The 71,340-nt window shown below is 41.5% G+C and overlaps 6 protein-coding genes across 6 annotated transcripts; 3 read left to right on the top strand and 3 right to left on the bottom strand.

Annotated features, from left to right (window-relative positions):
• Positions 1-5,542: 5,542 nt before the first annotated feature.
• Positions 5,543-8,347, top strand: LOC115684974 (probable aspartic proteinase GIP2). Its single transcript, XM_056313613.1, has 3 exons — positions 5,543-5,744; positions 6,342-6,805; positions 7,502-8,347. Exons 1-3 carry the CDS (start codon positions 5,543-5,545, stop codon positions 8,339-8,341), a joined length of 1,506 nt encoding a protein of 501 aa, XP_056169588.1. The 3' UTR covers positions 8,342-8,347.
• Positions 8,348-14,888: 6,541 nt separating this feature from the next.
• Positions 14,889-16,595, top strand: LOC115684973 (probable aspartic proteinase GIP2). Its single transcript, XM_030609939.2, has 2 exons — positions 14,889-15,442; positions 15,614-16,595. The coding sequence occupies exons 1-2, from the start codon at positions 14,897-14,899 to the stop codon at positions 16,463-16,465; spliced, it is 1,398 nt and encodes a 465-aa protein (XP_030465799.2). The 5' UTR covers positions 14,889-14,896; the 3' UTR covers positions 16,466-16,595.
• Positions 16,596-19,753: 3,158 nt separating this feature from the next.
• Positions 19,754-21,445, top strand: LOC115685018 (probable aquaporin NIP7-1). Its single transcript, XM_030609995.2, has 5 exons — positions 19,754-20,077; positions 20,281-20,505; positions 20,590-20,784; positions 20,892-20,953; positions 21,056-21,445. Exons 1-5 carry the CDS (start codon positions 19,895-19,897, stop codon positions 21,273-21,275), a joined length of 885 nt encoding a protein of 294 aa, XP_030465855.1. The 5' UTR covers positions 19,754-19,894; the 3' UTR covers positions 21,276-21,445.
• A 19,162-nt stretch (positions 21,446-40,607) lies between these two features.
• LOC115685019 (probable aspartic proteinase GIP2) lies at positions 40,608-45,111 on the bottom strand. The gene is made up of 3 exons (XM_056313549.1): positions 44,671-45,111; positions 43,862-44,380; positions 40,608-40,631 (listed from the first exon to the last, which is right to left on the bottom strand). The coding sequence occupies exons 1-3, from the start codon at positions 45,109-45,111 to the stop codon at positions 40,608-40,610; spliced, it is 984 nt and encodes a 327-aa protein (XP_056169524.1).
• A 4,972-nt stretch (positions 45,112-50,083) lies between these two features.
• LOC115685071 (uncharacterized) lies at positions 50,084-56,295 on the bottom strand. The gene is made up of 5 exons (XM_056311317.1): positions 55,936-56,295; positions 54,141-54,430; positions 53,895-54,021; positions 50,648-51,161; positions 50,084-50,488 (listed from the first exon to the last, which is right to left on the bottom strand). Exons 2-4 carry the CDS (start codon positions 54,410-54,412, stop codon positions 50,664-50,666), a joined length of 897 nt encoding a protein of 298 aa, XP_056167292.1. The 5' UTR covers positions 54,413-54,430; positions 55,936-56,295; the 3' UTR covers positions 50,084-50,488; positions 50,648-50,663.
• Positions 56,296-68,457: 12,162 nt separating this feature from the next.
• LOC130140598 (probable aspartic proteinase GIP2) lies at positions 68,458-70,268 on the bottom strand. Its single transcript, XM_056320308.1, has 2 exons — positions 69,771-70,268; positions 68,458-69,477 (listed from the first exon to the last, which is right to left on the bottom strand). The coding sequence occupies exons 1-2, from the start codon at positions 70,209-70,211 to the stop codon at positions 68,641-68,643; spliced, it is 1,278 nt and encodes a 425-aa protein (XP_056176283.1). The 5' UTR covers positions 70,212-70,268; the 3' UTR covers positions 68,458-68,640.
• Between the last annotated feature and the right edge of the window lie 1,072 nt (positions 70,269-71,340).

Raw genomic sequence — 71,340 nt, 5'->3', positions numbered from 1 at the left:
CTTACCCTTTACAAATCCTTAAGGGTAAAACGGTCATTTTCCTCATTTCTCGCCAAAATCGAATTTTTCTGAAGGAATCGGGATAATCCAAAATTACACGTTCCAACCGCAACGTCGTCCTAACGTCCCGTTGTGACTTCCTAATTTTCCGATGTCCAATTTGGGCTCAATTAAATAATTAAATTTTATTAAACGCAACTCGAGCGTTTCTCAAACTAACGGGCGGCTTGTTGGGGAAATTAACATATTCGACCCGTGACTGATAATAAATCGAGTCACGTGCAAGTTCGTTCGGCTCGTGACGATTTCGGTTGTCATTTAAATCGCAAGGAGCAATCACTAGATCCGAGGGGCACGATCGTTTGGTATAAGTTTAGGATCGCTCGTCAATTCATTTCGTAGTCCAGTGGAATCACCCGCGATCTACTACTATGACAGTGGCGAACTGACCCCTACTTATCCTCAGATCGGCCAACAGTGGCATCAAAATGTCACCTCGGCGATTTTATGGTCGAAAATCGATTCACGATCGAATTTTCTCTTAGTCGCACGAATTTAAATCCCCCGTTAGCCTTTTCCTAATGGTTAGTATCCCAGGAATGATCAGTTCCGGGCGAGAGCTAACTACGAGTACATTCATAAAATCCAGTATTTCATAAATCCCAAATAGACCAATTTTCATGATGTCACACATCTGCTACGACATTATGCACACATTACTTGTGCTGTAATCTGAAAGGAAATTTTTGCAAAAATTGATACCATCACGCATGCATATCTTTGCTAATCCTTTTCTGACTATTTAGATACTTCAAAGCTTCATGATCAAAATAAAGGACAAATTCTTTCCCAATCAAATAATGCTCCCAGGTCTTCAAAGCCCTTACGAATAGAATTCTTTATCATAAGTGCTCCACTTCTGCCTCGCCTCGCTAAGCTTCTCACTGAAATAGCAAATTAGTCTGCACTCTTGAGACAAAACAGCTCCTATACCCACTCCACTGGCATCACAGTCCACTTCAAACAGTTTATCAAAATTAGGTAAGGCAAGAACATGTGCAGTACATAACTTTTCCTTCAGAATAACAAAACTATTCTCTGCTTCCTCTCCCCATAGAAATTTTCCTTTCTTCATACATTTAGTAATCGGGGCTGCGATAGTACTGAAATTTTTAATAAATCGCCGATAGAAAGTAGCCAACTCATAAAAACTCCTAACGTCAGAAACTGTTTTAGGAGTCGGCCACTCTCTGATTGCTCTTACCTTCGCCTCATCTACCTCTATTTCTTCAGCAGTAATAATAAACCCCAAGAATAACAGCTTATTAGTTAAAAAACTGCACTTCTTAAGATTAATATACAGCTTATTAATCTGCAAAACTGTCAACACCTCCCTTAAGTGCATCAAATGATCCTCCTTAGTCTTACTATAAATCAGGATATCATCAAAATAAATTATAACGAATTTGCCAATAAAAGATTTCAAAACCTGATTCATAAGTCTCATGAAAGTACTTGGAGCATTGGAAAGTCCGAAAGGCATTACCAACCATTCGTACAACTCCTCCTTTGTTTTGAAAGCTATCTTCCACTCATCTCCAGGCCGAATCCGAATATGATGGTACCCATTCTTCAAATCCAGCTTCGAGAACCACTTAGCACCGTGCAACATATCCAGCATGTCATCCAATCTCGGAATTGTAAACTTGTAACCCATGGTTATTTTATTAATGGCCCTACTATCTACACACATCCGCCAACTCCCATCTTTCTTAGGAGTCAACAAGGCCGGAACATCACATGGGCTCATGCTATTTTGAATGTGCCCCTTTCGCAACAACTCCTCCACCTTCTCTTTTAGAATCTCGCTCTCTTTAGGACTTATCTTGTAGTGTGGTAAATTAAGCAGACTAGCACAAGGAATTAAGTCTATGTGGTGCTGAATATCGCGCATAGGCGGCAACCCATCTGGGATCTCCACAGGCATCAGCTCACTAAACTCCTTCAATAAAGGCTTAACTGATTCGGGCTGCTCCTCCACTTGTAATTCAGCCTCTGGCTCGAATGCCTATTTCACTATTAACGCGTGAATCTGTCGGGTTTCCTTAATCTTAGCATCAATTTCCTTGTAAGGGTAAGGAAATTATTTTCAGCAGCTTGTTTTCCTTTATTCTTCAGTGGCAGCAACGTGTACTTAACTACATCCTTCACGAGGTTATACTGATTGCTCCTTCCCGAATGCTGCACATCTACATCAAATTGTCACGGCCTCCCAAACAACACGTGACATACATCCATGTCTACCACATCACAATACAGCTCATCATGATATTTTCCAATGGAGAATGGAATTTTACATCGCTCAGTCACCTGAATGCTTTCCGTTCCAAATTTAATCCACCTTAACGTATAGGGATTATGATGCTTCTCCACGGGTATTCCTAGTTTCTTCACTGCCTCTTTCCCAATGATATTCTCCATGCTTCCACTATCAATAACCACAGTAAATATTTTCCCCGGAATAGTGCACCTAGTTCGGAATAACTAATGGCGTTGCGAATCATCTTCCTGTTTTGGGGCCAACATCATCCTGCGTACCACACAATTTACTTCCCCTTCTTCATCTTCAAAATCGTCTTCTTCACCATCTGGCTCACAGCAATACCCATCTTCTTCCTCATCTCTCGCTGCCACGTTTACGATTTTTCTCTGAGGGCATTCATTAGATCAGTGTCCAGGTTGATTATACCTATAACACTTTATTGCGGCTGGTTTAGCATAAGGGTTAGGGTTCGCAGTTTTCTGTGCTTTCGTTCCCTTATCCCTCGGCTCGTTCATAGGCCGCCTTCCTAATGCCTTATCTTCTTGATTTCGCCCTAGGTTGTTGCAGTTGTTGAAACCGCTCTTCTCTATCGAAGTGCTCGAACTGCTACCTCGATAATTTTCGTATGTTCTTCTTCCCTTGTCTTGCTGCATCAATTCTGCCTTCATCACCATATTCTTCGCTTCAGTTAAATTTCGCAGAAACTGCACCCCAATTTTATCTCGAATGAATGGTTTTAAACCATCGAGATATCTAGCCACCTGCTGTCCCTCCGTCTCCGCTAGATTATTCTGCTCCGCCAATCTCATAAATTCGGCCGTATACTCATGTACAGTCCGATTGCCCTGCTGGCAACGTTGGTACTGCCGGAACATAATCTGTTCATAGTCGAGCGGAAGGAACTCCTGTTTCAGCAGACTCCTCATCCTAGTCCAAGTTCGAACCCTATCTTTCCCTTCTCGCTCCCTCTTATTCTGCAATCTCTCCCACCATGCAGACGCACCCCCCTCTAATCTATAGGCTACTAATCGCACCATTTTCTCATCAAGGGTCTCCATATAATCAAAAAATCTATCTATATCAGCAGTCCAATCTAGAAATTCTTCTATGCCCATACTTCCATTAAAATAAGGAATATCGACTTTCAATTTAAAGTCGTTACCTTCACGATCGCCGTAACGTCGTCTTCCATCTCTCCTATCATATCCTCTTTGAAATCCTCCATGACGATGTCTGCCGCCATAATCAGCACGTTCCTCATCAAAATAATCGTTTTCTTCTTCTTCCGAACTCTCTGAAAACAGAGGGTTATTCCACCTGCGGACAATTCCACCTGCGGACAGGAACATGCCTATCAACAGGATCACCGCGAGCAAGATCTGCACCCGGTCTTCTGCCGTTTCGCTAATTCCGGCTCACATCAACGCCGAGACCTTCGAATCGATCTGTTAACTCGTCAAATCGTTCTTCGAAACGACGAAGACTTTGATCAATTCGTTGATCCAAGCATTCCATTAAACGCTGCTCCAAATGTTGTAGCGCGTCGTCCCCAAAGGCCATGAGTTTTGTTCAGACCGCCGTTTCGCTTCAAACGACCGAATTTGAGCCCGATCCGATGTCATCAACCGGATTCGCCGGTTCTAGTCGCATCACCGTTTCGCCTTCTGCTTGGACTTCTGCCTGTCCAACCGGTCCAGAAACGCACCACTAATGGATTTTGCATCAAAAGTTTAGGGCTACATTAAATATTTTCATATAGTCCAAAGACTAGTTTGAATATGTACTAAAAGTTCAGGGACCACATCGAACAAATTAAAATTTCAGAGATCACATTACACATTAGGTTAAAGTTTAAAAACTATTTATATCATTTTTCCTATTTTAAAGTTTCGATTTGTTTCGTTTCTAACATCAAACGAACATCGCTCTGTTGTTGACTTGGAATCGAAATGCCAAAGATAGAGAATCCGCGTGCGGCCCAACTCCCGTGCAGGCAATTATGTCTGGAAAAGTTCCATTGATTTAAACGCCGAACAACATGTTTTAGTCGTTAATTGGAGATAGAGAGAGTCTTCGTAGAGATTAATTAATTAAGTTCTGTGGAGAATGACAGCATTTCAGGAGTCTGTGCTCCAAAGCTCCCCGTTTCTTTATGGCCCTTTCGAAACCCAAGAGTTTATCCTGTTCTTATCTATCAATCCACGTTGCCATAGCAGGGAGATACCTTAGTAAGGCCTTAATTGAATCCAATTTTAAAATAGATTGCTTGCGAGAATAATGGAACTGAACATTTTAATACTACTGATTACAACTCAGCTCGCTGTCTTATTTGCTGGATTGTAGTGCTGCAGATATTCTGAACGTACATGTTTCATGTGAACGTACTGAACCTAGTCTTTTGACTCGGATGAGATCCCTACCGTCGGAGAAAATATACAAGTACGGTGGTAAAAACCCTAGCTAGAGAGCGCGATTATTACTTGAGCAACCTGTCGGAGTTATGTGGATAATTTTAACAGGCTAAGTTAATCAAGTTTCAAAATAAAAGCAAGATTTATATCGGACATCCTATAAGAGAAATACACGTGGATGTCACGTATTATGATATATGGACCTTGCTTATCACATCGGCATAGTTTGTGTACCCAGATAATTTACCTTTTCTATTCTAGCCGTCAATAAGGCATTCATATAGTTTAGTATTGTACAACGGTCGAGGCGGTGGAGTTTCAACATTAGAATAAACCTAATTTAACGAAATTAATTGACTACTTTAAAAAGCGGCAAAAGGACACTATAAGTGCCATAAATTGTGTACGGAGATCACTTTAGTGCCATAACTTTTTTTCGGATCACTTTGGTACCAACTTTTTTGAAAAACAATCACTTTAGTGCCAATGCTGACATGGCCGCCGGAAATCTGAAGTGGTTCTTTTTTTATTAATTTCCGATGCTGATATGGCTCACCGGAAATCTGACGTGGCTCGCCGAACTTCTGACGTGGTTCTTTTTTTGGCCGAAATTTTGGCCGGAGTCACTAAAGTGATCTCTTTTCCTCCGACTTGGCACCAAAGTGATCCGAAAAAAAGTTATGGCACCAAAGTGATCTCCGTACACAACTTATGGCACTTATAGTGTCCTTTTGCCTTTAAAAAGCAGAAGCGGGTTTCTATAAACCCAACATCCCTCCCACTCCTCTTCTCGGCCACATCTCCAACAATGCCGCCACCTCCTTTCATTCCCGTCTTCCTCTTCTGCTTCATCTTAGCCTCCTCTCTCTCCTCGGCCACGGCCACAGCCAAACCCACTCCGCTCCTTTTCCCCATCAAGAAAGATGCCTCCACCAACCAGTGCTACACCACCCTCCAACTCGGGACTCCCCCCACCGCCATGAATGATGTTGAGATTGACTGTCGAGAGCGTTGCAAACCCTAGCTCAATGGTCTGACTTGGTGGAACATATGGACAAAGATCGGTACAGATGGGATCTATCCCTCTGTCCCATTCTACAGACTTGCAGTCTTGGTGTGATTTTGAGATCTGGATTTCGTTTTCGTTTCTCAACATCAAACGAACACCGACCCATCTACTGGGTGAGCATTATGATAATTTCTTACGTGACTCGATCGAACTGCCAATGCTTTGGAAGATAGTGAAGTAACGTGCGACCAAAACCTGATGCAGACTAATTGTGTCTGAACAATGCATTGTCTAATAACGAGTCGCATTAATTTAAACGGCGGACCACGTGTTCCATTTTTGAATAGAATTTGTGCCTCGTTACTCAGCTTTCTTTGTAATGCGCATGGCCCGCTAATGTTCTGCGCAACAGTTCACGCTTTTGGACTCCGAAACCCCAGGGTTGATCCCTGTCCTTTTCTATCAACCCACGTTGACTTAGCAGGAAGAGGCCTTGACGAGTCTTAATTAAATCCAGTTAAGTCCGATTATATCAATTTGCCTTTGCTTTTCTAGCGGAGTCTATATAAACTCGCATTTCTCCCGCTCCTCTTCTCAGCCACCTCTCCAACCATTGCATCACCTCCTTTCATTCCCCTCTTCCTCTTCGGCTTCATCTTAGCCTTTGCCACGGCCACAGCCATACCCGCTCCGCTCGTATTCCCCGTCAAGAAAGATAACTCCACCAACCGTTACTACGTCACCCTCCAGCTGGGGACTCCCCCCACCGCCATGAACGCGGTCCTCGACCTCAGGGGCCAGTTCACGTGGCTCAACTGCAGTGGCTACAAGTCCTCATCCTTTCGCCACGTCCCTTGCAACTCCTCTAGGTGCGACGTCCCTGGCGGCGGTGGCTGCATCAACTGCTCCTACGGCCCCAGCGGTACCACCTGCACCAACAGCACGTGTGGCGTCATCTTGGCGACACCATCCTCGGACCTGATGACGTCCACCGGACTTGGCGAGGACGTCCTGGTCTTGCAATACCCGAAGGGGATCAAGCACCCGTCCAGGAGCAAATTTGTGAGTCGAATATCTTCTTTCGTTTACTTGTTCTTTTCAAGGTGTTGGCCAAACCTAAATACAACAGATAGTTTTATGTAAAAATCTATAGCATTCAATAGTTCATGGACCATAGTGTCATTATCCCATAAACAGAGGAGTGGCATGTCTAGTCACCACTTAAGCTAACGCGCATCTTGGTTAAATATCTCCTGAATGAGAACTTCAATTAACTACATTAATCTGGATTCCCAAACCAAGGCAAATTTTCAAATCCACCCTGGAATTTTCCCTCACCTACACTTTGCATCCTCTGATGCCAAGATTCTGACTTTTGCATACAGCTTTTCACCTTGTGTCTAACACAGAAAAAAAGTTTAACACGATACAGAAATTAGCGGACGAAAAATGTTATTACTTCGTCCGAACCTCATTGTGCCAATAGAACTAATAATTTGTCCGGCATAACATGATTTGTAATTCGTATTAATTCGTGCTGACATGATCGAACTTATAAATACGATTTAACAGGTAAGGCGATTGAATCATTGAATTGAGAAAAAAAAGGTGTCAATTCATATAAACAAGTGGGACTATTTCGTGTCATCGTGCATGAACCACAAGACTTTAAAAATGAAATAATTTAGAGAGATCTCGCCAAATGGAGACGATTATTATTATTATTTTTTCTAATTCTTCCCTTTTTTTCTATTCCAGCAACAATTTCCTTTCACTTGCGCGGAATCGTTCTGGGCGGAGAACCTGCCGGAATCAGCCCAAGGCATGGTTGCGCTCGCAAGATACCTGAGCTCGCTCGCCGCCAGGCTCCCTTCGCAACTCAACCTCGCCCGCATATTCGCTCTCTGCCTCCCTTCCTCCTCCTCCTCCTCCTCCATATCCGGCCACGGTGACCTCTACGTCGGTGGCCGCCCGTACACGCGGCCTTCGATCAAGCAAGACCTCGCGAAGTTGCTCCACCGCACTCAGCTCCTCATCAGTCCAGGGAGCATCGCCCCTGTCTCCAGCGAAGGCGATGGGTACACCATCAATGTAACCGCCATCAAAGTCAACTTCGCTCAGGTCACCTTCAACTCTTCGGTCCTCCAGATAGACAAGGACGGCTTCGGGGGGGCCACGATCAACCCTCTCAATCCGTACATGCTCCTCCACTCGGAGATCTTCACGCCTCTGGTGAAGGAATTCACCAAGGAGGCGAAGGACAGGAAGATCAAGAAGGCGACGCCGGTCGCACCATTCGGGGTTTGCTTCAACGCGAAGACAGTGAAGAGCGGGTTGGCCGGTCCGGACATGCCAACGATCGTGCTGGTGCTCCGGGGCGCTGTGCAATGGAGGATAGAAGGGGCGAATTCGATGGTGAGGGTGAACAAGGACGTGATGTGCCTGGGGTTCTTGGATGGAGGATCGTACGGGATGGGCGCGATGGTGATCGGAGGTCATCAGATAGAAGATAATCTGGTGGAGTTCGATGTAGGGTTGTCCACGTTTGGATTCGGCAACTCGCTTCTCCTACAGAACTCCAGTTGCTCCCATTTTTGAGCAGTTTTCCCCGCCTTGCTGATCTGAGAAAGATGACAAGTTCGCTTGGTGTTTTGAGTGTTGCCTTGCATTTCAGGCTTTACGCGTATGAATAACAATCTATATCTTTTATTTTGAGTGCGGGTGTCAAAATGGTCACAGACCTATACTTTAACCCACATTTATGAAAGCGGGTCATATATGAGTCACCTTAAAATTAAGTTATGGATTATAAAATTAAGATATGGCACTCAAGTAAGTACCGTACGGGGTGTGATTGATTATGTGTTTTGAGACTATGTCTTTCGAGTAGAAGGACGGTAGTGTCATTTTCATATACTTGTAGAGTTGGAGTGTGACCCTATATATGTTGTACCAATTTGGATCCTGCCAAAAGACGAGAAGAAATGAAAAGAAGAAAGCCGGAGGAATGTGAACTTTCATATCATCCACGACGTACTGAGCCGGTTCCTGTCCAGCCCTACTTCGTCTATCTCATTAAATTGTTTTTGTTTACCATTAAATCGGATTGACAGTCATGAAATCAAAATTACACAAAAAGTTATTGAGAGTCCATTTTTTTTTTGTAGAAAATTCACTGTCACAAAATATTTTGCTCATTTTTCAATGTTTAAATCGCTTAGGGAAATGAGTCAATGGCTTATCAGGATAACAATTTTCTTTCTAAAAATCAAAAATCACTTTCTAAAATATGGCTGGACTCTAGCGCTCAAACTCCGATGCTTAGTCTTGGGTCCCCTGGTCAGCCAACCAAGGATCCTTGCTCTTGGCTTGGGGACATGTGCACTCGGCACGGAGAACGCCAAGGTCGAGCTTAGGTCCCCAATGCCAAGGGCCCTAGACCTTGGCACCTATGCCCGGGTCCAAGGCTCTCGTGCCATTTGCTTGGGACCCTAAGGGCGGGACCTAGTTACCCAGCCTCCCGCGCTTGTTTGCCAAGGCTTGTGCTTGGGTTCCTCGAGGTCAGGCTCTGGTCCTCGGTCCCCAGGCCTAAGGTCCCCCAAAGATGGCCTCGAGTCCCTGCACCGTACCCAGGTCCTCGACAACCGAGCCCAAGATCCAGTCCCCTAAGATGGCCTACCAACCTTATGGTCCAAGAGTTATTAGATTATCAGAAAAATGAATGATAGTAATACGTAATTCCAAAGAAATACCATCTACCGAGGTAGAAGTTATTTGATTTCTACTTAGAGGGAACCGCATTTAAAAATAAATAACCGTGGATCCATTAGATGTAGGGGTCTTTTTATTGAAGGGTTTTACCTGGTTAATATAATTAACGTACATGACAAGCTGCAGAGCCTAGCTAATTGATCTCACTTGATTAAACATATGGACAAAATCTGCAATTATGTGATCTATCGATCTTTCTTCATTCTATCGACTTAGAATTTGCCTTTTGTTTCTAGCATCAAGCGAACATCGATCTGTCCTTTAAGCCAAATGGTTCTTCTTCAACTTGGACAGATCCTATTGACCTAGGATTGCCCCTTTGAATTCGTGCCAAAACAAATAAGACAATATCTTAATTCCTCTTTCACACAGAAAAAGATCAAAAGAAGAATGTCAAGAGGCATATCAACTTCGCCTATCTTAGCTCCTTCTGCAGTATCTCCTGTGAGTTCGTAATGGACTTTCGTCAAATTAAAATTGCATGACGAGTTCAATGCGCACGAGAAAGAAAACTAATGGGAAAATCTATAAAAAGATAGTCATATGCTGCTACCAATATGCTGAGTTGGGACCAATTAATTTCTCCAAGAATATTATCAGACTGTGAATGTTTTGTAAAATGTAAAGTTACATTGAACACGTTTTGTTGGGCACTTCTACACGTGCCCAACAAAACTATAGTTTGTGCTTAGGTTCAACAAAATGCAGAGAGGGAGAGAATTATTGAACACGTTTTGTTGGGCACTTCTAGAGTGCCTCCGAAAATCCGACCTTTGGGAATGGCGACCTTTGAAACACAAAATATCATATCTCAGTCTTTCATCGAAAACTTTTGAAATCTTTGTGAAGTACAGTACTTTGTACAGAAGGCGCGATGAAATGTACTAAAGTACGACGATTCTAGGCAGCGGATTGATCCTCAAGGACCGTGGAAATTCCCCCGTCTTGTTCTATCTATCGCATGTTAATGTTTCCAAGGAGAATGACACCATTTCAGGAATTTATGTTGCCTGGATGAATTCCATGTGAACTGCATGCTGAGATTCATATAATCGACGTTTGAAATGATCTTCTGATCCAGTTCATTTATTGGCAATATAATAAAGGCTGTGGTTTCTGACGAGGCGAAGCAAAGCAAAGATGGCCTTTGCGACACAGAAGGGTTAATACTATCAGTCAACATTGGCTTGAGATGTCTCTGTCCCGTTAATCATTGCAGCGGAGATATTTTGAATTAGGTCTAGTCTTAAATTTTGAATTGAACCAGCTGTCCGTACGGTCCAGCGGAGAATGTCATTGAACGTGGCCGACCGGTGGTGGAGCTGAGGACTTCGAAAGCAAACCAAAGGGCGGTTAGAAATGCTCTAATCCTGGAGAAAATGCTTGGTGCTCCAGGAGTGTCATGTAAGCCATACTCCAGTCTACTAATTGATTGTCGCGTGTCGAAGTGGAGCCCATTTTTCAAATTTTTTTTTCTCTTCTCCATTACTCTCCTCTCTCTTTCCTTTGGTCCACGTGTCGAAGTGGATCGGGGGCGCTTGCGAGCCGGCCGGGCTCGGCTGCTGCTGGCAGCAACTGTGCAGGTTGCGGTTGGAGCGTTTTGAGGGAGTGGAGGAGGTGGGGTAGATGCTGGAGGAGGAAGTAGAGGGTCGAGTCATCAGTGCACCTCAAACGAGAGCTTCGACTCAACCATTGAGTGGTAGCCGGAGATGTTGTAGGTCTTGGCGACGACGAAGCCATCGATGTTGAGCACCATCGTGGCTTGCGAGCCGATCATGCTGGTGTTGACGAGGTTGATGGCCTAGGAAACCTAGGCACAGCCGGCCATTAGGGCGGCAATGTAGATGACGAAGAGGGAAGAGTTGGGGCGTTGTAAGTGTAGTGGCTAATATCACCTAAAGGGGGTGAATAGGTGATTTCAAGAACACTTGACTAGCTTACTTGTAAATATAAACGTCAAGTAAAATATGAGCTGCATAACAGAGACGAGTTGATATTAGCGAGAAAATGTAGTTATATCAAATGCAGGGCGTTTCTATCAGCCAAATATGGAAATAAGCAGAGAGATAGAAAATGATGCACACAAAGCTTTATAATGGTTCGGCTTGGTAATCCTACGTTCACACTCTCAAACTAACAGCCTACTGGCTGGATTCCGCTAGTAATCTTCTTATTAGTTACAATAGTATGTTCTTCTTTACCTTTTCTAAATAGTTACAATAGTATGTGCCACTTATACTCAAAGCACTTCTTTCCGAAACTGATGTTGCTTATAAGATATATCACACTATTATACACCTAAGCACAAACTATAACACTTATATACTTCTCAAGAGATCACACTTTTCAAAACACTTAAAAAATAATATAAATATGTAAAACTTTCTCTGTTGATTAGATTGCTCGCCAATCTTGATGCTTCCCTTTCCTTCGGTGTCTGTTGATTCCTTTTATACTCTTCGGTTTCCGATATGTATGTTGGACAATCTTCAAGAGGATCAATCTCCAAGCTATCCGTTGTTCAATCGTTGAGAAGATCAATCTAGTTATTGAAATCAATCATTCTGAGTTTCTGGAGATTTGGTTGCCTGTACAATTAAATCTCCTAGTTTCCAAAAACAAAGTACCTTGAACTATGGAAACAAATCTGTCTTCCAAATGATTATCAATCAGTCAATATATCACATGTAATCAGGATCTTCCACATAGATATTTCTCAAGATCGATAACTAATCAATTTCTTCGTTTAAGAATCCAAGCCAGATAATTAGCTACCATAAATGTCCAGATAAAAATCGTCACGGGATATTTTTATCTAGATTTCTGGAGCGCATGATAAATTGTTATGTAGGTAATATAGGTACTTGGCTTATATCAGCAATTTCTGATTATATCTGATTTCCTGGTGATATTGATTTATGATCATATCAGGTTTCCCCGAAGATATAGTACTCTGTCTCAATTGGTTCCTTCCAGATTTCACGAATCGATGATAAGATCTTCTGCAACAATAGATGCTGCCGCCAAGTTGCTGAGTTGGTGCCAATCAATTTCTCCAAGAGTTATCCAACTTTCGATATTTGGAAGATGGAGAAATCACATGGAGCCCAATTCCCACGTGGATAATAATGTAAGAAAACAACATGGATTGGAAAAATGAAAAGCCCCAGTGGTTTAATAGTCGAACCCATGATTTGTTTTTTTATTGGAGAGATGTGCAGAATTTTACGTACAATTATTAAGTAAGTTTCGTCCCGCACTTCTACAAATCTCCGAAAAATCCGATCAATGGGGATCGGCGACCGTCGGACCACAAGAGAACATATCTCGATTTTCCGTCGAGAACTTTTGAAGTATTTGCGAAGTACAACAGCTTGTATAGAAGGCACAACACAATACACTAAGGCACGACGGTCTTAGGCTGTGGATCAATGCCTCTACAGACAATAGAAATTCCCTCATTGTGTTCTGTATGTCGCATATTAATGTTTCCGAGCAGTACCCCGTTCTTAGATAACGTGAATTACTTCCATACGAATGGCTGGTCAGGTGAGCTGCACGCTGGGATCCAAAGTTTCGATGATTTTGGTCCCACATTATCCACAGACAATGCAATAAATGACTCTGATTTTCGTAGGCAGCGAAGTAAAGGTGCCCTTGCGAAACCGAAGGGTTCATATCAACATTGCCTTGAACAGTCTTCGAGGGCGGCGAATTAGGTCTAGTCTTAAATTTCGAATTGAATGATGGGTCCGTACGGTCACATGGGAAGTCATTGAACGTGGCGGACCGGTTGCGGAGCCAAGGGACTTAGAAAGCAAACCAAAGAGCCGTCATAAATGTCGTGATCCTTATAATAAATATGGTTTAGATTCATCATTCGAACATGCTAAATAAATTTCAAGAAATAACGAGATCGATGATTGTCGTGACCTAATGAACTTAATCTGTCTAAAGGGCTTCGCAATAACTTTATGAAACTAAAAGAGCCATGAAGTTTACACAAGAAAGGAGCATGGAAAGAGAAAAAGGAGGTCGAGGTAGCCTAGTTAGTCGAGACATTGAAGAATTCTCGATTCAAGAACTGGGAAGTATACGATGAAATCCCATAAATCGCGTGCAACTTATTATGAATTAGGGTAATTTGCACCTATTAGGGTGCGCATGGAATGCATTCCGGAATAAAATTTGTTCGGAATGCATTAGAAACAACGGCGTTTGTTAAAAATTTCCGAATGCATTACGGAGCGATTTTTTAATTTTGGAATAAAAATGCGTTTGTTAAAAATACTTGATTCCAGAATGCATTCTTGATTCCAGAATGCATTTTTGATTTCGGAATGAGTTTTTGGCAAGAAAAAGAGAAGCTACTTTTTGTAGCTTCTTGATTCCGGAATGCATTCTCCTTATTTTCTCACAAATTTTTTTTTTCAGAAAATGCATAAAAATTGAAAAATTCTAGAAAAATTCAAAAAAAATTCCAGAAAATAAAAAAAAGTCAGATTTCGGGAAAATATGAAATTTGGTGAATTTTTTTTTAAAAAATAAAAAAAATAAAAAATTTCAAAACTTCACAGAATAGCTTAAAACACATGTGGCCACCCACTTTGAGTGAAATTTAAATTTTTTGAGGTGCCCAAAAAAAATCAAAAATTTCAAAATTTCACAAAATGACTTAAAATACCTGTGGCCACCTACTTTGAGTGAAATTTAAATTTTTTGAGGTGCCCAAAAAAACGAAAAATAATAAAAAAATAAAAATTTTCAAAACTTTATAAAATGGCTTAAAATACCTATGGCCACCCACTTTGAGTGAAATTTAAATTTTTTGAGGTGCCCAAAAAAATAAAAAATTTCAAAACTTCACAGAATGGCTTAGAATATCTATAGCTGCCCACTTTGAGTAAAATTTAAATTTTTTGAGGTGCCCAAAAAAATAAAAAAAATTCAAAACTTCACAAAATGGCTTAGAATACCTGTGGCTACTCACTTTGAGTGAAATTTAAACTTTTTAGGTGCCCAAAAAAATTAAAAAAAATAAAAAATTTCAAAACTTTACAGAATGGCTTATAATACATGTGGCCATCCACTTTGAATAAAATTTAAATTTTTTTAGGTGCAAAAAAAATCAACAAATCAAAACAGATTTCTGTTCCAGAAATCAATTTCTGGAGCAGAATTAGTCATGTTTTACCAAACAGATTTCTCCTCCAGAAATCAATTTCTTTCAAGAATTTGATTTCTGGAGCAGAATGGTTACCATTATGACCCTTTAACGGCCCGAACTTGATATTCCATTGACTTCTAAGTAGTTGGAAATCTGACCTCGTGCGCTTGAGCTAGCAAAAAGTAAAATAAAACTTTACACGGGAGAAGGGTGGCATGCATTATATAAATCATGAGAACAACCAAAGGCTGATTCCACGCAATCTATCTCACCTTCCAACAATGTCAACACCTTCTCTCATTCCCTTCTTCCTCCTGACCTTCATCTTAGGCTTAGCCTCCTCCACTCCCTCCACGGCCGCGGCCGCGGCCACTGCCACAACCAAACCCGCTCCGCTCGTATTCCCCCTCAAGAAAGATGCTGCCACCAACCAGTACTACACCACCCTCCAGCTCGGGACTCCCCCCACCGCCATGAACGCGGTCCTCGACCTCGCGGGCGAGTACACATGGCTCGACTGCAGCAGTTACAGGTCCTCCTCCTACCGCCCCGTCCACTGCAACTCCTCCAGGTGCGAGGCCGCCGGCAGCCTCAGCTGCAATGGCTGCTACGGCCCCGCCAAGCCCGGCTGCACCAACGACACGTGCGGCGTCTACGCGGCGAACCCATTCCTGAACGTGCTCCCGGGCTCGGGGCTCGCAGAGGACGTCCTGGTGTTGCACTCCACGGACGGGATCAAGTACAAGTCCACGAGTAAATATGTAAGTCGAATGTCATTGAAGTGAGGCAAACAAGCGTCGATTCACATGCACGAGTGGGCTATTTTCGTGACATCGTGCATGAATCGCTGAACTTAAGAAAAAAATGAAGAAATAATTCAGAGAAATCTCACCAAATCGGGATAATTATTCTTTTTGTTTTTTTACTTCCAGCAACGATTTGCTTTCTCTTGCGTGGACGACGGCCTGAACGGGACGACGGAGGGACTAGCGAAATCAACCAAAGGCATTGTCGCGCTCGCGAGGAACCCGGCCTCACTCCCCACAGAGCTCTCCACGCAACTCAACCTCCCCCGCATATTCGCTCTCTGCCTCCCTTCTTCCTCCTCCGGAGCCGGCCACGGCGACCTCTACGTTGGCGGCGGCCCATACACGCGACCTCCGATCAAGCAAGACCTCGCGAAATCGCTCCTCCGCACTCAGCTCCTCGTCAATCCCGTGAAACGGGCCCCCGTCTACAGCGAAGGCGAGGCCTCCGACGAGTACTTCATCGACGTAACTACCATCAAAGTTGATTTCGCTCCAATCAGCTTCAAGTCCTCGATCCTCACGATTGACAAGAACGGCGTCGGGGGGACCAAAATCGCCACTCTTACTCCGTACACGGTACTCCACTCGGCGATCTTCAGGCCTCTGGTGAATGAATTCATAAAGAAGGCGATGGACAGGAAGATCAAGAAGGCGGCGCCGGTCGCGCCGTTCGGGGCTTGCTTCGACGCGAAGACGGTGAAGAGCGGGGCGGCCGGTCCACACGTGCCGACCATCGTGCTGGTGCTCCGGAGCGGCGTGCAGTGGAGGATGGAAGGGGCGAACTCGATGGCGAGGGTGAGCAAGGACGTGATGTGCCTGGGGTTTGTGGATGGAGGGTCCAAGCTGAGGACATCCATCGTGATCGGAGCTCATCAGATGGAGGATAATCTGGTGGAGTTCGACGTGGGGTCGTCGACGTTTGGGTTCAGCAACTCGCTCCTCCTCCAAAACTCCAGTTGCTCCTCGAGATCGTGACGTGCCTGGGGGCATGTCAACTTTGCATTTTGGCCCCTGACGTCCCCCTATCTTAGCTCCTTCTGCAATATCTCCTGTTAATTTGTAATGGAGTTTCGTGAAATAAAAATGGCATAACGAGTTCATTGCACGCGAGAAAAGAAAACTAATGGGAAAATCTATAAAAAAAGATAAGTCATATGCTGCTACCAAGCTGCTGTTTTAGTAAAAGGTTCGATATCACGAAAAATCTTAAATTAGTATATTTGTGTCAAATTTACTCCAAATTAATTTTTTTGATCACCAAAAATCCTAAATTGATACATTTGTGATAAATTTACTTTCCGTTAGTTTCCTTTAAGTTTGATTAATATCACGAAAAATCACAAACTAGTGCACCTGTAAAGTTAGGGCTATCAAAATGGATCACAAATCCATATCTTAACTCATATTTATGAAAATAAGTTACAAGTGGGTCAGCCAAATTTTAAAATACGGATCAATATGGGTTCTAAAGAAAAAAGGCCCAAAAAAATATGGATTTTAATGGGTTGAGTAACAAACCCACTTTCGACCCAACTTGACTCCTCGTCCTCTCTTCTCTCTCACTGGAATCTCGCCGCCCCCCTCTCCGTTTCTTCCGCCCCTCCGCTTCGGATCGTCTTCCGGTTTCCCTCATCGCCGCCGCCGCCACAGCCGCCAGACTCCATCCCCGAACGGACGCCATCGCGGCAACCGCAATCCCCTCGGGCGAAGCCACCGCGTGGTGACGCCGCCACGCCGCAAGTGGAAGGAGCAGTGGCCCCGCGAGCCCGGTGCGGGACACTTCCATCAAGCTCGTCGAGGGAAGAGGGCACGTCAACTGGCCGTCGAGCCCGGTCGTCCCCCGTCAGTGACCCCTACTTTGCTCTTCGCCGATGCAGTTGCTGCGATTTCCTGGTGATTGGACTCAGCTCAGTTTCGCCTCTGTTGCCTTATTTGTGAAGATTCTTGTTACTACTGCGAATTTCTCGGAGCAACTTTGCTTTCCTGAACTTTGGGATTGCCGTGTAGAGTGGGGCTCTGCGAGGAGGCTTTGATTGGATATTGCGAAATGCAGGAAAATGGTGTTTTGCCAGATAATTTCGTGGTCCCGAATTCGTTGAAGGCTTGTGGGACTTTGATGTGGATTGGGTTTTGATAAAGGGGTTCATGGATATGTGGAGAAGATGGGTCTTGGTGGATGTGCTTTTGTGGCGAGTAGTCTCACTGATTTTTACGGGAAGTGGAGGCTGTCGTAGGATGCACGGAAGGTGTTTGATTCTATACCTAAGAGAAATGTGGTCGCTCGGAACTTCATTTTAGTGGCTATGTTTGGAATGGGATGAATGGGGAAGCGATCGATGTGCTCTATGATATGAGACTCGAAGGTATCTAGCTCACACGATTAAACTATGTCGGGCTAGCTTTCGGAGTCTGACAAATATAGGAACTTATGATTCTCGGTTTGGTCCTTGAAAATCACTGAACTATTCGTAGGATTAGAACCGCATAACTTGCTTGAGTGGATGTTGATTTTGGAAAATGAGTTAAAATATGGGTCACTTTTGACTTTTTATTTTTTCTCGACTCATTTATAATCTATTTAGAAAAAAATGAGTTACCCATATGAAATTGGGCTTATTAAAATTAAGTAACAAATGATTTGAAACTCATTTTCCTAGTCTTAAGTTCTTTATAATAAGTATTTCAATTTATAGGCTTTTCACATATTTTATTTACTAATTTTTTTTATTGTTTAATTTGCTTTTTTAATTTGATGCGAAGTTTTATTTTTGTAAAATATACATGTGAAGAGTTTAAAGCGAGTTAAATGGGTGGGTATAGGTTTCCCTATAATATTAATGTGTTTTGGTAATATGGTTTCGGTCGGGTACGGGTTGGGTTGGGTATGGATCACTATATTTGTATTGCATGAAAATGCGTCAAAACGAGTTAAATGGGTCAATATGGGTCGGACCATATTTGATCCGACCTGACCCACACGTTTGATGGCCCTACCTGTGATAAACGGAGGGATAAACCCTAAACTGGTATTCTCGTCAACTGTCACGTGTTATCTAACTCAAAAATTTGATGGTAAAATTTAACAGAAATTAACAGAGGGTAAATTTGTCACAGATGTACCAGTTTGGGGGTTTTTAGTGGTCAAAATATTAGTTTTGGTAAATTTATTATATGTGTACTAGTTTGAAGTTTTTGATGGCATTAACTATTCGTAAAATGGAAAGTTACATTGATTTAAACGTTGAACCCATGCTTTGTTTTTTCCATTGCAGAGAGGGAGAGAATTGTGCCGGGAATTACTGAGCACATTTTGTTGGGCACTTCTACGTGTTCCAAACTTTGGGATTGGTGACCTTTGAAACTCAAAATATCAAATCTCGGTCTTGCATTGAACACTTTTGAAATCTTTGTGAAGTAGAGTCTTTCGTGAAGAAGGGGCGAGGAAATGCACTAAAGTACGACGTTTCTAGGCGGTGGATTGATCCTCAAGGGACCATGGAAATTCCCACATTGCGTTCTACCTATCACATGATGTTTCAAAGGAAAGCGACACAATTTCAGGAAATTCCCACATTGTGTTCTATCTTTCTGTAGACCGAATCATGAAGTATGTCATTGAGACCGCGTTGCTACACTACAACGCCCATCACACGGACACCATGTTGATCATGAGGTCCTTTCTCTCATTGAGGTATTCACCAAACACCGGAACAAATTGGGCGTTGAATACTAATTAACTATCGGCTCAAATACCATATGAGATTTGATCTAATTGCTTCTAACTGTCCTAATGAGCCCCATTGGTTTAAAAGGGTCAATCCGCAAGAGAGATAGTTGAGCAGTTTATGACCTGTTTATGACAAAAACTCGATTAAATGTAGTCTGGATCCGCTTCACCGCCTATTTGGCGAACGCAATCGGGCCATGTCAATCGATTAGCAGGTACTTTACTCTGAGCATTCAAAGCAAGCCTATCACACTCTTGAATCGCGGCTTGGAAGAAGTGGATAATTGACTTTAGAAAGCTTATTATATCCCTATTTTATACTGAAAAAGGAGAAAAGGGGAGGTCAACCCAGAATCAAGATTTGTAGGATTCGTAACGGTTCAACTTCTCAAGAGAGACAGTTGAGCAGCATGAGTTCATTCTTGTTCCTACTTCTGGGAGCAACACATGCATCGCGCCGAAGCGTCTTCGTCTCTCTACACTTGCCTTCAGGACTCGAACTTTGTGATTAGGTGCGAAATCATGCGAACGACATGGCTCTTTAAGCCTCGTCTCTGATCAACCTAATCCTCTGCTGCTATTTCTTCGACCGTGCTTCTGCCATATTCGTGTGAGACATCCTTAAAAGAATCTTAGAACTGTCTAGTATAGTCTTGCATTTTGGGGGTGTGGACGACATGACGACGGGCTTGAATATGAACCAGTTCCCCAAAGAAGCAGCATCACCCACAAGCAGTCCCTCAATGGAGGATCAAGAGAGCGGCCGCAATGTACAACTGAGAAATAGAGATTGTTCGATGCTTAAAGACTTCATCCTTGGTCGCTCTCGTCAAGGAATGAAGCTTAATACGGCTCGTATGGTGAGCTAGAAGTTCTGACCTAAACTTTCATTGATTCTTCTCGGAAAAGCTGCAAACATACAACTGAGGAAATGCAAACATCTACCGCGAAGTAAAGACTAGTCGTTGAGAGCTAACTATGAAACTATAGAAGCTCCAGTAGCTTCAACATTTCTCTTTCATAAGAATAGCTCAGTGAATGTCTCTGTTCCATTCAACTGCAGGTTTTAGCAGAGGCTGTAGGAACTTTCATCCTGATGTACTGCATATCGGCAATAGTATCGATGACACAACTGCTAAAAGGTGAAGTCGGCCTAATGGGGTATGCCGCCACAGCTGGGATGACCATAGTCATCATTATATTCTCTCTAGGGCCCATCTCCGATGCTCATGTTAATCCAGCCATCACAATCGCCTTTGCAACCTATGGTCACTTCCCGTGGTCTAGAGTGAGTACCTCACTAATTATCCAATTTCCATGACCAGTTCTATATACCTGAGACATTTGTTGATGTTCTCTCTCTTTTTGGCAGGTCCCACTCTACATTACTGCTCAGTTGACAGGTTCGGTATTGGCGACTTATGTTGGAGCATTGGTCTACGGCATCGAGTTGAGTCTCATGATCACACGGCCTCTTGGAGGCCCCGCCTCTGCCTTCTGGGTGGAATTCTTGGCGACATTCATCATGGTCTTCCTAATCGCAGGATTGACTTACAATCATCAATCTGTAAGATGGAAATTTTGCACTTTGATACCCATTGTACAGATATACTGGAGACAATAGTCCATGTCAGTGGATGTGATAAATTTATCATTACCTCAAAAACTTTGCAGGTCGGCCAGCTATCTGGATTTGTCATAGGAATAGGCATTGGACTTGCGGTAGTGATCACGGGGTGAGCGCGAACACTTGTTCCCATCTACAATTTCATCAGGATAAACTTTTCTTTCGAAAGCTCTTCAGTCAGACATTCTGAGCTCTGTTTGTTAATTCCCAGGCCTGTATCTGGAGCATCAATGAACCCTGCGAGATCGTTAGGACCTGCAATTCTCAGTTGGGATTTTGAGGCCATCTGGATATACATCATGGCGCCGGTTACAGGGGCCGTTGCGGGCGCTTTTGTGTATCGTCTTCTTCGCCTTCAAGGCCAGGAATCTAGCTCCACTTCATCTTCTCCTAATGCCAGTTTGCTGATCTACTCACAGGAGGCCCTTTGATGCAGCACGAGAGAGAGAGAGAGAGAGAGAGAGGATATAATGGACCCTGTAATTGTAAATTAGTTATAAACTAGCTTAAGGGTTCAGTTAAATTTGTTTCCTGTTGGGTGCTATAAGAGTCGATAAAGTCACAATTCAACCGTAATTATGCAGGACGAGGTTATCTATCATCCATGCTTAGTCCATACATTGCAACAAATTACAAAGTCAAACGGACACTCATAATTAAGCAGGATATTGACCCGACTGAGAATCATGGGACAAACTAGTAAGAACTGTCGGAAAAATTTAGAGGGTATGAGAAGTAGTATTGTTGGAAATCTGTCGAAAAAGAAGAAAAATTTAATTAAATCAATAATTTGAGGCGTGCAAGCACTATTTTTAAGGATAATTCCGCTCCTCGAAGTAGGAAACTCGGTGTGATAGGTTTGAGCAACTATCCTCCCAAGATACAACCGACCTTTTTCTTTATTTCGAACAGAATAATAAAAGGAACAAGAACAACGTTGTATGTATAACCCAACAAAAAATGAAAGATATATAAAAATTGTGTTTACATATATCTCTCGTTTCAATTATGTTCAGAGTAATAATACGTAGGTAAAAGAAAGAGAGTCATTTTCCATCATAAATTCTTACATTTAATTGAAAAACATTATAAATGCATTGTTAATTGATAGAAATCAAGACTATTACAAAATCGTTATAAAACTGTTATAGATTAATGAAAGAATAACATTGGGTTATTAGAATGTAATGCATGAAACTGGTACTTGTTAGGCTATGAATCAGATCTAGAAATAATGAAATATAATTCACGAAATCATTGGTGAAGTTTGAAAATTCTATGAACTAAGAATTTCTTTGTGTGAATTTTAATTTTCACCAATCACATTACACTCCCAAAAATTTTGTTCAATGCGGTTTTGTGCTAATAGGCCATGCGCATGCTTGGTTTATTCATAAGTGCTCTAAAGATTATTACCAATAATTATTAGCCTGATTCCAAAAAAAAGCATCAACTTTACATTGAATGACAATTCTGATTTGAATTTTTTTTTTGTCTCATAAAAATTCATCAACTTTCACTTAAATCTCAAATCTGGCCCAAATAATTTGAAAATATCATATCACGGGGGCCAGATTTGGGACTCAAGTAAAAGTTGGTTCTTTTATTGAAACAAAAAAAAATTCGGGCCAGAATTGTTACTCAAGGTGAAGTTGATGCTTTTTTTTTTTTGAATTAGCCCAATAATTCTCATAGGAGACGCCCCACTTCATACTTATAGGTGATTCCATCAAATATATTATACAGTTTAATACACCATCAATAATGGTTATGGAATTAATTAAGAGCTTGGCTTAACCTCTTTTTTATTACTATTCTCACCTTAGGAGAGACAAAAAAATTTAAATAGTTCATTATTACGTCAATAAGTGACTTGTTATTATCCATATGAACTTACTTCATGGGATTGCCAATCACATAGATTGGTTACCATCACTGTTAATTTTCTTCAATTGGCTTTGGTCCCATTCCCCTCTATGTATATTTAGAGGATCGACCAAATTCACTTCTGACTTTACATAATCGTTGGACATAATTTTATCCTTAAGCAATTGCTTTACTACATCATGCCTCAATCAAATGTGTCTATTTTTACCAAGGAAATTTTTTTCATTGCAATGGTTATTTCCGCTTGGCAATCACAATGCACAGACATCAAAGGTGTTGGTTTCATTTACAAAGGAATATCTGCCAAGAAATTTCGTAGCTACTTTGCCTTCTTGCCAAATCTTAGTTTACCACCCATTCTTTCACATTGGCTACAATACTGGCTTGGCAAATGACCATAGCAATTACGTCATCAAATCATCTACTTTAATCAAGCCAACTTTTGGTTTAGCAGGATTGTCATTTCCCCTACAATTTTTGTTTGGTTGATTTCCAAGTTACATCATCTCCACCAAAGGTGAACACATATCCTGTAGTGTATTTTGTCTCATCTGAATATGAGATCCCGTTAACATCACTGTATCCTTCTTTTATAGCGGGAAATCCACTATGTAAAATGCCATAGTTGTATATTCACATAGCTATAAAATTACAACTCTGAATTCCATATTTAACCTTCATATCTTTCCGTTTGATCCATACTTTTTGTTCATTCAGTCTTACATTCACAAACATAATATAGCACAGTCAATTCTCATACAACAATTTACATAATAGCACATTTCACAAGTTATACATGTACATGTAGTTAGCATCAATTGCACGTAGACTTCATAACAAGACATAAATTTAGCACTCACAAAGCAATTGGGCAAATTGAAATTGCTATATGACCCAGAAGTAAAAGACAAGAATAAAATCAAATAAAAAACCCCAACACAAAGATTATTTAGGAAAAGAACATTACTGTATGTAGACACTATAACATAAGAATGCAGGGTTTATCTTCTTACTAACAAGATTTAGTGTTTTCCCATACATCATCACATTATATCAGCACCGTTATCCATATGAACATTATGCTTGCCGATTCTTAATGAAGATGATTATTTGACATGAAAAATAACTCCCCGGGGTTTAACTTATTTCGTGGAAAGGTAACCCAAGATAATTGGTCCACGAAACCACATTTTGCTGATAGTAGCGAGGAGGGAGAAGAACAACAGAAGTGCCAAAACTTGTATACGGCGCTCACTTTAGTACCAAATTTTTTGAAATATGCTCATTGCAGTGCCAACTCCGATTAGTTTGGCCAGAAATCCAACGTAGCCTTTTTTTATTAGTTTCTTAAGCCGACGTGGCTCGCCGGAGAGTCCAGTCAGTATCCTATCCCTAAAATGACACTGTTTAGTACTCTTTCCTCCAAATAAGAACCCTAAATCCCCAAATTGAAAGAGAATCTCTCAATTTGCAACCCTAACCGACTATCTTCTCCCCAATTGAAACCCTATTTTGATTTGCCTCCAAAGTTATGAGCTCAATCTTGCAAATGGAGAGTAGCAGCTTCGGCAGCGACTCAAATTCATTTCAACGAAGCGAACAATAGGCCGAATGTTACTGTTTTTGCGAGTTATTGAGTCCAATAAGAACATCTTGGACTCGGTTGAATCCTAGAAGAAGATTTAATGGTTGAGCCAAATATAGAGAAGGCTCGAAGTGCAAATATTTCAAATGGGTTGATGCGAAATTCTTTGGTCGAGCGACAAAGGTGATCTTGGAGTTACTTGAAGGACGCCATCAACCTCCACCTACATTAATGGATGAATTGGAGGATGTGGACTCAATGCAAGCTGAAATGAAGGCTTTAGCATCTCTGGCCAACCATTTGAAAAAGAAGTTTCAAGGATGAAAATTAAAAGTAAGTGTTATCGAGCATTGATTGTGTTATTGTTCTGTTGTGTATCCTATTTTATGGTCAAATGTAAGGCGAGTGATGAGAAAAAGTTTCTCAGTCTACTATAGTTGAAGATGAGTGAAATATGTACTTGTATTGGGTAATTTGTAAATATAGTTGTATTAGCCTATTTTGTATGGAACAAACGTTTGTTGCAATCTATAGTGGAAATGGAAGGTTGAAATTTATTGGTTGCGAGCATTTACAAGTTCTCTTGCTTAGTTGTGTATTCTCAATTCTTATTTGCTTAGTTTTGCTTGAGATATTTGGATTGCTACAATGGTTTGCTGGTATTGCTGGTAATTGTTTGCTGCAGTGTTTGCTGGTAATGAGATGTTGGTTTGCTGCAATTGTTGCTGCAAACGCTTGTCAAATGAAGGAGTGGTACCAAGTTTAGAAGTCCTTATTTCAGTGTCAGACATTGTAAATAGCGATCGTTTGAGTGCCAAGTTTTTCTGAAACTGATCACTTAAGTGCCAATCATGGTCAAAAGTGATCACTTAAGTGCTAATCGTGGTGGAAATTGATCACTTAAGTGCCAGTTATTGTTAAAAAGTGACTACTTAAGTGCTAGTTGTTGATATGTTCGTTTCACTGGTACTGCACCAGCAACAAGCACATAGCTGGTGTGCTTGCTTGCACCAGCTATGTGTTGGTACATAGTGCATCTTGTGCTTGCACCAATGCATAGCTGGTGCAAGCATAAGATGTCTATGAGTTGCACCAACACATAGTTGGTGGACTAGCGCACCAGCAGCTTGCACCTTGTACCAACACATATAACTACTAGTGCAAGTCGTGCACCAGCCACCAAGTACCACCATCACCAAGCCTTGCATCAGATAAGCACTAGCAACACCTGCACCAAGCCCTGCACTAGCACAACCACCAGTACCAGCACCAAACCCTGCATCAACCAAGCACCCTAAACACCTTCACCAAGCCTTGTATCAGCCAAACACCACTACCACCAGTGCGCCACCACCATCACCAGTGCACCACCAGTACACCAACACAACCACAGCACCACCACCACCACCTACACCAGCCAAACCACATTACCACCACTGCAGCACCACTTACACCAGCTAAGCAACACCACCACTGCACCACCACAACCACAGCACCACCACCACCACCTATACCAGCCACCACCACCACCACCACCACCACCACCACTGCACCACTACCACCACTGCACCACCACCACCACTGCACCACTACCACCACCACTGCACCACCACCATCAGTGCACCACCACCACCACCACCACCAGTGCACCACCATCACCAACGCACCACCACCACCACCACCACCACCACTGCACCAACCAAGCATAATTAGCACAACTAGGACATCGAGCAAAACTAGCACACTAGCAACATAACTAGCACAACCAATAACAAAATATGGAAATTCCAAAAGCATAGACAAAATAAACATCGGTCCATTAACATTAAACTTAGTTTTTACATTTGGTCAATATGAATAACCAACTAAAACATCCCCATCCAGGGAATGGCTTCCCACCAAACAAAAACATTAAACTGACTCAACGCCGTACAATGTCAATTCCACGAGTCAATATGCATAACCTTCTAACAAAAAATAAAAAACTACTATATTTAGCACCCTCTCATAAGTTAATATGTACAACCCCCTAGTTCTTTTTCCTTTAAATAGACATTTGACTTGATTCATGATCCTTGCCCTCTTTCTAACTAGATGTGCAGATTCTTCAACTGGCCTTGCTGTCCCATGTACATTCTTCTTAGCAGCTGCCATTTTCTTTGTAGACCGTGTCATTTGATGAGAGCTCTGAATAGGGTCATTGTTGGTGCCAGATCACTTGGTTGAGATGCAACTGGTGTTAGGTTCTTTGTTGGTGGCTATTTTGGAGTTGCACCCAATGTCTTCTTTTTTTGGAGCAATGGTCATTAGTGCCGTCCCCTTTATCTTTCTTCCTGCCACTTGGGTTCCTCTTTTGGGTGCAGCCGCTGACTCTTGAGTTGGGCCATCTTAAGAGATAAGCACTTCTGAACTTCTCCCAGGCTACAACAACATAACCATATTGTCAATAAAAAGAAATACCATAAATAAATTAAATGCAGGAGTCCTATAAAACTTACATTCAAAATAGTCATTCTAGTATGCTCGTCTATAAAAAGGCCATAACCATATTATCTTAGCTTTTTCCCGAGAGCTTCTCTTGTTCGCAGTGGTGCCTCACTTTCAGCAACTTTTGTAGTTGGTCTTCTTCTCACTTGATAAAGACATATCAAAGTTAAACTTCAACCCAAAAAATAACACAAACACCAATTGTACAGCTTATGGGATATTTTCTTCTCATCTATGCAACAGTAAACTCAGTGGTTGGCCCTTGGACTGGCCCTTCAGATGTCCCTTGCGCTGATCCTTCAGTTTGCCTTTGAGCTGGCCCTCTAGTTGGCTCTTGAGTTGGCCCTGCATCAGCCCTCACACCTGACTATATAGCAAGCCCTTTAATTAGCTCTTGGACTGACCCTGTATCGGCCCCTAAATATGGTTGTATTTATTATTGATGTTATTTCTTTAATACACAACCCTTTTTATTGTGCCATTCCTTTTGGCAATAGGAGCACGTCATCTTTACACCAGTCCTACTCATCGTCTGAGTTAAAATCTCTCCCTCCTGCATTCTTCGTTTCTTTTTTTACCTTCCAATTTTCTTCTTTAGTGGCAAAGATTTAGGGGCTTCATGGTTTGTTGGCTCCCAGAATATGCTACTTCTGATAGGCTGCATCATGAATTGGTACAAAGCAAGATATGTGTTTTTCTTGTACCAATCATCTAAGTAATCCTATGGGTTTTGTTGCTTCAACTGGATAACACAAATTGCATGTGCACAAGGAATTCCAATTAGTTGCTAAGCTCGACATGAACACTTTCGCCTCTCTAGATGGACGACATACGTATTAGCATTGTTCATGATCTCATATCTATAATCTCCATTCAAAATTGGATGACAGAACCTACTAGCAGTTGTGTTATCATCCAATCTCTTTGTAATCCTGGGACCACATTGTCTAGTCTACTTTGTAGACTTATCTCTTTGTCTAGAGCCGAGTCATGACAATAACTCGTATGTCTTCAAGCATGCTAATGATGGGATTGCACCTAGCCTCTAGTACTCTGCCATTGAAAGCTTTATTGAGGTTATTGTCAATGATATTGCACTTGAATTCTTCACTGAAGAAGACCTTACACCAATGCTTAGGTTCCATTTCGAATGATGCTTCAAAACCTTCATTTGACAACTGAAACAACTCATGCTTGGCTATTCTAAAATCAGCCATGTTTGTTTTTTTTTTTGGTAAGGAAACAACAGCCCAAGCTATTGAAAACATTTGGTTAAAGAAATATACTTTCTTGTACCGACCCATCAATATACTTATCACCTTCTGCTTGGCTCTTTTGCACTGATTTCTCGATACATTAACCCCTACATACTCCTTCACCAATTGCTTTAACTGAGGACTTTAAATCTCGAGCATCGCTTTGATAGTATTGAAGAAATGCTTCGACAACCATACACATATTACCCTTTTATTTTCAAATATAATGGAACAAGTATGTTTCTCCTGCAATAACGTAATCTGGAATTACCCGCTTTTCCTATTCAGTGCACCATAGGTCTTCCATGAACAATTTGATTGCGAACACTTAGCTCTCACAAGTTCTTTTGTATTTCTAATAAATTTGACACTCCTTTGTTCAGCAATGGAGTTCTTGACAATAGCTCCTTTAAACAGTTTCGCATTGTCAAATTTCATTCCTACAGACAAAACAGAACATGCAGCAGTCGGATCATAGGAAGGATACTTACTTTTCCTTCTACAGACAGGTACTTCGTCATCTTCACGCTCGTTCTCGGAGCTAGCACTCTCATCTTCACCGCCACTCTGTTCATATTCAGTCTGATTACCATCAACTGGAGCTTCTTCGTTCCTATTCACTGGTTGTGGTTCATGCGATTCTCTCAATGATGCAAATTTATTTCTTAGAAAGTTTCTTTGCTTTTGCCTTGATTGTGCAAGTTCTTCATCGTGATCGTCATCACTTAGGAAATTTATATTTGCCAAAACTTCATCATCCGATTCACTAGATTGAGCAACTTCCCAATTTAATCCGGTCAATTCTTCATCAGGTATGTCTTCACTAGAAACTTGAGGACATCTTCCCATTTGCTCAACTCTCTCTATATGACTTGCCTCCGTCTCCGGCCTCAGCTGTTGCCTTTCGTCCCCAGCCTGAGTACATTCTCCTACTTCTCCTATTTCAGTGCTCTAATAATCTTCATCATCTTCATAGTCACTGTAATACTCAACATAGACTTTAGCTTCCTTGCCATGAAAATAATGGTAAATAATGTCCTTAACACCATTATCATCACTGAAGAATCTCAAGCCGTCCTTCAAGCCCTTCCTAGGAACACAATAATGCAATTTATGTACTTTGCATTGTAAATAATGCACTATGTCCCTCATGAATTGAATATATGATAGCCTCCTTACATCCAAAAAAATAGTACCTTCATTTCCACCAGCATATTCCCATTCCTCGGTGCCAATGACAAATTCCCCACCACAGCAAACAATGATGGCGACAACATTGTCCCCTATGCCTATGCTGCACTAAAAGAAAACAAAATAATCAGCTTTTGGGACCACAACGCACAAAAGCCAACAAGTTGCTCTAATTGTCTCGTTAGACTGAGTCAAGACCCTTGCAAGCTGTTTCAATGTACAGTGACACAATGAAATTTACCCAATGAAGAAGCAGATAGCTAAGTTACAATGCACCAGATCAAACATGTTCACAGGTCTGCCGAATCTCGTAAGACATGTAGGAGTACATCTGAGTTCATAATTCATATGCTTGTGCTAGAACCTGATAAATAACATTTAAACTTGCAGTTTTTGAGTATGCTCTGATTATTCATGTTACTCAAATTAAACCCTCAGAACATAGCTAACTTTTGACAAGATTTTTTATTATTGAATAGGGGCAGATTGACACTCTTCTGAAGTTCAATTAGATTTCACATATCCCTGGAGTGCATAGCCATTTTGGAGAGACCCTGTCCACAAGGAATTCAATCCTTCTGTTGCCTATAGACTTGCTATTTGCTTGACTAATTCTTTGTTGTGACACTACAAGGGTGACGATTATGTACATGTGGAATTCGCCGCTTACTTGGCCTCATGTGAGTAAAATACAAGAAAGAGGCGTGTGTATTACACTCTGAAGGATCCCAGAAGAAAACAAAATAATTAGCTTTTGGGACCACAACGCACAAAAGCCAACAAGTTCACATGGAGGATCCCACAACCGCAACTGAATGATTAAACAAATTGCCATTGTCGAAATAAAATAACTTCAGTTGCCGTCGTTTAGTAGAAACGAAGCAACATAGCTGGCACCGAGCCTTAGTTTTGCCTTCACAATCATAACTTGAGGTCCCCACAATCATTATTTCGCAATTCCTTCTCTACTACTGTCATGCCTAGTTTATCTCTCCACCCGAGCCTTAGTTTTGCTCTCAGAGCCATAATTGTGCCCTCGAAGCCCTAATTGTCCCCTTGGAGCCCTAATTTTGCCATCCAATTGAGCTATGGAGAGAATATGACAAACCTGAATGACTGAGAGTAAGAGATGACACACGAGCGGTAGCCAACGACGACGACGGCGACGGAGCACAGCGACGACAACGGGAACTTTCTTCGCCTAAACGACGAGCAGACAAGCCCTAATTTGGTCTTCTTCGCGCACGTCATTCAATTATTAAGGGGGAAATGACGTCGCATTCTTCTCCCAGGCCACGTAGGCGATGCGATGTCATTTTTGAAGTCCATGTGGACTGTATTTTTTAAAAAATTTGCCAAGTCATTTACAAAATTTAATTAAAAATGCCACGTATACATTTTGGCCGGAATATCTCGCCGTTAGCACTTAAGTGATCGTTTTTCCTCCGATTTAGCACTTAAGTGAGCCGGCAAAAGCTTTTGGCACTAAAGTAAGCGCCGTACATAAGTTTTGGTACTTCTGCTGTTCTTCTCCTGTAGCGAGGATAACTAAATTAATACGACAGTATTCATCTTCAAAAATCACTCAACGCATTGTCGATCAACAACTATCATCACTTTTGCTCAAGCAATCAAACATTTGACACTAATGTTTCTTAAGTTGGTTTTGGAGAAACCTCTTCATTGGCAACACTTTTTCCTATTAAATAGGGAAATTAACCTCCAAAATCAAACTTAGCTAAGGTATAAAGCCATTCACACCCACTATGACGTCGGCCTATACCTAGATGTATCATTCACTTATCATGATTTCCTATCTTCATCGAAAATCAAACACAGACCGGTGAATTCATGAATAAAAAGTCGAATATCATTGAGTGCTCAATTTCTAGTTTTATATACATGCTTACAAAAAAAAAAAAAATCACAAGCTTGAGAGAGAAAACACCTACAAACATCCAACTTCCTCTTAGAAAAACAAACATAGGTATTGAAAACCCAAAGAACGATTTTACCTGACACTCAATAACCTTACCGAAACAACCAAAAGCTCTTTTATGTTGATGTTTGGTAATGTCCCACGACAAAATGCCCATGAATAAGCGATACTTGTCCTTCACCATCTCTAAGTCCTCATTCAATTCCACCAGCGGTGGTAGCAACGGCAATTTTAGTTCAAAAATCCATAAGGCAAATATCTTTAAGATTGTTGGAAAAATTTAGAGAATAAGAAAATGAGAATTGGTGTAAATCTATTGAAAAATATGGAAAAAAAATATAATTAACTGTCTGAGGCATGCAAGTACTGTCTTTAGAATAATTCTGCCCCTCGAAATACGAAACTTGGTGGGATAGGCTCTAGCGATTATCCTCCCGAGATACAATAGATTTGTGTTGGGTGGACTTGAGCATCTCTCACCCCAAAAGTTAGCTTAAATGGTGAGGTTTTTCCTCACACTTTTAAACCGACCACCAGCCTCTTCTACAATCGATGTGGGATAACCTTAAAAATCTTCCCCTCACACATCGGGTCCTAGGTCAGAGCCACAATAACCTGTAACTCTCCTGTGTGATTGTTGGGTCCATACTTGTTGGCAACCTAGGCTCTGATACCAGTGTTGGGTGATCTTGGATCTCTCTCACCCCCAAAAGTTAGTTCAAAGGATGAGACTTTCGCTCACACTTATAAACTGACCACTAGCCCCTTCCACAATAGATATAAGACAATCTTCACAATCTCCCCCTCATACATCGATTCGACCCAACATCCCATAACTCTCCTGTATGACTGTTGGGTCTAAATTTGTTGGCAACCTAGGCTCTGATACCAGTGTTAGGTAGACTTGACCTCTCTCATGTCAAAAGCTAGCTCAAAGGGGTGAGACTTTCCCTCACATTTATAAACCGACCACCAGCCCCTTCCACAACTGATGTGGAACAATCTCGATAACTTGAAACAACGTTATGTGTATAATCCAGCAAAGAAATCAAAGATATGTAAAGAGAAAAAAGAATATTCATGCTTTGATATATATCTCTTTGCAATTATATTCGGAGTAACAATTTGTTGTTAGAAAAAACAAAGAGACCCATTTCCATCATCAATTCTTTCATTTAATTGAAGAAACGTAAGAAATCCGTCGCAAATTGATAACAGTCAAAACTGTTACAAAACTGTTGTTAAACAGTTATAAAACGTTACAAAACCGTTATAGATTAACGGCGGAAAATTTGTTACAAATACAATAGCTTGTTGCAAAACTTATTGAATTATACAACAAGAACAAAAGAAAACTAGCTTGCAAATGCAGCAACATCATCCATCCTCAACCTCAAGAATGGGAGCAACTGGTGTTGCGAAGCAGGAGCGAGTTGCTGAACCTGAAAGTCAGTGAAGCCACGTCGAACTCCACCAGATTGTCCTCCATCTGGTGCGCCCCGATCACGATTGCCGTCCTCGGCGTCGACCCACCCTCCACAAACCCCAGGCACATCACCTCCTTGCTCACCCTCACCATCGAATTCGCCCCTTCGATCCTCCAAAGCACGTCACTCCGGAGCACCAGCACAATCGCCGGCACGTCCGGCCCCGCCACCCCGCTCCTTACACTCCTTGCATCAAAGCAAGCCCCGAACGGCGCAACTGGCTCTACTCTCCTTGTCACGCCCCGACCCTCGAGCGCACTAACATCCCACCAAGGTCGTTATAAATGCGACGTCCCAGGATGCATCGCCGACCCAATCGAATTACTAATGATTAAACGCATGCGAAAGCGAATTAAAAACTCCCAATCATAACAACAGGGATAGTCAGGAAAACACACCTCAATTCAAACAACATCATCAGCAATACATCGGGTTAATATATTACAAGAACACCACGCGGACCTTCCCGATTACAACCAGAACAGGTACGGGTTAACCTAGCTCCTCTATCTACGAGGATAACCTCAAAAAGTGTTCTCCCTCAAAAAGCCAGTTCCCAAGGAACGGTACGTGTACTCATATCGGATGACCTGAAAAGTGGTTAACAACAACGAATGAGATAAATCTCAGCGAGTTCACGACCTAAGCCTCGACTAGGAGGTCAACTCATCTCGGATGTACCTAACACATGCAATACATCGATGGCAGACAACTCAATATAGAACATACAGGTACTTCACAACACAATCACAAGCAACCTTACCTTGCCCTGGGCACATGCACACGCCCTGTACATTATGATTCACCGTATGCCATAATAATGCAATAAGCATATAATACAATCAGAATACGCATCAATTTTCTCAAGTACAATGCATTCACACGTGTCCCGATTATAAAGTGAAACCGCTTCGGCCCGTCCCATACCGTGCCTAGCAATTTCATCTCATAATCAAGCGCAATGCCACCATAATCTTTCACGCGTATTCCAATTACTACAGCCACACCAGGGGCTACGGCACAACCCGTGATATTCGCCTCAGGTTGGCAGTCTTCCGGTATATCCGGGCATCGTCCCGCCCCATCGGGCACGGCATCGTCTCACCCAACCACAATGACGGCATATCCCATAAATGGGTTCATTCCGAATCCGATTCGCGAATGACTACGTCTCCCCTGCTACCAGCGACGGCTTCCAATTACCAAATTGGGGACACCCGTTAGGGCCACGGCCAAACCCTAGGTTGGCGGTCATCCGGTATACGGTTTTCCGATATAATCGGGCACGAAAGGAACCTTTAGGTGATCATGCACACATAGCAACACTCAGGTTCCATCATTATAATTTTCAATAGCCAATGCAAACATAATCCGTGCTAATACGTTGAAATATCCAACTTCTCCACATAAAAAAAATGTACTAAAATATTCACACGTGATTATGCACATATCAATAAATTTCCAAACTTGGCATGCTTCTATATTCAAGTATACACAACATAATTCTCACATAAAACTTAACAAATAAACCCGACACCTCAGGGTTTATTAATTAAATACCCGACATGCTATACTCAAAATTAACCAAACAATTCAATTTGGCATACAAACCAATATATAAGGCAAATTCTAACTTAGGCATCACAATTTAAGCCTAAAATAAACACAATTTAATTTCGGAATTTCCACAAAAATATTAATAAAATAATAATATTTTTAATTCCGAAAATTAATAAAATATTATTATTTAATTTCCGAAAATTAATAAAATAATAATATAATTAATCCAATAGATTATCACTAATCCCTAATCAATTAGTACTAAGCACAATTAACTTAAACTAATCCGCTCTAATGAAGTTTAACCTACTAAGCAAGGGATTAGGGCGATAACTCACCCGTTTAAAATTCCGGAGACACCGGTGCGTCGGCGGCGGCGAGGGCTACGCTTTGCACGGTCCGGAATCGACACGGAAAGACGACGACGACTGGGTCTCGGCTGGACAGCAGCCACAGAATCGGTTTGGCTTCGGTGAGGCGATTTGGCGACGGAAAACGGCACGGACGGGTTGCGCACGGCGGCGGGGAGTCACGGCGTGGCTGTTGGTTGCTCCACGGCAGCAACACAGCAGCAACACAACAGCAAGGGGGCTGTTCTGTTTGCTCAGCCGAAGGAACAACAAAAAAAAAGAGAAAAGGGGAAGTTGCCGTGGAAGAGGAAAAAGGAGAGAGAGAGAGGAATGGACGCGGGAGGGAGAAGAGAGGGAACAAGAGAGATATTTCTCTTCTTTAATGCATGCCCTATAAGTCTTCATCATCATTCCCCCCACATAAATGCCAAACCCCCAAAGTCTTCTTCATCATTTCTTTGGTTTCTTTGTCATAAATGCAAGAAGGGTATTTTGGTAATTTCACAAGGTATAAAAATACTTATACGCGTATACGAGCTAGAATTTCGTACGGGCTCGTATAACCGAATTTGGGCTCAAACGGATTATGAATGGGCTTGAAAATGCTAATGGGCTCAAACTTGGGCTTGAATTGCAATTGGGCCTGAAATTGGATTCAATGGGCTAAATTGGGCCACTTGGGTTTGCCTTGGGCCCATGTGGCCGAATCACATTGGGCTTGAGGCCCAATGTGCCTTCGTCTGGCCCACTCCCTCGTGGGCTCAAATTCTCGGCCCGTTAAATCCTTTTCCGAGAATGTCGAGCAAACCGATAAACGAGCAAATCAATGAGGCGGTGTCCAATAATTTAGTTTTGAAATCCTCGAAGATTCGACATCCAAATTCGGATTCTAATTCGTGGTAAAAATCAATCAATTGCGACTTTAGTATATCTCAAACTAACGGGCGGCTTTTAGGAGTTACGCGGGTCGACCCGTGGTTGATTCGGTATCAAACCACGTTTAAGTTTTCTCGAATCATGGATGATCTCGATTGTCATGTAATTGCGAGGGATCAATCGTCAGTTCCAAAGTACGCGATCATCAGTCAATGGGTTTAGGATCGTTCGCAATACATACAACGGTCAAACGGAATCACCCGCGATCCGATTGTATGCTATTGGCGAATCATTCTATAACCATCCCTTGATCGGTCTATAATGGCTCAAAATTGTCCCTCGTCAATCCTTATGGTCGAATTGTCAATCCCTGATCGAGTTTTCAGGTCATGCGTATTTAATTCCTTAACAGCCTTTCCCAATCGGTTAGTCTCTCATGAGTGATCAATTCAGAGCGAGAATTACTAATAGTGCATCGATTAAAATCATCATTTCATTACATTCCGAATATGGTCGAATTTGAGGATGTCACAACTCTTCCCCTCTTAAAGAAATTTCGTCCTCGAAATTTACAAATAACCATACTATTCAAAAAGATGGGGGTGTTGATGCCTCATTACTTCTTCGCTTTCCCAAGTTGCTCCTTCCGTTCCGTGGTGTTGCCAAATCACCTTGACCAATGAAATCGTCTTGTTCCGTAGCACGTGTTCCTTTCTATCCTCAATCCGTACCGGTCTTTCCACATACGACACTTTATCGTCCACGTCTATGTCTTCGTAATTCAGCACGTGGGTCGGATCAGGTTCATACTTTCTCAACATCGATACGTGAAAGACGTCATGTACTTGAGACAGTTTCGGCGGTAAAGCTAGACGATAAGCTAAGATTCCAATCCTCTCCAAAATCTCAAACGGTCCAACATATCTTGGGCTTAGCTTTCCTTTCTTGCCGAATCGTGAAGTTCCTCGCATAGGTGACACTTTGAGGAAGACGTGATCACCTACTTGGAATTCCAAAGGTTTTCGTCGTTTGTCTGCGTAGCTTTTCTGACGACTCTGAGTTGTCTTAAGCCTTTCTCTGATGACCTTAACTGCCTCAACTGATTGCTGTACCAACTCTGGACCCGTTATTCTCCTTTCTCCAACCTCATCCCAACATATCGGAGTTCTGCAGGCTCTACCATACAACGCTTCAAATGGTGCCATTCTAATACTCTGTTGATAGCTATTGTTGTAAGCGAACTCAACGAGATGCAGTTGTTCCTCCCAACTGCCCTTGAAATCCAAAACACAAGCTCGCAGCATATCCTCGAGAGTTTGAATCGTTCTCTCGGATTGACCATCCGTCTGCGGATGATAAGCTGTACTATACTGCAGCTTCGTTCCCATGGCAACTTGAAGACTTTTCCAAAATGTAGCGGTGAACTTGGGATCTCGATCCGAAGTAATCGTCACCGGTACTCCATGAAGGCGAACAATATGGCGTACATACAATTCCGCATATCTGTCCATGGTAAAGTCCTTTCGTACAGCAATGAAATGAGCAGACTTAGTCAGTCTATCCACTACGACCCAAATAGAGTCATTACCTCTCTGACTCCTTGGTAAACCCATCACGAAATCCATTGTGATGTGTTCCCATTTCCATTCTGGGATCTCAAGTGGTCGTAGCAGTCCACCTGGTTTGCAATGCTGCGCTTTCACTTGTTGGCACGTCAAGCACCTGGCTACGTGCTTGGCTACATCCACTTTCATGCCACTCCACCAATAGTGTTGACGTAGATTTTGATACATCTTGGTACTACCTGGATGAATGCTGTACTTGCTGCGATGTGCTTCTGATAGGATCTCATCTTTGAGTTCCATATTGTCGGGTACACACAGTCGTCCGCGAAACCTTAAAGTTCCATCCTCAGTCACCTGAAAATCAGGTTTTCTTTTATCTGCATCCCCTTGCAGAATCTTCTGAATTTCAGGATCCATTAACTGCAGCGCTTTAATCTTAGCCTGAACCTCTGGCTCGATTCTTAAGGTAGCCAACAGACTTGAAAGGTGACCAACTTCAAACTTGAACTCTGAATCTCGTACTCTCTCAAGTAGAGTCCATTCCTTAATCATCAGGTGCGCGATGGCAGACTTTCGACTAAGCGCATCCGCTACTTTGTTAGCCTTTCCTGGATGATACAGGATGTCGCAGTCATAATCCTTGAGAAGTTCCATCCATCGGCGCTGTCTCATATTCAATTCCTTTTGAGAAAATAAGTACTTCAAACTCTGATGATCCGTGTAAATCTGAAACTTTTCACCGTATAAATAATGTCTCCAAATCTTTAGGGCAAAAATGATCGCCGCTAGCTCCAAGTCATGAGTCGGGTAGTTTAACTCATGTGGCCTTAACTGTCGGGACGCGTATGCAATTACTTTTCCATGTTGCATTAAAACGCATCCTAATCCTTTAAGTGACGCATCACTATAAATCTCATACCCTCCAGGACCGAATGGTATCGTCAGCACTGGAGCGGTAGTTAACTTGTGCTTAAGTTCTTGAAAACTCCTCTCACACTTATCCGTCCATTCGAACTTTGCTTCCTTCTTCAGTAGATGTGTCATAGGAGTAGCGATCGCAGAGAACCTTTCTACGAATCGTCTGTAGTAGCCGGCCAAACCTAGAAAACTCCTAATCTCCGTTACCGTTGTCGGTCTCGGCCAGTTCATAACTGCCTCAATCTTTGTTGGATCCACAGAGATTCCTTCACCAGAGATCACATGACCAAGAAAAGCTACTCGACTGAGCCAGAACTCACACTTACTAAACTTGGCGTAAAGTGCGTGTTCTCTTAAGGTTAGTAAAATCATCCTTAAGTGTTGCTCGTGCTCCTCAGGGCTCTTCGAATACACCAGTATGTCGTCAATGAATACTATGACAAATTGATCCAAATATGCTTTGAACACCCTGTTCATTAAGTCCATAAAAGCAGCTGGGGCATTAGTCAATCCAAACGGCATCACCGTAAACTCGTAATGACCGTACCGAGTCCGAAATGCTGTCTTCGGTATATCCTCCTTCTTAATTCTCAATTGATGATAGCCTGTCCTCAAGTCTATCTTGGAAAATACCGACGCCCCTTGCAGTTGATCGAATAGGTCATCTATCCTTGGCAACGGATATTTGTTCTTGATGGTCACCTGATTCAACTGTCGATAGTCGATACACAAACGTAACGAACCATCTTTCTTCCTCACGAATAATACAGGTGCTCCCCAAGGTGATGCACTAGGGCGAATGAATCCTTTATCTAGCAACTCTTGCATCTGTACCTTCAATTCCTTCAGTTCTGATAATGCCATTCTGTAAGGCGCTCTAGAAATTGGCTCTGTCCCAGGAGCCAACTCGATTATAAATTCTATCTCTCTTTCAGGTGGTAATCCCGGTAATTCATTCGGAAAGACATCTGGAAAATCACGCACAACAGCTATGTCCTCCATTCTTGGTTCCTCAACCAATGAATTAACTACGGTCGCTAGATAACCTTGGCATCCATCATCCAATAGCCTAGTTACCTCAATCGACGAAATCAAAGGGATCGAGGTTCCTCCTCTGCTTCCCACAAACTCGTAACTGGTACGATTCAATGGATTTAACTGAATTACCTTACGGTAACAATCCATTATAGCTCGTTGCTTAGTGAGCCAATTCATTCCGATTATGACATCAAAGTCATACATCGCTATGACCGGTAAATCTATCAATTCCTCTCTACCACAAATAACTATTTTACAGTCTAGACATCCTACTGTAACTAACATTTCCTCTTTTAGTGGAGTGGTAACATGAAGAACTACATCCAAAGGTTTCGGTTTAAGCCCCACTAATCTGACAAATTGTTCAGAGATGAATGAATGCGAAGCTCCCGGGTCAAATAGTGCATATGCAGCATAATCTTGAAGAGAGACCGTACCTGTGACCACACCAGGCGAATCTTCCGCCTCCTTTCTGGCCATAGCATATACTCTTCCTTGCGCCTGTGGCCGATTTAGGTGATTTTGCGAAGCATTGCTAGCTTGTTGCCCCACTTGGGTTTGTTGAGATGGCATCCTCTGACGGGGACAGTTCCTCGAATAATGGCCTTGTTGGCCGCAGTTAAAGCACGTCACTGTCACTGTCTTGTTTGGGCAAGGGCCGTTCCCATGCCTTTTCCCACAAAATCGACACGCGGCATTGGAGTTGTATGCCGGTTTCCCAACGCCACTCTTCTTGTTGGGTGGAATAGGATACCTTCCTCCAATCATCGGTCCCTTCCCGAATCGACGATTATCCCGATTAGGTACAAACCGCGATCCAGATGCGGCTGTACGTTCTGCCATGTTCCTCTCAATCAGCTGAGCCCGTTCATACAGTTCATCATAATTCTTCAGGTTCAAGGGTACTAGTTGATCCTTGATTTCCGGTTTCAGACCATCTCGGAATCTCCTTGCTTTATCGATCGGTTCTTCGACTAATCTCGGGGCATACTTTGACAGCTCGGCGAACCTCGCCTCGTACTGATCAACTGACAGATGATTCTGATGAAGTTGTTGGAACTCAGCCATCTTCCGCTCTCTTGCGCAGTCTGAGAAGTATTTCCCGTTAAATGCTTCCACGAAGGCATTCCACCCTGGAACCGTACCTTCAGGAAAGACTCTTCTTTGAGTGGCTTCCCACCAAGTGCTAGCGTTACCCTGCAGCTGGTAAACCGCTAACGTCACCTTTTCTTCTTCAGAACACCGAAGTAAGGCGAAACCTTTTTCCAATTCTCTAACCCGGAGGTTGCTTACACGGATCACCTACGCCGAGAGAACCGGCGGCTTTAGCTTCAGAAATTGTTCGACCAGCTTATGCATTGGTCGATCCCCAATCCCGATCCCAGATAACGGGACATCAACAGGTGCGGCGGCAGGAACAGCAGGAGCTGCAGCTTGGTCCTGAGCTCGCTGCCCTACCAAAGTCTCTAGGGCTTGCATAATCCTATCTAACCTGGGATCCTCTTGAGCCCTTCCTCCAGTACCAATTTGATTTAAAGCTGCCCTTCTCCTAGGAATCCTTTGCTCAGGATTGCTCATCTCGCAGGATTCTCACAGAAACCTACTTTCCAATTCCAACAAGGAATTAGAAGTCATGAACAACCCGCTTCTAACAATAAAATCAAGTAATCAAGCACAGGCACAAGACGTTTTCCTAGCTAACTATCCCAAAACTCATCGCACCTTATCACTCCAGGTATCGACCAAACTTGGATCGAGCTAACCATGCTCTGATACCACTTAAACAGGGATGTCACGCCCCGACCCTCGAGCGCACTAACATCCCACCAAGGTCGTTATAAATGCGACGTCCCAGGATGCATCGCCGACCCAATCGAATTACTAATGATTAAACGCATGCGAAAGCGAATTAAAAACTCCCAATCATAACAACAGGGATAGTCAGGAAAACACACCTCAATTCAAACAACATCATCAGCAATACATCGGGTTAATATATTACAAGAACACCACGCGGACCTTCCCGATTACAACCAGAACAGGTACGGGTTAACCTAGCTCCTCTATCTACGAGGATAACCTCAAAAAGTGTTCTCCCTCAAAAAGCCAGTTCCCAAGGAACGGTACGTGTACTCATATCGGATGACCTGAAAAGTGGTTAACAACAACGAATGAGATAAATCTCAGCGAGTTCACGACCTAAGCCTCGACTAGGAGGTCAACTCATCTCGGATGTACCTAACACATGCAATACATCGATGGCAGACAACTCAATATAGAACATACAGGTACTTCACAACACAATCACAAGCAACCTTACCTTGCCCTGGGCACATGCACACGCCCTGTACATTATGATTCACCGTATGCCATAATAATGCAATAAGCATATAATACAATCAGAATACGCATCAATTTTCTCAAGTACAATGCATTCACACGTGTCCCGATTATAAAGTGAAACCGCTTCGGCCCGTCCCATACCGTGCCTAGCAATTTCATCTCATAATCAAGCGCAATGCCACCATAATCTTTCACGCGTATTCCAATTACTACAGCCACACCAGGGGCTACGGCACAACCCGTGATATTCGCCTCAGGTTGGCAGTCTTCCGGTATATCCGGGCATCGTCCCGCCCCATCGGGCACGGCATCGTCTCACCCAACCACAATGACGGCATATCCCATAAATGGGTTCATTCCGAATCCGATTCGCGAATGACTACGTCTCCCCTGCTACCAGCGACGGCTTCCAATTACCAAATTGGGGACACCCGTTAGGGCCACGGCCAAACCCTAGGTTGGCGGTCATCCGGTATACGGTTTTCCGATATAACCGGGCACGAAAGGAACCTTTAGGTGATCATGCACACATAGCAACACTCAGGTTCCATCATTATAATTTTCAATAGCCAATGCAAACATAATCCGTGCTAATACGTTGAAATATCCAACTTCTCCACATAAAAAAAATGTACTAAAATATTCACACGTGATTATGCACATATCAATAAATTTCCAAACTTGGCATGCTTCTATATTCAAGTATACACAACATAATTCTCACATAAAACTTAACAAATAAACCCGACACCTCAGGGTTTATTAATTAAATACCCGACATGCTATACTCAAAATTAACCAAACAATTCAATTTGGCATACAAACCAATATATAAGGCAAATTCTAACTTAGGCATCACAATTTAAGCCTAAAATAAACACAATTTAATTTCGGAATTTCCACAAAAATATTAATAAAATAATAATATTTTTAATTCCGAAAATTAATAAAATATTATTATTTAATTTCCGAAAATTAATAAAATAATAATATAATTAATCCAATAGATTATCACTAATCCCTAATCAATTAGTACTAAGCACAATTAACTTAAACTAATCCGCTCTAATGAAGTTTAACCTACTAAGCAAGGGATTAGGGCGATAACTCACCCGTTTAAAATTCCGGAGACACCGGTGCGTCGGCGGCGGCGAGGGCTACGCTTTGCACGGTCCGGAATCGACACGGAAAGACGACGACGACTGGGTCTCGGCTGGACAGCAGCCACAGAATCGGTTTGGCTTCGGTGAGGCGATTTGGCGACGGAAAACGGCACGGACGGGTTGCGCACGGCGGCGGGGAGTCACGGCGTGGCTGTTGGTTGCTCCACGGCAGCAACACAGCAGCAACACAACAGCAAGGGGGCTGTTCTGTTTGCTCAGCCGAAGGAACAACAAAAAAAAAAAGAGAAAAGGGGAAGTTGCCGTGGAAGAGGAAAAAGGAGAGAGAGAGAGGAATGGACGCGGGAGGGAGAAGAGAGGGAACAAGAGAGATATTTCTCTTCTTTAATGCATGCCCTATAAGTCTTCATCATCATTCCCCCCACATAAATGCCAAACCCCCAAAGTCTTCTTCATCATTTCTTTGGTTTCTTTGTCATAAATGCAAGAAGGGTATTTTGGTAATTTCACAAGGTATAAAAATACTTATACGCGTATACGAGCTAGAATTTCGTACGGGCTCGTATAACCGAATTTGGGCTCAAACGGATTATGAATGGGCTTGAAAATGCTAATGGGCTCAAACTTGGGCTTGAATTGCAATTGGGCCTGAAATTGGATTCAATGGGCTAAATTGGGCCACTTGGGTTTGCCTTGGGCCCATGTGGCCGAATCACATTGGGCTTGAGGCCCAATGTGCCTTCGTCTGGCCCACTCCCTCGTGGGCTCAAATTCTCGGCCCGTTAAATCCTTTTCCGAGAATGTCGAGCAAACCGATAAACGAGCAAATCAATGAGGCGGTGTCCAATAATTTAGTTTTGAAATCCTCGAAGATTCGACATCCAAATTCGGATTCTAATTCGTGGTAAAAATCAATCAATTGCGACTTTAGTATATCTCAAACTAACGGGCGGCTTTTAGGAGTTACGCGAATTCGACCCGTGGTTGATTCGGTATCAAACCACGTTTAAGTTTTCTCGAATCATGGATGATCTCGATTGTCATGTAATTGCGAGGGATCAATCGTCAGTTCCAAAGTACGCGATCATCAGTCAATGGGTTTAGGATCGTTCGCAATACATACAACGGTCAAACGGAATCACCCGCGATCCGATTGTATGCTATTGGCGAATCATTCTATAACCATCCCTTGATCGGTCTATAATGGCTCAAAATTGTCCCTCGTCAATCCTTATGGTCGAATTGTCAATCCCTGATCGAGTTTTCAGGTCGTGCGTATTTAATTCATTAACAGCCTTTCCCAATCGGTTAGTCTCTCATGAGTGATCAATTCAGAGCGAGAATTACTAATAGTGCATCGATTAAAATCATCATTTCATTACATTCCGAATATGGTCGAATTTGAGGATGTCACACTCCTCATCTTCTTCTCAACTGCCTGCCTGGTAAACTCTGCAATCAGAGGTCTATAGATGTCCGAGTGGAGGACCGTGTACGGAGTCAGAGTACTAATTTTGGTCCCACCGCTTCCGTTCTTGTCGATAGCTAAAACCGATGCCTTGAAATTGACAGGAGCGAAATTGACCTTGATGGCAGTCACGTCAACGAAGTACTCGTCGGACGGAGATGCCGAGCCATGAGAGGGTTGGCTGACGGGATTGATAAGCAGCTGAGCGACAAGGAGCGACTTCGAGAGGTCCTGTTTGATCGGAGGCCTGAAATATGGGCCACCGCCGACATAGAAGTCGCCATGGCCGTGGCCGGAGGAGGATGATGAAGATGGGAGGCAAAGAGCAAGCTTGTGGGGGAGGTCGAGGTCGGCTGAGAGCTTTGTAGCGAGCGAGGTTGGTCTGATGGAAAGCGCGATCACGCCATTGCCGGCAGTGGAGATGCCGCGCGTGAACTCCGAAGGCACGCAAGAGAAAGGAAGTTGCTGCGGAAAATGGAAGAGAACAATGAGTGCACAATTAAAATTTTTTATTTTTCTTTTTTCATTTCTACATTACAAAAATTTGACAATATACAAAGAATTTACAATTTACGACATTTGAAATTGAGACCTATTTAATGTGATGTCTCCATATATATATGCACTTGGGTATTCAAATATGATAATATACTAAACTTAGCTTTTGATATTGATTTCCAGTGGTCTCTGATATCAAATGCACTTTCATTTGCTCATTCCTCAAAGTTTTTTTTTTATAACAAAATCACACTTACTATTACTCCTCTCGACGTGTACTTGATCCCATCGGTGTGGTGCACCACCACCGCATCCTCGCCGAGCCCGGTGCCGATGACAACCTCCGTCAGCGGGTTGTACATGTACACGCTGCACGTGTCGTTGAAGCAGCCGCCACCTCGGGCGGCCCTGCACCTGGCAGAGCTGCAAAGGATGGGGTGGTGGGATGAGGACGACGATGGGTTGTAGCGGGCGGCGCCGCAGTCGAACCACGAGTATGAACCCAAGAGGTTGAGCACCGCCTTCACGGGAGAAGGCGGCGTGCCGAGGGTGATGGTGGTATAGTATTGGCGAGATGCCTCATCTTTCACGACGGGGAAGATGAGAGAGGAAGGAGCAGGAGGTTGGGTTTGGGAGGATGAGAGAGAGAGGAAGGAGGTGATCGAGGCGAGGAGGAAGAGGCAACGAGAAGACAGCATTGGTGAATGTTGACACTGAAGATGATGGGCTTGAGAAAGCTTGACGAGTTGCAACTTTGGACTAAGGAACTGAAGTTTTATATACTTCAGACATAATATCCTCGCCGTCAGTCACCGTTGGAAAACAATCTGCCAATTGAGGAAACCTAAAAAACCAAACTCAATTTGAATATCTTATTACCTAAATTGTGATTCTAGCATGATTTGTTGTGAGATTTTAGGTGATTCTTAAATAGGAAATTTCTTGTTCGGGTCATGCGTATAATCAAGATTTCAATCTTTAAGACCTAAGATCGAATTCAAATTGCCTTTTCTTTCCTATTTTGACTTTGGTGAATATTTGATTATGTGGGCTTATAAATGGCATATCATTAAATTTTCCTATTATGGAAAATATAAAAAATTGCATATTTAGAAGCCATGTAGTAATTAAGAAAATGCCTAATTTAAAATAGGATTTACTCTAAATTATTTCCTCGTTCATATTAGGTAATCACATTTAGGTAGTTTCCTATTTTAAATTTAAAAGAAGATCACAAGAATAACATTCATAAATCATATAGAATTAGTTGCATACATTGCCATTCATCATTACCATGTTATCACATGCCACGTAGTCGCATTGCCATGTCATCATTGCCATATCGTAAATTCTTTGTCATCAATTCAATGCCATAGTAATTGCATGTCATGTTAATTTAGTTCATAATTTTGCCCCTCATTAAAGTTAGGTTATGTTGCATATCTAGTTTAATTATTGATGCATTTTAAACTTAGATTAAAATCACATATAATTTAGCTTTCATAAACAATAAAAAACCACACAAAAAAAAGAATTTGTTAAAATTGCATAATCATTTGGAAGTCATATTTAGGCTACGTATGCATTTTTAATTGACATCTTGCAGATCATTACCAGAATTAATAGGGCTTTTGCTTGCCTAAGGTATTCAAATTATTGCCTATTCTTTGCAATTTACTCATCACTTTGATTATTGAATGTTACATTATTGATTGAGCACCCGCATGATCACCCACTGCATGTTAGAGGTTTGAGCTTAAAATCGATCGGAACTACTTGCCAAACATTTTTGAAATAAAGAGAAAATGTACCAAAAGAGCGTTAAATTAATCTATAGTAATCAAGTCCTAGTATCCAAGAATCTCTAATTCGTAGAAGTAAAACGTTTGCCCACACTTTACTTCGGTTTCTAATTGACCCACAATAAATTGGTGGCAACTCTCGAATAAAATGATTTGCATGTTTAAATTGATTAAATTAAAACTCGAATTGGTATGAGTTTGGAAGAGCCCGCACTAAATATATAAGCTTAGTAATTCATTAACTTTCCCTTTGGTGGTTCATCTCATGGAAGGTCGCAACAGCTTAACGGCTTCGTTGGGATGATTTTTGTTGGCTTGGCCTTCGGCCACATCTTTCGCTCTTTATTAAGCCTTTGGCCTTTTTTTTGTAGGGTTAATATCACGAAAAACCCCAAACTGGTACACCTAGGATAAATTTATCCCAAACTAATATTTTGATCACCAAAGACACCAAACTGGTAGACCAATGACAATTTTATCATCCGTTAGTTTCCGTTAAATTTTACTATCAAATTTATGAATTAGATGACACGTGGCAGTTGATGGTTGTACCAATTTAAGGTTTTATCCTCCTTTTGTCAGAAGTGTACCAGTTTGCAGTTTTTCGTGATATTAATCTAATTTAACAGAGAGTAAATTTATTACAAATGTACCGGTTTGAGATTTTTTGTGGTTAAAAAATTAGTGTAGGGTAAATTTATCACAGATGTACCAGTTTGGGATTTTTTATGGTTAAAAAATTAGTTTGAGATAAATTTGTCACATGTGTACCAATTTAGGGGTTTTGGTGGTATTAACCCTTTTTTGTAACACATTTACTTGCAATTTATTCATGGACCAGTCAAACTCTGACTTTTGCGGCTCCATGTGCTTTTGAACATTTCGACACATTTGGACTCTCAGGGTCTTCATCTTTGATGGATATTCCTGGCCATGGTTTTCTAACTTGGTAACTCATTTGTCTTGCCCTAGTGGAGGATCATCACCGACTGAGTTTTACAAATGAATTTGCACACTCAATTTGGTTATGCAAGGGATAAAAGTGTGTATGATAGAGAAAAAAATACTCTTCACCACTTTAAGGCACTTAAATTCTTGTTTGAGTTCATCTACAATAAAGACACTCGAAGATTGATGCAAGAAAGCATAAAGTTATAACCATTTTTCTCACCTTGTAATGTCAATTTTAATTCCATTTTGCCCCGATGTACGCTGGTTCTTGATAGCAGTAATTTGAAAGAATTCAAATACTCAGGCTCAAATGAGTCAAACAATGGTTTACCTGTAGTGTTTAATTTAGAGAAGTGAAATGCCCCTCTTCATTTCAATTTACGTACCCTTCTCAAGAAAACCCTTTCCGTTAAGAACATGGAATTTTTCCACTCATCTCCCAATGTAAAAATATGGGACCATGTATAGGATATGGCTTGCCTTTCATCATTGTAACACATTTCATTTAGCATTTTTAACACTACAAAAAAACAAGGTTTTAGTCACGAATTTTGCCACGAAAAAATTAGAAAAATTTGTGGCTAAAAGAATTTGCGACGAAATTAGCCACGAAAAAAAATTCGTGGCTAATTCGGCGTCGCAAATTTTTGCGACGAAAAAATTTCAATTTTTGTCGCTAATTTGCCACGAAAAAAATTTCGTGGTAATTTTCGTCGCTAAATTAGCCACGAAAATATAATTCGAGGCAAAAATCGTGACTAATTGATTCGTGGCAAAAATCGTCGCTAATTTGCCACAAATAAATTTCGTGGTAAAATTCGTCGCTATTCGCCACGAACTGTATTCGTGGCAAAATTCGTCGCTAATTATTCGTGGCAAAATTCGTAGCTATTTGCCACGACCTATATCCGTGGTAAAATTCGTCGCTATTTGCCACGACCTGTATTCGTGGCAAAATTCGTCGCTAATTTTGCCGCGAACTTTATTCGTGGCAAAATTCGTCTCTATTTGCCACGACCTATATTCGTGGCAAAATTCGTTGCTAATTATTCGTGACAAAATTCGTCGCTATTTGCCACGACCTGTATTCGTGGCAAAATTCGTCGCTAATTATTCGTGGCAAAATTCGTCGCTAATTTGCCACGAATATAGTTCGTGGCAAAATTCGTCGCTATTTTTTGCCACGAACTTTCTTCGTGGCAAAATTCGTTGCTAATTTTGCCACGAACTGTATTCGTGGCAAAATTCGTCGCTAATTATTCGTGGCAAAATTCGTCGCTAATTTGCCACGAATATAGTTCGTGGCAAAATTCGTTGCTATTTTTTGCCACGAACTTTCTTCGTGACAAAATTCGTTGCTAATTTTGCCAGGAACTGTATTCGTAGCAAAATTTGTCGCTATTTCGCTAATTCGCCACGAAACTGTATTCGTGGCAAAAGTCGTCGCTAATTTGCCAAGACACTTTTTTTTTGTCGCTAAATTGCGACGAAATCTATTCGTGGCAAAATTCGTCGCTAATTTGCCAGGAAATTTTTTTTTGTCAGTAAGTTTGCGACAAATATTGTTTAGGGACGATTTCGATTTTAAATCTAATTAGCAACAAAATTAATTGCTAAAATATATATTTAACATTGATTAAGGCCTATGCTTGAATCAATTGCTGCGTGATGATGGAGGTACTGTAGCTCCGAAAAGAATCTACAATAGTGGAGTTCCAACATAAACAGCCCTCCGAATCAGCACATTTTCCGAATTTACGCCTCACAATAAAATGACGGGTGTCATGGCACATTCCGTCCTATGTGGTTTCCATGCCCTTGAGAAAGTATTGCATGTTTGCAATACACTACTTATACAATATAGTGAGCCACGCACTCATAAAAGAACAAATGCGAATGCATTATATAAGAAACTATCTTTTTATGAGAAAACTAGAAAAGAAATCTTGTCTTGATTGTTCATTTGATAACGCGTGCAGTGACAAATGGAGTAGCAGATATATCCAGTACTTCTGAGGCATGCATCGTTTGTGCTCATCAACACACGAAAGCCAAAGAATTCTAGTGAAACACCTAAGGCTCCTGATTGTAGCATTTCATAGTAACATCTGCTCCATGGTAATAACGTTGTTTACCATAACAGTTCTTAAGTCATTTCTCTTATCTTAAATTGCATACAAGCCCCGAAAATATCTTTCCATTGCACTAATTGAGACCATAGCATAGTTGAACAATACAAAACCTGCTTTCTGTATATCTTCTTCTCGATAGTTCCACATGTCATCAACCTATACACAATGACATCCTTCATCTGTCCAATTCGATAGGCGCGATCAACACTTTGGTTATCCGTACTGTCAATAAGAAATGCACACGTAAACTAACAGAAATATGCTCAAGATCTACTTCTTTACTCATATATGAAAACAGCTACAAAATGTCTAAGCTATGTTTGAGAAAAGAAGGGAGGGAAAACGGATGGGAAAAATTGCACCCCCACCCCCCCAAACAAAACCAAGCATAGGTTTAAAGTAATAAATACACCTTTTTTTACCAAAGAACCAAAAGAATTTGCGGTAAGTGCTGACACTATTAGGACATCAGAAAATAAATAACAGCGAATGTAAGCACAAACTTGCATTGTGCCATGAGTTTCTCCAAGTACACAGTAGAAGTTAATGTCAAGAGAGTACCTTCCCTTCCAGGAAGTATGCTAAAAACAACATAAGATTATATCACTAAAATGGTAGTTTTTTGCTCCGTCATATTGTTTTATGAGTCAACTAAGGGGGGATCAAATTAACTTGCGTCAAAATTGATGAATAGATCAAGTCAAGGCTGACATGATGTTCCTTACATGTGTCTTTGCATCATTAGTTCAGTGATATTGGTACCATGAAATATTATTTAGCATAGCAGCGTGAAGCTTAAAGTTGGGTAAGAACTTGTATCATCTACCATAATGATATTACCCATGACAAGTATGGGTTAGAACTCAAGCAGTACACAGATTCGTACTTAAAAGTTGTGGAACAGTTAATAGTCCCATAATAAAGGAATGGCATTGAATATGCCCTTACAATATAACAGAAAAAAGTTCTTTACTTCTTTCCTCTTTCATGTACTTGCAAAAGTAGATGAATTCATGGCCGACAATCGAATAAGCAGTAGTACCTTGGAGTCCATGCTGGATCGACAACAATCACACGGTCTGCTTTTGTAAGGGTGAGGCCTAGACCACCAACTTGAGATGTCAAGAGAAATATAGGTGCTCCAATGCCTTCTTGGAAATCCTAAGTTCATAAGATGAGAATAGTACATACTGCACAAAGAAAAGCAATATCAATATTGAACGTTGGAAAAGTGTAAAATTAATATCTCGAACTACATACTGCACAAAGAAAAGCTCCAAATAAGCATAGGTTGGTCAATATGATCTCAACATAAAGTAATTGTTGTAAGTTGGTCCTCATAAGCTTACCCCCGAAGAGAATGAACTAGCGAGGACTGCTAATAAAATCGTCATCATCATCAGCAGCAATCTCATTATCATTGTGTGGCTCATCATTGTGCCCATCACCTATTGGATTATTGAGAGGTATAGGAGGAACCTCATCGGGATCGATGTTGAGGTGTCGCAAGATCAATTGCATTTGTTGTTTCACTCCTCTCATTTCTTCGTCCTTCTGTACAAGTAAATGTTTGAATTCTTCGTCCTTTTGTACAAGTAAATCTTTCAGTTGGCTCAATTCTTGGGTCATTTGCTCCTCATGTCGTGTCCTCCTTGAAACAGTCGCATTGGAGGATGAAGTTGCAGCACCCTTCGTTGTGTATGCCCTTGACAAAGATCCCATCCCAAATATTTTTCCTCCTTTCATCCCACCCGATGCCTCCAGCCATAATGCCATGCTGTCAACCGATGGCTCAGACGCAGCAACACCATCATCACCATCACCACCACTAGCAGTGCTTATTAAAAGTTCATCATATTTTTCCTACATTAACAATATAGATGAAAATAAAATAAATTCATATATATAACTACCATAAGTATTAAAACTATTCATGGTTTTCATTATAGTTTCCATAAAGTCCAAAGTATAAACCTTACATACCTTAATAGCTTTTGCTCGATCGCCAGTCCACGTCTTGTCTTTTTTCTGAAATGTGCGTTCAAATGCAGCTGTAAATGTCGGTTCCGTCCTCAATTCATCTGCCTACAAAATATAAACATAAATGAGTAATCATTGAATTAAATTAACTTACAACATGTTTAAACAAACTTACCATTCTTTTTCTATGCTCCCCGATTTTGATAGAGCCCCCAGCATATGTGGCAGACGCAGACCCTTCACTAGAACTAGAAGCTCAATTCTTCTTATTCTGTTCACTTATTTGCTTATGCTTCTCAGTTTCCCAAGTTCTCGTAATTTCCATCTAATTGTCGGCTGTAATAAAATCCGGCTTTCGTTGATTTCTCTTTGCTTTATTCATCACATTTCGCATGTGATCACCGGCTTTCTTCTTAAAAATTCTTTTAACTTCATTCTCTTCCATTTCATTCCACCTGAACTTCCGCTACAATCAATACAAAAACAACCGAAAGTTATTATGAGGGTCACAGGTCACATATCCATTACCATGCACCAGATAATTCGTGACAAAATTCATTCTTGACCATTAGTATGCTACTGTTTACACCAAAAAATAGCCAACTTGTCGACATGGTTTGTTTGTGCCAAAGATCATCAAGGGACACATGATGGAGACTTGAGGTAACGTGGAAGCAAATATCATCAAGTTGCCAACATAAGGGACACATGTCAGAGACATGTGTCATGTGTATATATTTACACCAAAAAATGATCAATTTTTGGGTATTATTGACAAAACTGGTCACGACTTCATCAAGGAAATTTCAGTTCTGCGCTAGCTCGGGAAAATGGTCATAACTTCTTCGAGACAGATCGGATTGACCTGATTCCAAAGCCAAAAGAACGAAGACTCATGAATCTACAACTTTTATGTTTTGAGTTTTCTCAGAAAATCACTGTATAAGCCATCAAGGTTAAAGGAAGTCGACGGTCGTGACTTCATCTTGTCGAGGACTTCGACATCTTGTCGATACTTCGACGGAATTGCAGTTATGCGCTAGTTCGGGAAAATGGTCATAACTTCTTCGAGACAGATCGGATTGACTTGATTCCAAAGCCAAAAGAACGAAGACTCATGGATCTACAACTTTAATGTTTTGAGTTTTCTCAGAAAATCACTGTAGAAGCCATCAAGATTAAAGGAAGTCGACGGTCGTGACTTCATCTTGTCGATACTTCGACGAAATTGCAGTTCTGCGCTAGTTCGGGAAAATGGTCATAACTTCTTCGAGACAGATCGGATTGACCTGATTCCAAAGCCAAAAGAACGAAGACTCATGGATCTACAACTTTATGTTTTGAGTTTTCTTAGAAAATCACTGTAGAATCCATCAAGGTTAAAGGAAGTCGACGATCGTGACTACATCTTGTCGAGGACTTCGACATCTTGTCGATATTTCGACGAAATTGCAGTTCTGCGCTAGTTCGGGAAAATGATCATAACTTCTTCGAGACAGATCGGATTGACCTGATTCCAAAGTCAAAAGAACGAAGACTCATGGATCTACAACTTTATGTTTTTAGTTTTCTCAGAAAATCACTGTAGAAGCCATCAAGGTTAAAGGAAATCGACGGTCGTGACTTCATCTTGTCGAGGACTTCGACCAAATTTCAGTTCTGCGCTAGCTCGGGAAAATGGTCATAACTTCTTCGAGACAGATCGGATTGACCTGATTCCAAAGCCAAAAGAACGAAGACTCATATCTACAACTTTTATGTTTTGAGTTTACTCAGAAAATCACTGCAGAGTTTTCGACATTAAGAGGAAGTCGACGGTTGTGACTGGTTGGAGATGCAGAAAGAAGAAGTAACCGTCAACATAGTGGAGTCAAAGCAACCGCCAACGTAGTGGAGTAAAAAGAAAACCGTCAAGGTAGTGGATTCAACGTAACTGTTGAAAACCACTAAGGAGCATACATGCGAGAACAATTACTTGAAACCATGATTATGAGGAAGTTATCACTTGCGGACAAAATCGTGAGATAGTTATCTTGAAAGCATAATCATGGCATCACATGGACATGAAGACAAGATTTTCGGAATGGAAAAACATGGGCACAACTGTTGAAAACTGCTAAGGAGCAGTTACCACACGACCATTATAAATATCACTGGCCATCTACCGGAGAAAGGACCCGACAAAATCAAACAACATGTTATCTTTCAATTATCTTTACTTTCATGTACCGCACTTTATCTTTCCTTAGCTGTAGCTTTCCGATTCGCGTCGTCGATTAAATTCCGGCGTGTATCTCTATCCCGAGTGTTGCGTCGTCGATTAAATTTCGGCGTTACATCTTTGTGTACGTGTGCGGCTGTATTTTCAAGCTTTGTCGTCGATTAAATTGCGGCACGATTTGTACATATAGTCCAGTTCGAAGTTCGGAGTAAAAGTTCGCCGTTTTTCCTTGTCTCCCTGGATATTTCCTGTCCGGAGTCACCACGGAACCCGGTCTCCTCACATTAAGAACCGAAGAACGATTTTCGATGAATTATATTTCGCCGCGGGAGCATTTTCTGGTGAAACAGCTACACCGAACTTAGTTTGTGAGAAAATAGAATGACAAAACTTACCTTGAACTCATTCCACCACAAATTCTTTACTTCTTTTGGAGCACTGCTGAAACTAATATACTGCCCCATCCAACAGTTATTGACTATTTTATTAAGTTCCCTCACAACATAGGTGGCATCCGTGAATCTGCAAACAGGTTATAATAATATAGTCAATGAAACAATGAAGCATACGGATAATTTGCAGCATAGACAATTCAGTTGACATCCATAATTTACATATACATTAAAAAATGAAGTACTTACGAATCTCCACATGGGCATATCATGAATCGGCTATCTTCTTCAACATTCGAGTGTTGCACTGAAGAAGAAGGTGGAACCGAAGGACATGCAATCGAAGGAGATGGAACTGAAATATGTTCTTCAGGTTCGGAGGATGGGCCAATGTGTCCATGTTGTCCATCAACATGTAGTGGTTGAGGGTTAGATGAAAGGACAGGGGAAGAGGAAAGGACCGGGGACGAGGACGAGGAAGGTGAAGGGGCTGGTCTTCTTTGTGATACCGCACCACGCATGTGACCTCCACGTTTATACTGACAAGTAAGAAGGTTAGACAAATATATTAAAAAATATGAACATGTATTAGGGACACAAAATGACGTACGTCATGAAGCTTACCATTTTGTTTCAGAAAGCAAGAGATAAACTTGAGGGTGGATCCTCCTCTGAAGAATGAATAAACAAATGCCAAGTTATTAAATAAGGATAAGAAACCTGTTCCTAATGAAATCCTATTGCATCAATAGGGAAGAGAAGAATGCAGTTGAAGCTGAGGCAAGCCAAGCAAATGTCAATAGCAATAGGGCAGATATAGCTTGGCTTAATTGCCCCCAACTTCCACCCACTCCTTAATATATGGTTGGCCTCACCTACATTCATTAATTTCCCCATCCATCTCATATGCCAACTATTACAAACTCATCTCTCTCCCTCTCCCTCTTCCTTTAAGCCAAGGTGCCCCATTTGATCAAAGCATGGTGCCGGCCAGATCAGGACATGACCCATAAGAACCAGGCAGGACATTCCCTTATATTAAACTTTGTCTCCATGACTGATGAGGATAAAAAATTTATTGTACCTAATCTGCTCGAGAAAAGACCAAGAAAGTGTTTTGTGAAATCACCCGTGATCGATTTACTTCATAAGCTAATAATAAGCCCATGAACGATTTACTTTCACCACGTGCCAAGATCTGCAGTGCTGCTCCACAAGTACCACAGGAAGAAGAAGAAAAAGAAGACCTCTTGCTTCTCAGCAAGCTCTTCCTCTGATGACCATGCATGTATATGCAATACCAGAACGAAAAATTCGAACGTTAAACACCCACTGGCGCAAGGAAAAGGAGAGCACGACTCAGCTGTAGCGCAGCGCCGAAAGGGAGATCTGGAAAATACTCTTTTAGCTCAAAGTCAAACAACACGAGAAGCACATTGACTGGCCTCAACTATTATGTGTAAAATAATGATGAACAGTCAGAAATGCAACTAAAGCGCTCTTCTTGCTTATCATCCGGGCAATGTCACCAACCAAACAAAGATACTGAGAAAGAAATTTAATAGGAAAGAAGAAAAAACAAGATCTGATCACGCTTTAGTAATACAAAACTTCAGTGGAGCAGATTCAAGAACAATTATACTTCTCCTCCACCCACGGATGCAAGTCCCAATGTCGGGCCAGAGAGAGAGAGAGATCAGAGACATAAAAATAAGGACCCATTTGCTTGTACTAAGGACAACGTTCATAGGAATCCTAAACTGCCAAAGCTTTCACAGGCAAGGTCCTGCTATTTCCAGCAAAAACCACCTCCTCTTGCCAAATGACAATAAAAATAAACCCCAGCTACAAATAGCAAAACCCATCTGGAACTAGCGATTCCCTATGTGATGATAACAAATTACGACTTCAGTTACCTTATAAATGCTCGCCCGAGTGGCCCTCACGCAGATCGGGGAGGGATGCTCGTCGATCTGCGCGAGGGCCACCCTAATCGGGCTCGGGCGAGGAGACGAGTGACAAAATACGATCGTGCGAGACTCACCGGGCGGACGGGAGAGTGAACTGAGAGCCGAGAGAGAGCTGGTGAGTCACAGGAGATGAAAAAAATCGAACGACAAGCAAGAGCCGCCTGCAGTCGCGCCGGAAAGAGCCGCCTGCAATCGCGCCGGAGTGACGAAGGCCTCAAAAGCTAGAGGTGATGTAGCGAAGCGAACACCAGCTAGCCACAGGAAGTGCGGAAAAACAGAGCAATTGCTTGAATGAGCCGAGCGAGTGATGTTGGGGTAGTTATTTTGGGGGTAGACAACTGCAAGAGAAGATGATGAAGATGAAGATGATTGTTAGGGTTTGTGAAGAGGGGAAGCAAGTGGTGTTTCTGAAGAGGGGGCTTCTTGTTCTAAGAAGGGTTTCTTATTTTTATGTTTTGCGCGCAAAAAATTTTTCGACGAAATTTTCTTGGCGGCATTGAGCGGAAATATTTTCCACGGATTTCATACGTGCCAAAATTCGTGGCTAATTAGTCACAGATTTAGCCACGAAAAAAAGTATCGACACCTTTTCGGACTTTATTTTATTTTCGTGGCTAAATACGTGGCTAATTAGCCACGAATTTTGCCACGAATTTAATACGTGGCTAATTAGCCATGTATTTAGCCATGAAAATAAGATCATGATTACTGTGAACTTAGGATCACACACGCAAAGTCAATAATATATATTTTAATAAGTGATGTATTAATAACTTGGTTTTCGTCCATAGGCAACTTACATATGTTTTGAACCATACTGCAAATTGTTCATCGCACAAACGGTCAAACTCATTTGATGGTAGTCCATATATTGAAGTTTGAAAAATCCTATTAACAAATACCATTTATATATTAACAAATATTTGACACACAATGCATATATTTGTCAATGTACACTTACTCGAAGTATGGCTTCACTTCTGGACAGTTCAGTAAAATATATGTATGGGCTGCCTGTCATTCTTCGCCTGTTAAGCAACGAACCGTACATGCGCCGCTTGGTCGACCGAGATAATTGAAAATAGAGAATGATTTGCAATTGGGATCAATGGGGCCCTCATCATTTCTTCCTGCTCTCCGCCTCTTGCACTGCACGTGCGGCTCAAAATAGTATGATGCAAATATTGTCACTTCTTCCACAATATATGCATTACAAATTGAAGCTTCAACGCATGCCTTATTCTTCACTTTTTTCTTCAAATGATATAAGAATCTAGTTGCAATAGAAAGAAGTTTATCAGAACATAATATATAATAAAGTAATTTGAAATTTATTTTAAAAAATATCTCACCTCTCAAATGGGTACATCCATCGAAATTGGACGGGACCTGCAACTTTGGCCTCATAAGGCAAGTGAACTAAGAGATGCTCCATTAAATCAAAAAACGATGGAGGAAATATCATTTCTAAGTTGCAAAGAATAATTGGAAGGTCTCTCTCTAATTTCTCCATGTGTGATACTTTTAACATCGTTGAGCAAATATCATGAAGGAAATTACTTAACTCTGTAATGGCGCTCCATACAAAGTTTGGTAGAAGTTCCTTGAAAGCTATTGGAATTAATCTTTCCATAAATATGTGACAATCATGACTCTTCAAACCTGTCATTTTGCATTCATTCAAATCAACACATCTCCCAATGTTCGAAGCATATCCATCAGGAAACCGCACAGATTTCAACCATTGACAAACGACCCGTCTCTGCTCCTTGTCCAATGTATAAACTGCTTTGGGTTTTGGTCCCCTACTGCTTGCATCGACATCTAGTGTTGGCCGATCACAAATATCTCTCATATCTTTTCTTGCATTCAAGTTGTCTTTTGTTTTTCCAGTGACATCCATCACAGTATTTATGACATTATCGAAAACATTCTTTTCTATGTGCATGATGTCAAGATTATGATGAATAAGATGAGCCTTCCAGTATGGTAGATCCCAAAATATACTGCGTTTAGTCCACTTATGTGTACTTCCGTACGCAATAGTTGTGCCATGAGGGTTTTCAACAACAGTCGGAAAGTCCTGCACTCGCTCCCAAATTTGATGACCGGTCAACCTCAATGGTGGACGTGTTCTTTCAATCCTATCCTTGATGAACTCTTTCTTATTCCTTCTGAATGTATGATTTATCGGCAAAAATTGTCTATGACAGTCGAAATAGCTGGGCTTCTTACCATGTCTTAATCTAAATGACTTTGATCGCTCTAAACATATCGGACATCCTAAGATCCCAGCTGTACTCCATCCAGATAACATTCCATAAGCTGGAAAGTCATTTATTGTCCAAAGAAGAGCAGCCTTCATTACAAACCATTGATCAGTAGAAACATCATATGTAAGGACACCTTCATCCCATAGCCGTCGTAACTCTTCAATCAATGGTTGCATATAAACATCTATCAACTTTTTCGGATTTTGCGGGCCAGTCACGATCAATGTCAAAAACATATAAGGTGTCTTCATGTACATACCGGGTGGAAGATTGTATGGAGTTAAAGATAACTGGCCAACATGAATAATTTTTTCCTGATTTCCCAAATGGGGCAAATCCATCAGCACATAGACTTAACCTGATGTTTCGAGGCTCTAATGCAAACTTAGGGTATGTTCTATCAAAATGTTTCCATGCCTCTGCATCTGAAGAATGACACATTAGATCCTCTTCTATTTCATGATTTGCATGCCAAGTCATGTGTTCAGCAGTGGCTTGAGACGCATAAAGCCTTTGCAATCTGGGGATTAAAGGCAGATAAAACATTTGATTGCATGGTCTACGCTTTTGATTACGACCCTGCCTTATGTTAATCTTGTACCTAGGTTGGTTACAGAATTTGCAAAATTCTGCATTTTCATCATCTCTCCAATATAACATACAACCCCTACTACATACATCAATCCTTACAACTGGAAGACCTAAGCTATCCACTAGCTTCTTCATATCGTAAAAATCATTTGGCATGATGTTATCAGGAGGCATTGTTTCCTGCATTACTTCAACAAAAGAGTTGAAGCAATTCTCAGACACATTATACTCTGCCTTGATATTTAACAGTCTTGATATCGCTGATAACCTAGTATGGTTGTCATAACCTACCCATAAAGGTTCATCTGCTGCTTTTAACACTTCTCAAAACCGATTAGATGGAAAAGTTTCATTACACACATTTTCATCAAAATCTGTAACTCCTATCTTTTCCAATTGTGATGCATGACTAGTACCCACTTGTTCAAGTGTAGGAGTAAAACTAGTACTTGCATGGTTCGATTCTGAAACAAAATTATGACCAGCTGCATCAATCACCATCCTCTAGTACGGGTTCAATTGGTCGTAATAGCTACATTCTTCCCTAACTAAAGATTGGCCACTTGTTCCATATCCTTCATCAGATATAAATGGTTCACCATGGCAAGTCCAATTATAGTAGTTCGGAGTAAACCCAAATCTACAAAGATGTTCTCTAACTTTATCACACACATGAAATTTACCATTACTGCACTTTTTACACGGACACCTTAACTTATTTCCATCCATTAACTCATATTTACCACTAGCAAAGTCCAAAAATAGTTCCAACCCAGTACGAAACTCATCAGTCAATCCTTGACGTCCAGGTAAGTTCTTATTATACATCCAAGCCCTGTTTCTTTGCATTGTGTCTGTATAAAAATAAAAAAAATCTAATAAAATATTAACAATATGATATCTATTGTTTAATATTCTTAATTAAAACCATAAAATTTTGTTTATGACAAAACAATTACTTTGAAATTGAAAAAATTACCATGTCAAGAAGACTTACCCAAGTATTTGACTGCAATCTTTGTAGTAGTGGTCAATTTGATGGTAATTGCAACGTTCACTTGTATTGCGAGACCTCAAATCGACACGTACCTAAAAAAAAAATTACTTAAAATTCATTTTTTAATAATTTTTTATTTTCTTTCCGAATTTTTATTTTTATTTTTTTTTCTCTTTTTGTTTTTTTTTCCTATATTCTTCGCCGGTCGCCGGTCCCGCGACCGGCGACCAACTGAGGCCGGCGAGGTCGAGCGGCCTCGCCATGGCCGCCTGACCTCGCCGTCGCCTAGACCGGCAACTAGCTGAGGCCGGCGAGGTTGAGCGACCTCGCCATGGCCGCCCGACCTCGCCATCTGTGACGACGGCGAGGTCGGGCGGCCATGGCGAGGCCGCTCGACCTCGCCCACGTCTGGTCGAGGTCGAGCGGCCATGGCGAGGTTGCTCGATCTCGCCCATGGCCGGCGAGTTCTCGCCGGTCGCCGGTCCTGCGCCCGGCGACCGGGGAACAAGTTAGGAAAAAAACAGAAAAAGAAAAAAAAAGTCAATAAAATAAAAAAAAATCGAATCCAGTTATGAATAGTTTTGCGACGAAGCCAATTAGTCACGATACTTACCGGTGAAAAAGCTTTACTGAGATTGATTTGCGCAAGTGCAAAGAAGTTTCTCGAGAGAAACGAAAGAGGGAGAGGGATGGAGAATAGCGAGCGGGATATGAGGAATCAAGAGAGAGAGAGAAATTGGAGATGGGGTGGGACATAATGAAAGTTATTTATCGTCACAAATTTAGCGACAAATTCCGTATTCGTAGCAAATTCCGTTGCAAAATTAGTGACAATTTTTTTTTGCCATCGCAAATTAGCCACGGAAAATTTTTCGTGAAAAATTCCGTCGCAAATTAGCCAAGGAAAAATTTTTCGTGGCAAATTCCGTTGTAAAATTAGCCACGAAAAATTTTTGGTGACAAATTAGGTCGCAAAAATTAGCCACGCAAAATTTTCGTCGCAAATTCCGTCGAAAATTAACCACGAAAAATTTTCGTGGCAAATTAGCCACGATAAATTTTGCGTGGCTAATTCCGTCGCAAATTAGCCACGAAAAATTTTTCGTCGCTATAGCGACGAATTTAGTTATCGTCGCAAAATCCGTTACAAATTAGCCACGAAAAATTTTTCGTGGCTAAATCCTTGTTTTTTTGTAGTGCAATCAATTCCACATCATTCATTGAAATGTCCATCTTGATAAATTTCGAATGGAATTAGTGATATAGATAGGCAAAATCTTCATGCAAAATCTATTTTCAAAAGATATGAACATTTTATGAGCTTATCGCCTTTATGAACGAAAAGGTTTGTAATTTTATAGCAAGAAGATCATCATGCTGAAGAGTCTACAATAAAAATTTGGACGCAAAAGACAACTTGAAAACAATTAGATATGCCAATGAGTTAAACAAGAGAGTTAGACACTAGCATCATTAAGAAATATTTCTGCAAGATACGAAAGGTTAGATCAATGCACTAATGTCCCTAGGAAGGCAAAGTGTTAGACTTGAGAATATCAAACGCGGAGGGACGCTTTTTAGAAATAGGTGTCGTTGGATTGCCCTTATTCAAAGGGGAAAGGAAACATGAATTAGCCGATCATGATTGGAAGTTCGATCTTTGATCAATGCTCCGTTTTTGTTTTTGCCCTTGCACAAGAGAATGTGCATGAATAAGTTACTATGCTATAGTAAAGCAAATGCAAGCTGACACTCGGAAAATTCCGGTCATCCATTTCAGCTAAAATCATAGCATTATCTCAGTCGAATTAGTCGGTCCGCTATTACTATCGAAATCTAACACGTCCCTCAATTTGTCATCTGTAAGGAAAACAACAAAGTGTCATTTCCATAATAATAATTAAGTTTAGAAACGAGATATACCCTTTTTTCCAAAATTGGAAACTTCTTTTTTGTTTTCGCTCCATTGTATCTCCCTATCCGCGGAAATCTTGTCTCATCTGTGACCTGTTGGAATGGAGAGAATGGTGTCAAACACGAAGCCGAGAAGTGTTAAGATTAGGAACGAACACTCCCTTTTGCTCTTCGAGGTAGGCATGGTCGCGTCTCCACGATGGCCACCTTTTTGCGGCCATCTACAGGAACAAGTGACCTAGTTAATTCATGAGTGAGTCGATTTAACTTGGAACGGATACTTCCTTTTCCTTTGAAGAAGGCTTCACTCCAATCGAAAACTATCTAAAATATGAGTTTACCAAATTTAAATTAGGAAATAATTTAGATTAAATTCTACTCTAAGTTAGGCAATTTCCTAATTACTACACGGCTCTAAAATATGGAATTTAAAATGCAACCTATCATAATATGCAATGCAATTTTTTTATAGTTTTCATAATAGGAAAATTTAATGCGGAAAATTGTCAAAAAATTCCTAAACCTATTACACTTTTGCTAATTCGGTCCTAAATCTTTTAAGTTTGTCAATTCAGTCATAAATTTTTTCACTTATTGCCAATTGAGTCCATTTGGCCGACCAGCGCTGACATGGCTGCTGGCCGTTTGGCCAACACTGACGTGGCAATTTTTAAATATTTTTTTCGAATTTTTAAATATTTTTTTTTCTGCCTTTTCCCTCTGGCCTGTCCGGCGACCAGCGACCGGCCAAAGGCACGGGCCGACGAGGTCGACCTTGTCGGCCTCTGTTGAAGTTTGCCCCCGCCGGCCACTGGCGAGGGCGAGCCTCGCCGGATCTGGGCAAGGTTGAGCCTCGACCAGCCATGGTGAGGTCAGCCTCACTATCGTTGGGTTTCGCGACCTCGCCCAGATCCGGCAAGGTCGAGCCTCGCCCAGCCAAGGCGAGGCTGACCTCGCCATCGCGAAACCCAACGATGGCGAGGCCGGCATCGCCATGGCTGGGCGAGGCTCGCCCTCGCCAGTGGCCGGCAAGGGCGAGCTTCTCCAGAGGCCGGCGAGGTCAACCTCGCCAACCCACGCCTCTGGTTGGTTGCCGGACTGGCCAGAGGGAAAAGGCAGAAAAAAATTAAAAAATTCGAAAAAAATATTTAAAAATTGCTATGTCAGCGTTGCCCGGACGGCCAGCAGCCACATCAGTGCCGGCCTGCTAAATGGACTCATTTGGCAAGAAGTGAAAAGGTTTAGGACTCAATTGGCAAAAGTGCAATAGGTTTATGAGTTTTTTGACAATTTTTCCAAATTTAATGACATGCAATTTATAAGCCTACATAATCAAACATTCACCCTATTCAAAATACGAAATAAAGGCAATTGGGATTCGATCTTTTTTGTATGCACGACTTGAACGGCAAATTTCTTATTTAAGAATCACCTAAAATCTCAAAACAAATTATGTTCCAATCGCAATTTCGGTAACTCGTATCCCACCACAGTCAAACCCCGTCTCGATTACGACAAAGTTACAGACTTGGAAATACACTTTGACTTTTGCAACCTTCGATGAATTGAATTGCATGCACGGAGCTCTGGTTGAGATCATCATCAAAGAGAATGCATATCTTCTCTCTCTCTCTCTCTCTCTCTCTCTCTCTCTCTCTCTCTCTCTCTCTCTCTCTCTCTCTCTCTCTCTCAGACTATCAGGAATCACAGCTCATCCGGGCTTCTTGACAAAGCAGAAATTGTCAATGCATGCCGCTTCCGAAATGGTGACGTACCAGTACCGAAGTTGACGTTAACCGAATCAAAATGACAGATCCTCGTAAATTAGAGAAAGTATTTCATTCACTGAACAGACGCTGTAAACCAATGCAAGCAAGCATTGTTGAATGTTCTCTCTCCTTTTGACAGGTTCCACTCTACATAATTGCTCAGTTGACAGGGTCGGCATTGGCAACTTATGTTGGAGCATCGGTCTACGGCGTCGAATCGAGTCTCGTGATCACGCGGCCTCTCGGAGGCCCCGCTTCCACCTTCTGGGTGGAGTTCTTGGCGACATTCATCATGGTCTTCCTAATCGCAGGATTGACTTACGATCATCGATCCGTAAGACCGAAATTTTGCACTTTGATACCCATTGTTCAGATATGCTGGAGACAATAGCCCACGTCAGAGGATGTGATAAATTTATCATTATGTTAAAATCTTTGTAGGTAGGCCAGCTATCTGGATTTGTCAAAGGAACAAGCATTGGACTCGCCGTAGTGATCACGGGGTGAGCGCCAACACTTGTTCCCATCTACAATTTCATCAGGATGAACTTTTCTTTCAAAAGCTCATCAGTCAGACATTCTGAGCACTGTTTGTTTAATTCCCAGGCTAGTATTGGGAGCATCAATGAACCCTGCAAGATCATTAGGACCTGCAATTCTCAGTTGGGATTTTGAGTCCATTTGGATATATATTTGTTGCGGAAAAAAGTGATTGAACAATGAAATAAATAAAACAAGAAAATAAATCGGTCATTAAATTTACCTAGTTCGGTTGGGTGACCTATGTCCACAGGAGAGCAAAAAAGCATTCCACTACGGATCAAGTACTTGAATAATTCAAACACTCTTAATGTTTCTCAGCCTCAATTACGCCCATAACTTACATAGTGTTTAATCTCAGAATTCCTTACGAAATAATCTCTTAATCTCATAAAAGAATTCACAAATCTTACTCCTGAGATTTAATTGGCTTCTACACTTGAATTACTGGTGCAATTCCTCGAATAAAACCCACAAAGATAAACCCCTGCCAAGCACGCAATGAAACGGCGCTTCAACCTCTTCATCAGGAATCACATATAATGTATAAATATATATAGATATATATGCGTATGTACATGCAAAAGAAATTGTTCAATAACCAACTTCATGGATTAGGAAATCCATCTATTAGTTCAACGAATTCCAAATTTGGACTTTCCTCTTTTGACTTTTCTTTGGCCGACTTCGGGACACTCTCGGACTAACAGGAAATATAATTTGTGTGCCCCTTTTATTTTTCTTTTCAGTTTCCACGACAGGAGTCCATGAATCACGTGACCGATTAATTTCTTCGGGCCAGGTTTTCGTCCCCCAAGTTCAAACTCGAAACATATTATGATAATCTCCACCATAGCTCGATGTTTTGAGCCAAGTCGCAATCGCTTTTCTAAAAAATCCAAACTTCGCTGTTACTCTCTTACACCCCTTTACGGGCTCAACCGCCATAGTCATCTTCCAAGTCGAGAACTTCATGTAACCATGGACCTCATCAGGAAAACTAACTCCACTTGCACATTTAACTACTTCACAAGGATTTTCAGACTAAACCTTATCTACCATAGATAAAGCAAAACCATTATTGTATCTATATCTGCCAGGAGATATATCATGTACGTTGTCAATATTATTAGTTACAACAATTGCTAGCTCTACAGGCTCCACCTCGTTATAAACACCATCTGTGTTGATTACTCCACTAGTACCCGCTATCTCAAGAGTTTCTGGTTACAACTCCACCTTGAGCTGAACAATGTCAAGATCAATAAAAAAAAAAACTGCCACAATCACTCCTACCCAGTAGGAATGGATTAGTCAAATGTAACTTTTCTGATGATAACAGCTGAATTTAATTCAGAGCACCACAACAGATAAATCCACTCACCTTGTGCATAACGTTGGAACATGCACTTTCTTACCATTCCATCGAGCTTACCATGACTCATCGAACATAACATGGGTAACCAAATATTTTAATAACAGAATAATCAGCAACATTACCTAACCACACTTCTTCGGGAGTCCGACATCCAATCGTAGTTGATGGGGATCTATTCACCAGATAGCTCGTCATACTATGCGCATTCGCCAATAATCTCCTAGCCATACTAACACTACAGAGCATTTTATGAACCGTCTCTACTGTTGTTCTGCCGATTAGCTCTGTAACTTTTTATGGTTCATTGGCACTACTGCGGTGTTTTACTATACCTTCTTTCATGCAAAATTATTTTAACAGATCCGAGTAGAACTCAATGCTACTGTCAATCCACACATATTTGATTGTCTTACCAATTTCTTTTTTGATAAAAAGTTTCAACTACCTCACCCTGACACTAACATCAAACTTGTGCCTCAACACAAATACCCAAATCTTCCTCAAGTAGTCATCCACAGCCGTTGGCATAAATCTCACACTCTTTCTTGAAGGAAACTGCAACAACATGCAAACATCCAAGTGAATTAACTATGCACTCTCCGTGGTTTCTCTAATAGTCGTACTAAACTACACTTTCCGCCATTAATCTAAGCCACAACATCTACATACATTCAATTCGTCGGCAATATAATCAAATATCATATTCCTTTCGCTTAGAACTTTCATGCTTCTCTCGCTAATGTGTCCTTAACGCATGTGCCACAATTTATGCTTTTGAACAAAAAGTTCATGCAAGCCACATTTGTCATTATCTCACTTTAAAGTTCATACATGCCACTGTGCTTAATTCCTTTCATTATCACTAAGGCACCTCGAATAATCTTCAAAATTTCACATTCTGAGCTATACCAACACCCAGTTGAATCTAGGGGATTCAAGGAAATCAAGTTTTTCTTCAACTTTGAAACGTGCCTCACTCCAATTAGTGTCCTCACGATACCATCATACATTCTAATTCTAACATTACCAATACCAATAATATCGCATTTAGCATTGTTCCCCAATTACACTTTACTACTAACCATGCATTGATAAGTAGTAAACTAGTTCTTATTTGGTGTAATGTGTATTAGGGTGTAGTTCGTACTCCCCTCCGACAGGAATGCATAGGAATTCTCTATTGGACTTAGCCCTGGTTTAAAGATGAACCAAGATAAAAACCTTGTGTCTTAATTTTCTTTTCTCACTTTTATTCTCTATTTCCTTGTGATTGTGTGTCGATCCTAACATCGTGAAACAAACAACCAGAATCCATGATCCATTAGTCAAACGACGAATTATTAGTGACAGACAAGACATATCATCACTATCCAGATTACAATCAACTACAGTAGCAACATCATCGGTAGACACAAATCTAATTCCATTACCCTTCTCATTCTTCAGCTTAAGGTAATTCCTTCTAAGATGCTTTATCTTCTCACAACTTCAATAGACAGCACTACCAGTCCTAGACTGACTTTGTTTGCTCAAGTTTATATTACTTCTGCTAACACGAGTAACAGCTCTTCCTCTAGTTTCACATACTAAAGTAGTAAACATAGGTTCACCAAATTCTCTTCTACAGATGTTCTCACTAATAATTAAATCTAGAAACCCATCAAACGTCAAACTTGTTAACCTAGAAAAATTACTACCAGCACTAATGGTAGTATTCCAACTATCAGGCAATGAGGATAATATATTCAAAGCACGTACCTCATCTTCAAAATCAATCTCAAATGAACTCAATTGACTAACGACCACATTGAATTTACTGATATGATTAGCAATTAATGCACATTCATCCATATTTAAGTTAAATAAAAGTCGTATCAAGTAGACCTTTTAACTTCTTATACATTTCCGACAGGGCTTTCATCAAACCCGTGGTGGTCTTCTCTTTCATGATGTTAAATGCAACATTATGACCCAACGTCGGTTGAATAACACCCAAAGCTTATCTATTTAGTAATTCTTATTCAGCTTGCTTCATCGACTCTGATTTCTTCTCAGACAAGGCTAAGTGCAGATTATTCTGATACAGATAATCCTCAGTCTACATCTTCCAAAAACCAAAATCTTTCCTATCAAATCTATCGATCTTCACTTTTCCTTATTCTGTCACTATCAATTAGCTTCAACTCAATCAAGTTTAGCTTTGATATCAGTTATGGAAATAAGCGATCGAACAATAAAATAGATTAAAAAATAAAATAAAAAAGCGGATACCAGATTTAAGTGGTTTGGTCGGGTAACTTACGTTCATGGGAGAGAAAAGAAAAGAATTCCATTATAGATTAAGCGATACAATAGAAATCATAACTACACTCAAGCAACTCAAACACTCTCAAGTTTCTAGCCTCAATTATCCCCAATAACTCACAATATTTAGTCTCACAATTTCTCACGAAGTAATCTATCAATCATACAAAGTAATTCGTAAATCTTACTCACGAGATTTAATTGGTACACTTAAATTCCTGGTGTAATTCCACTATTAAAACCCAAGAAGATAAACTCCTGCCAAGCACTCGATGAAACGGCGATTAAAACCTCTTCACCAGGAATCCCATATGCAAAATAAATTGTTCGATGACCGACTTCATGAATTAGGGAATCCATATATTCAGTCAACCAAGTCCAAATATGGACTTTCCTCTTTTGATTTTTCTTTGGCCAAGTCAAGGACACACTCGGACTAACGGAAAATATATTTGTGGGACCCTTTATTTTTCTTTTCAATTTTCACGATAGAAGTCCATCACGTGACTGAATAATTTATTCGGGCCGAGTTTTGGACGGTCTTAAATTCGAAACATATTATGGCAACATCATGGCCCCGGTTACAGGGTCCTTCGAGGGCGCTTTCGTGTATCGCCTTAAAGGCCAGGTTTCCAGCTTCACTACATCTTCTCCTAAAGCCAGTTTGCTGATCTACTCACAGGAGGCCCTTTGATGAATCCGTGGAGAGAAGGAGGATCTAATGGACACTGTAATTGTAAATTAGTTATCAACTAGGTTAAGGGCTGTTCAACTAAAGGATATTCAGTTTATACTGGTTGCCTGTCGGGTGCTATAAGAGTCGATAAAGTTACAATAATTATGCAGGACGAGGTTATTTATCTACACTCCCACACAATTTATCTTCATCTGTGCTTAGTCCATGCATTGCAACAAACTACAAAGTCAAACAGACATTCATGATTAAACATGACATTGACACGACTGAGAATCACGAGACAAACTAGCAAATGCAACAATATCCATCCTCAACCTCAAGAATGGGAGCAACTGGTGTTGCGAAGCAGGAGCGAGTTGCTGAACCTGAACGTCAGCGCAGCCATGTCAAACTCTACCAGATTGTCCTCCATTTGGTGTGCCCCAATCACGATCGCCGTCCTCAGCGTCGACCCTCCCTCCATGAACCCCAGGCACATCACCTCCTCGCTCACCCTCACCATCGAATTCGCCCCTTCGATCCTCCACTGAGCATCGTTCCGGAGCACCAGCACGATCGCGGGCACATCCGGCCCTGCCACCCCACTCCTTATGCTACTCGCATCGAAGCACGCCCCGAACGGCGCGATTGGCTCCGCTCTCCTGATCGTCTTCTCCACCGCCTGCCTCGAAAACTCTGCAACCAGAGCTCTATAGATGTCCGTGTGGAGGACCGTGTACGAAGTCAGAGTAGTGATTTTTGTCCCGCCTCTTCCATTCTTGTCGATCACTAACAACGATGCCTTGAAATTGACCGGAGCGATATTGACCTTGATGGCGGTCACGTCGACGAAGTACTCATCGGACGGAGATGCGGAGCCGTGAGAGGGCGCTCGGCTGACAGGATCGATGAGCAACTGAGTGACGAGGAGCAACTTCGAGAGGTCCTGCTCGATCAAAGGCCCAAAGTACGGGCCGCCGCCGACGTAGAAGTTGCCTTGGCCAGAGGAGGAAGAAGAAGACGGGAGGCACAGAGCGAGCTTGTGGGGGAGGTTAAGGTCGGCCGAGAGCTTCGTAGCGAGCGAGGTCGGAGCGATGGACAGCGCGATCACGCCATTGCCGGCTCTGGAGATGCCGCGCGTGAACTCCGAAGGCACGCAAGAGAAAGGAAGTTGCTGCGGAAAATGGATGACGACGATAGGTGCACCGTTAAAATTTTCGATTTTTCTTTTTTCATTTCTACATTACAAAAATTTGACAATATACAAAGAATTTACAATTTACGACATTTGAAATTGAGTCCTATTTAATGTGATGTCTCCATATATATATATATGCACTCGGGTATTCAAATATGATAATATACTAAACGTAGTAAGCTTTTGATATTGATTTCCAGTGGTCTCTGATATCAAATGCACTTTCCTGTGCTCATTCCTAAAAGTTTTTTTAACAAAATCACACTTACTATTACTCCTCTCGACGTGTACTTGATCCCATCGGTGTGGTGCACCACCACCGCATCCTCGCCTAGCCCGGTGCCGATGACGACCTCCGTCAGCGGGTTGTACACGTACACACCGCACGTGTCGTTGAAGCAGCCGCCACCTCGGGCGGCCCTGCACCTGGCAGAGCTGCAGAGGATGGGGCGGTGGGACGAGGACGACGTAGGGTTGTAGCAGGCGGTGCCGCAGTCAAACCACGAATATGAACCCAAGAGGTCGAGCACCGCCTTCACGGGAGAAGGCGGCGTGCCGAGGGTGATGGTGGTGTAGTATTGGCGAGATGCCTCATCTTTCACGACGGGGAAGATGAGAGAGGAAGGAGCAGGAGGTTGGGTTTGGGAGGATGAGAGAGAGAGGAAGGAGGTGATCGAGGCGAGGAGGAAGAGGCAACGAGAAGTCACCATTGTTGACACTGAAGAGAATGGGCTTGAGAAATCTTGAAGAGGTGCAACTTTGGACTGAGGAACTGAAGTTTTATACACTCCAAACACAATATCCAACCACACTTTGGTCTACTGTCTTTGTAAGCTCTTCTGCGCTTGTAGCATTACTCTTCTGCAACCACAGTCAAACCCCATCTCGATAAAGACAACGTTGCAGACTTGGAAATAGACACTTTGACTTCTGCAACCTACTATGAATTGAATTGCATGCACATAGCTCTGGCTGAGATAATCATCAAAGAGAATGCATATCTTCTCTCTCTCTCTCTCTCTCTCTCTCTCTCTCTCTCTCTCTCTCTCTCTCTCTCTCTCTCTCTCTCTCTCTCTCTCTCTCTCTCTCTCTCCATTGCAAGTCGGTTAATGTGTTTTGTTCAGACCAGCAGACTTTCACGAATCACAGCTCATCCGGGCTTTCTTGACAAAGCAGAAGATGTCAATCCATGCCGCTTCCTTAAATGGTGACGTACCAGGTTTAAGTGAACTGAATCAAAATGACAGATCCTCGAAAATTAGAGATAGTGTTTCATTCATTGAGCAGAAGCTGTAAACCAATGCAAACAAACAACCTATTAGCATTTTAGTGAAGTAGTAACTCAATTATGAGAAAAAATGTAGAGTTTGGGCAAACGTTGCTTTCATTGATGAAACAATTTACAATATATATACATAGTATTTAGGGCTAAAAACAATACAATGACAATTATGCCCTTTAGTATAAACCTAATCTACCAATACTCCCCCTCAAGTTGGTGAATGTAAACATGTCAACAACTTGTTCTTAAAAGTACAAAATAAATCGCATGTGACTGGTTTCGTGAACAAGTCCGCGAGTTGGGAGTGACCGAGAATATGAAGAGTGCGCAAAGTGCCATCTTGAATTTTTTCACGAACCAAGTGACAGTCAATCTCGATGTGTTTGGTGCATTCGTGGAAGACGGGATTAGTGGCAATGTGGATGGCCGCTTTATTATCACAAAAAAGATCAGCAGTGGTAGTGTTGACGTGGAGATCCGAGAGAAGCATGCGAAGCCATGTGATTTCGCAAGCGGCAGACGCCATAGCATGATATTCAGCTTCTGCTGAGGAACGG

Source organism: Syzygium oleosum, unplaced genomic scaffold (assembly GCF_021117445.2).
Source record: "Syzygium oleosum isolate NSW1041296 unplaced genomic scaffold, Sole_v2.1 Sole_v2.01, whole genome shotgun sequence".
Lineage (NCBI taxonomy): Eukaryota > Viridiplantae > Streptophyta > Magnoliopsida > Myrtales > Myrtaceae > Syzygium > Syzygium oleosum.
The sequence above is the reverse complement of the archived record's forward strand: the minus strand, read 5'-3'. Positions and strand labels throughout refer to the sequence as shown.

What these genes read in the sequence shown, in the direction of transcription:
- LOC130140598 (XM_056320308.1), bottom strand. Translation starts at nt 70,211, where the DNA reads ATGGTGACTTCTCGTTGCCTCTTCCTCCTCGCCTCGATCACCTCCTTC. An exon ending in ACACGTCGAGAGGAGTAATA is followed by an intron (nt 69,478 to 69,770) that starts GTAAGTGTGATT and finishes CATTTTCCGCAG; the next exon opens with CAACTTCCTTTCTCTTGCGT.
- LOC115684974 (XM_056313613.1), top strand. Translation starts at nt 5,543, where the DNA reads ATGCCGCCACCTCCTTTCATTCCCGTCTTCCTCTTCTGCTTCATCTTA. An exon ending in TGAGATTGACTGTCGAGAGC is followed by an intron (nt 5,745 to 6,341) that starts GTTGCAAACCCT and finishes TCCTCTTCTCAG; the next exon opens with CCACCTCTCCAACCATTGCA. An exon ending in ACCCGTCCAGGAGCAAATTT is followed by an intron (nt 6,806 to 7,501) that starts GTGAGTCGAATA and finishes TTTCTATTCCAG; the next exon opens with CAACAATTTCCTTTCACTTG.
- LOC115684973 (XM_030609939.2), top strand. Translation starts at nt 14,897, where the DNA reads ATGCATTATATAAATCATGAGAACAACCAAAGGCTGATTCCACGCAAT. An exon ending in ACAAGTCCACGAGTAAATAT is followed by an intron (nt 15,443 to 15,613) that starts GTAAGTCGAATG and finishes TTTTACTTCCAG; the next exon opens with CAACGATTTGCTTTCTCTTG.
- LOC115685018 (XM_030609995.2), top strand. Translation starts at nt 19,895, where the DNA reads ATGACGACGGGCTTGAATATGAACCAGTTCCCCAAAGAAGCAGCATCA. An exon ending in AGCTTAATACGGCTCGTATG is followed by an intron (nt 20,078 to 20,280) that starts GTGAGCTAGAAG and finishes ATTCAACTGCAG; the next exon opens with GTTTTAGCAGAGGCTGTAGG. An exon ending in CTTGCGGTAGTGATCACGGG is followed by an intron (nt 20,954 to 21,055) that starts GTGAGCGCGAAC and finishes GTTAATTCCCAG; the next exon opens with GCCTGTATCTGGAGCATCAA.
- LOC115685071 (XM_056311317.1), bottom strand. Translation starts at nt 54,412, where the DNA reads ATGCGTGGTGCGGTATCACAAAGAAGACCAGCCCCTTCACCTTCCTCG. An exon ending in ATATGCCCATGTGGAGATTC is followed by an intron (nt 54,022 to 54,140) that starts GTAAGTACTTCA and finishes ACCTGTTTGCAG; the next exon opens with ATTCACGGATGCCACCTATG. An exon ending in TGTGGTGGAATGAGTTCAAG is followed by an intron (nt 51,162 to 53,894) that starts GTAAGTTTTGTC and finishes TTGTTAATGTAG; the next exon opens with GAAAAATATGATGAACTTTT.
- LOC115685019 (XM_056313549.1), bottom strand. Translation starts at nt 45,111, where the DNA reads ATGCTGTCTTCTCGTTGCCTCTTCCTCCTCGCCTCGATCACCTCCTTC. An exon ending in ACACGTCGAGAGGAGTAATA is followed by an intron (nt 44,381 to 44,670) that starts GTAAGTGTGATT and finishes CATTTTCCGCAG; the next exon opens with CAACTTCCTTTCTCTTGCGT. An exon ending in TTGAGAAGAAGATGAGGAGT is followed by an intron (nt 40,632 to 43,861) that starts GTGACATCCTCA and finishes TTTTATTGTTAG; the next exon opens with AAGCGGGTTGTTCATGACTT.